The 72,089-nt window shown below is 33.9% G+C and overlaps 2 pseudogenes; one reads left to right on the top strand and one right to left on the bottom strand.

The window, feature by feature from the left end:
* Nucleotides 1-27,250: 27,250 nt before the first annotated feature.
* LOC120612018 (uncharacterized) lies at nt 27,251-27,369 on the top strand (annotated as a pseudogene).
* Nucleotides 27,370-32,440: 5,071 nt separating this feature from the next.
* LOC120612119 (uncharacterized) lies at nt 32,441-32,559 on the bottom strand (annotated as a pseudogene).
* Between the last annotated feature and the right edge of the window lie 39,530 nt (nt 32,560-72,089).

Genomic DNA, 72,089 nt, shown 5'->3' with positions numbered 1-72,089 from the left:
CAATACTGTGCATCTGTCATAGCATCAGGCTATTAACCCATTGCAGAATCTTCTGCTACTGGCATGTACAGCAGGCTATTTCTGTGCCACTGGCCACTAGCAAACACTCAGAAAAGACCAATCTGTTCAATATTAGCCAGACAACTACCATAATTATGGATAAAAATCCACTGCTAAGAAAATGTCATAATGTACTGAATTGAAACAAGTATCTACCAACTTATTCAATAATTAAGAAAAAGGGTACTTAGCCATTCTATTTTTTTCCAAGCACCAATAATTTGGGTCAACTAAACTTTATGAATGAGTTATATTTTCTATGCTCTGCCTATGTTTATACTCCATAGGTATATCATGCTTTCTCAAGCAGTGTTGAAAGGGACATATGATTTCTAGTCTATTATTTTCTCAAGTGAAACTATGACAAACTTCAGGAAAGGCATATGATAGCTGCTATATTTATAGATTCCTATTAAAAGCTTTGCTACTGTATAGACATACAGTTAGTTTCAAGTTGCTCTTTTGTAACCAGTCCATACACTTTCTTTAAAGTTAACAGAAATTTAGATATCATACTACCTAGAATTTGACTGCCTTGTGAAGAAAATGAAAGACTTTATAATAAAGGTATAAAACTAATAAAGAAATGTATCTGACGCAACAATAGTATAACTGGTATCTTCTTTTCCTTATACGCACAGTTTTAAAATTTCATTACTCATTGGCCCAATTTTGCATTTAAATATGAATTCACTTAATTTTACTTTGCAATCAGGTAAATTAGTGAGAAGGAATCTAAACAATATGCTTTAATTGCATTTATAAATTATTCTCTCTGTCCTTCATGAGCATTCTTTCTTTTTTAGATATTAAAATGTAGTGTCTAAATATAAAGTGCAGTAACATCTGGTTCTAATTGCGGGTTTGAATAATATAGACAGACCTTCAACATTTTATGCTTTTGAAAAGATGTGTTTAGTAGGAGGTACTGAGTCAAAGGTTGTAAAAATTTTGTACCACTAAAAATAGTTGAAATCTCAGTTGCATTTAAAATGGAAATTACCACTTTCTGAGCAAATAGTTCCTCTCAATGTAAGGTGTATGTATGCTAGAAATGGTTCATCAAAAGAATCTTTTCACTTTTTTATATCCCATATACCATTATTATAACCACAGTACTTTTATTTTTCACAAATTCCAAGTCTTATTCAAATCCTAAAGTAAACATTAAATTCAATCAACACTGAACCCACATAAAAGGTTTTATGATTGAGGTCTTTTAGATTTATTCTACCATAATAAGCTGGAGTGGAAGAGTTCAATTGTCCTCATGGATGACAGAGGCAGATGGGTTGCTGTACTGGTAGAAATGTATGTACCAACATCTTAGGTGTTATGTGTAACATGGATCGTGAATGGCTTGTTTGTTGACTATTTTTATATATGTTTTCATTTTTATTTCTCATTTATGTGTCTCATCAAAAGTCTTGAGGGGTGCATGTGTGTGTGTTTAAGACTTTCTTCCTCCCTCTGATCATGAAGATCCTTCCCCCAAATAGTTGTCCCACTCACAACTCTTGTCTGAGTTCTGATTCTGTGGCTTTATTGCTGCAACACCCTTGAGAAAGAAATGTAAGTGCAAAGACTTTCATCCAATAAGCTCTAAATAAGTAGACTGCTGTCTCAATGCTTAAATCAATGAAAAAAATTTGATGTCTTAGGACATTATACAATTATTTTATTCAGAATAAATTTTAATGTACATTTGAATTGAAGATCTCCTTACAAAGATAAGCATTGCTATCTTTCTTGAAAGTCAATGCCCCTGAGGAAATCAACATTCTAAATTCTCAGAAAAGGTCTCTCTGTAATTTGTTGGGTACCTGAGACCATCTGGACCATGAACATTCTGAGAAGTTGAAAATGACCACTTCTGAAATAGTACTTTACAATTAATTTTGACAGATTCCTGCTTTTACATTATCAGTTGAACTGATATTTTGAACTGATAGTTACAGGGATCATTTGAAATGGATCAATGTCTCTGCACAACAGAATAGCAATGGGCCTGCTGCTTAGTGGGTGGAGAACCCACTGTGTTTAAGAACACAGGCTCTGCAACCAGGTTTCTTGGGTTTGCACCAGGTTTCACTACTTATTAGTTGGGTTACCTTGAGCTATTTAATTAGCTTCTTTAGACTCTAGTTTTCTCATCTGTAAAATAATGATAATAATAGTACCTACTTCATAGATTGTAGTGATACTTAAATGAGTTAAATTACATAAACTGCTTATCATTACTGAGATTTTTTGGGACTCCTTTTTATTGAGAAGCTAAGATCAAAGTAATCTCTTTGTGGGCAAGTTCTAAGCAGAAAGTTTGGTCAGGAAGGCGGGTGTGAAGGTGGAGAATTCAGGGAAGGTTTGAGTCAACTCCAGACCAGTCCTGGCAATGACTCTTAGTGGGCTTTTTTTTTTTTAAATAGGCCGAAGGCAACCAGCTCAGATATTTGACCCTTTGGACCAAAAAGACTGTGGATCTGCCCCAGTGTTTAGGGAAAAAAGAGTTTTCACCCACCAAAACCTCTTAAGAACCATATCTGCCAGTAAGAGGTGAACCCAGATTTTGGTTCCCTCGAGATTTCAGTGGGTTCTGAACCCTGGGTTAGAGGAATGCTCAGATTTACCTCATCATATTCACTGTCCTTCCTAATTCAGTTCTTTCCTTAACCAGAGGCAGTGATCTTGACTGGAAGAACTTCACAGTAGTCAGTGGTTTTATAGCACTCAAGTTAATACTTTATATGCTGTGAAAATTTCCCCAAAATATGGCTGTTAAAAATACTATCCTGATAATCTCAGCTATGGTTAGCTTAAATAAAATTGGTTGAGGATATAACTAACATGGAATGAGGTATTATACTTTGTTGTTTTTGATCAATGAACATTTTGAGAAACTAATATTTTTATTAAAGTTTTGCCCTATTATTTTTATTAACATCATTATCTGGAAACGTTCATTAATTTAGGGGGAAGTTTTATTCTTGGGCATTATTTGCAGTTGATTTGAAGTTCATGCCACTGTATTATTCAGGCCTTAATCATTTCTTAATTAAATTTGCAATAAGCAGCCTCTGAGTTTGGGATCCTTCATCCAAACTTTGAATCGTATCCTTTATCACTGTTAAAGTTATTTCTTTCATCTTTATTGAAATATAATAGACAATTAGTTGCTTGTATTTACATTGTACAATTCAATGAATTCTTTTTCAATTATAGTTGGCATACAATAATATACTAGTTTCACCTGTTTAGCATAGTAATCAGAGATCCACATAACTCACAAAGCAATCACCCCACTAAATCTAGTACCCCTTTCCCCCCTACATATTTATTACAACATAATTAACCATCTTCCCCATGCTATACTCTACATATTCATATCTATTCTGCAACTATCCATTTGTACCTCTTAATCCTTTTGCCTTTTGCCCCCAACCCCCTCCCATCTAGTTTCCCTCTGAATATTCTCTGTAGCTATGAGTTTACTTCTGCTTTTGTTGTTGTTGTTGATTTTCTTCTTTAGATTCCACATGTACATGAAATCATGCAATATTTGTCTTTCTGTATCTGACCCATTTCATTCAGCACAATACCCTCTAGGTCCATTAAGGCAATATTTTTTCATTTCTTTCCTTTTAGTCTGTGTGTGTCTTTAATCTGAAGTGAGTCTCTTGTAGCCAACATATGTAGGGGTCTTGTTTTTTTATCCACTCGGCCACGCTATAATATGGTTGAAGCACTTAATTCTTTTGCATTTGAGGTACTTGTTGATAGGAATGTAGTTATTACCAATCTTTATTCATGTTTTTGATACATGTTTTTTCTTCTTAAAGAAGTCCCTCCAACATTTCCTGTAATTCTGGCTTGATGGTGATAAATTTAGCTTATTTTTGTCTGGGAAGCTTTTTATCTGTCCTTCAACTCTAAATGATAGCTTTGCTGGTTAAAGTATTCTTGATTGTAGAGTCTGGGTTTTCATCACATTGAATATTTTTTTGCCAAGCTCTTCTGTCCTGCATAGTTTCTTTTGAGAAATCAGCTGCCAGTCTTATGGGTGCTTCCTTGTAGGTAACTAACTGCTTTTCTCTTGCTGCTTTTAAGATTCTTTCTTTGTATTTAACCTTTGGCATTTTAATTATGATGTGTCTTGGTGTGGGCCTCTCTGGGTTTCTGTTTTTTGGGACTCTCTGAGCATCCTGGGGTTTTATGTCTATTTCCTTCACCAGGTTAGGGAAGTTCTCCGTTATTATTTCTTCAAGTAGCTCTTCAACATCTTGTTTTCCTTCAGGTACCCCTATGACACAGATATTTTTACCTTTAATAGTGTCCTATAGGCTCCTTAAGTTATTTTTATAGTCTTGGCTTCTTTTTTCTTGCCATTCTGACTGAGTGTCCTTGGCTTTCCCATCCCCTATATTGGTCATTTGATCTTCTTTATTCGCTTTGTTTATTCCATTTAATATACTTCTCATCTCAGATAATGTGTTCTGCATTTCTGACTGGTTCTCTTTTATAATTTCCATTTCCATTTTTATGTTTTTTGTCTCTCTGTTGAAGTTCTCACTGAATTCATCTACACTTCCCATAAGTTCATTGAGTGTCTTTATGTTTTGAACTCTGCATCTATTAGATTGCTTGACTCCATTATATCTGGATCTCTGTTCTGTTCTCTCATATGGTTTCTGCTTCTTTGTCTTCCCATTTTAGCTGCCATTCCGTGTCTGTTTCTATGTACTAAGCAAAGCTCCTAAGTCTCCCAGTCTTATCAGTGTGGATTTATGTAATAGGTGTCCAGCGGCACAGTCTTGAGAGGGGTTCAGCTGCAGGCCAAGTTAGCCCAAGCCTCCACACCTCCAAGGGCACCTGTCAAGATTCAGCAAGCAATCTACAAATGCTGTGCTTATAGTTGCCTCAAAAGGCCACACCAGAAACCAAGGCCATCTGCCACCAGTGTGAGTCTAGGCGCTGCTCAGCAAGGAGCACATGACTCGCTGAGAATATACCTGGATGTGGCTTGGGTGGGGCTGTGAGTTGGGGGAGGTGGAGTTTCATGGAATCCTCTGTGAGAAGCGACCTCTGTTATCCAGTTTGATAGGTCTCAGCTATGGCACGCTGAGTCCACACATAAGGAGTGGGGAGGACTCAACAGAGGAACAATAGATACCACTGGCACTTCTGCCTGAGAGAGAGCCTCGGCTCAGCCTTCACTCTGATGACTCAGTGCCCCCCTGTAAGTCCCTGGTGCCCCCTGCACAGCTGAACAGGCACTGGTGCTCAGAGCGAGCAGGTCTGTCACCGCAAAAGTCTGCTCACGGATGCGGTCCCTTTAAGAGGCTTCTGCCAGTGCCTCAGCCTCTGTACCACTCAGCCGCTTGGGACTGGGCAGCCCTGCATCCTCGCCCCATCCTATCTTCTGCTGTTGCAGGGTGATTTCTTAGATTTCTCCCTAGTTGTATGCCTTGTTCATCTAGATCCAAGGCGATTTTTCTTTGCTGTTTCTCCTTGTTTCTGTCATAACTTTGATTTGGTCACTGGAGGGATGAACAGAGCCTCTATCATCTCTGCCATTTTTTTCTGCCTCCTGTCATAGTTATTTTTTAAAGCAAAACTCCTCAATTCTGTTCCTATGACTTGTTCACTAAAATCCTTTAGTAAATCTCCCATAACCTACTGATGAAAGCCCTAACCTCTATTTTCTCTATATGGTCCTTCATAATCTGTCTCTGTTTTTCTCTATAGTCTCATCTCCTACAACTCCTTCGGGGGGGAAAAAAACCTGTGTTAAGCTAACACTCATGTCTTTGCTGTGTCTCATGCTCTTTCTCATTTCTATGTGTTTGACACATTGTCTTTCTATATGATGCTTCTCCTTATGTTTCCTACTTGGTGATCTTCTACTCATCCATATTGCCTTCCTTGTGAGTCCTTCATAAGCATCTCTGCTCTAAGCTAGAAGGTTCTTATTTTGGGTTCCCATAAGAACCTTTCCATACCTCAATTATAGCTTTTATCATTTTGTGCTAAACAATCCATTTATTATTTGCTTTCCTCCTCCCACTCACCATTAAACTCTGATTCGCCTCATAAGAACAAAAATCAAGACTGTTCATATCTTATTCCAAAGTAAGGTATAGTAACGAACAAATAATTGATACCCAATAAATGTGTTTGAATATATTAGTTTTATTTAAATCATGTTTTCTGATTCCCAAAGTTCAACCACCAAAAAATATCATACTATGTGATAACTTCAGTCTTGTCACTAGAAAGAGGCTGCTTTAGACTCAACATAATTCTAAAGAGAGAACTGTGAGGGTGGAAAGTGGCTCAGCTATAGGTGTTTTCAACATCTCAGCAGAAAATAATACTCCCTACCTAACCTTGCATAGAGGTTTGCCATTAAAGATAGTTAAGTGATGTGCTCACTCACCCTGTGTCTTGGCCCATGGAGGGACATGACTCTATGAAGAGGGCTAGCTGTTGCTTAAACAAGGTGAAAGCTTAGATAAGCTGAAAAGCTATTTGCCCATCCTGTTCAATCTACTTTAGTTTCAGCTTGTTTCCCTAAGTGTCTTCTGTTGGCTCCTAGCCCTGAAAAATGCTTCAGAAAAGGATTCTATGGTCATCTAAACTTGACAAAACCTGCAAACTCTATCTCCCTCTTAGAGGTTCCACAGGCACATACACATCTTAAAGAATCTGAAAACTCATGCAATGCAGAAATGCATTTAACTTTGCTTAACTTGTAATTTCCCAGATCTACATGACTACAGCACTCATGTTTTTCATAATATTCTTTAACATTTTATGGAAAAAATGTCCCATAGAACACACATTAGGAAACATCATTCTATGCCAAACACACTTATGGGAAGAGGCCATGGGCTCACCAAATACTATGTGTCTAACTTTTTCAACTCTGATGTTGCACCTTTTACTTCCACATCTTTGTCAACTCTTCTAAATATGCTGCATAGAATTCGAGAGAGGAAAAGCATCATTTTGTCTATATTTGTATTACAAATGAGAAATTGGAGTTCCAGACACCTTCATTGGCTTCTTTAATGCTAACAAGTCTGGTATGTGAAGGAGCCAAGCTGCTTGACTACCAGTCTCACTTTGTTCCACTGTGGCAGGAGATTCAAGCTCTCCCTCTCTCAGCTGTGGGAAGCTGTGCCCAGTGGACCATCTCAGCACTCAATGCACTTAAGCTATACATCGACTTATTTATGTCCTGAACTTTTACAATATTAATTTGGGTATGAGGAGTCTTTGCTTTGTTTGCTTATTTGTTTCTTAAACTCCAAAGTGATTTTTACTCCTTCATTAAATATTAGTTTCTCAAAGGAAATGAGCTTTAACTCTTTATTTTAAGCATTCTGATGCAAACAACTAAAGACTTCCTAAAAAGTGACTGCTAATGATTTACATTAGAAAAAAATTAAAATCATTAGAAAATAAAAAAAATAACAAGTACGAATAAGCAATATACTTATGAAAAACTATTTCACCCAATTAGTAATCAAAAGACAAAATAAAACCAAACGAGATAGCATCTTTTCATAAAATTTGTAAAAAGAAATTTTTATTTAGTAACCCAAGATTGTCCAGATCAAGAGTAAATAAGCACTTTAATATTTCTCCTAGGAATTAAGCGGTTTGGACAAATATTTTTGTATAGAACTTTGGGACCTGTCAGAAATCTTAGAATCCTGCCTGACATGTTTTTGACCCATTATTTCAATGCATAAAACTTACATTCGATTATTTATCCAATGCAATGTGGACAAATAGCATTACAAAGATATGCATCAAGATATTTTTAACACAGTAAATTGGACAATAGCTAAAAGAAAAAGGAGACCTATTGGTCAGATAAACTATTACATGTCCAATGTAATGATACATACCCATTAAAATTACATCCAAAGATGATTTACTTACATGGAAAGATGTTCATAATATATTGTTGACTGAAAAAAAGTAAGATTAAAATGTATGTACCCTAAGACCCCAGTTTTTGTTAAAATTATATACATATATTACTGATGGACGAAAATCTCATCTCCGTCTCTTCCTAAGTGCCTAGATCTGTATTTAGCTTATAGGCAATATTTGAATAAATAGAAAAAAATCTTGAAATACATATGGCAAAATAATAACACTGATTAGTGGCATTGCAGTTCATATTTTTCTTTTTTTGTTTATATTTCTTTTATATGATAAACTTATATAAATTTTGTAATATGAAAATTTTTTTTAATAATTAAAATAATTTAATAATTAAAGCTGCTCAACTAATATCACTTCCTAGCAAAGCAATAATCATCATTCAATCTATTTTGTCTGAGGTGCTTCTCATAATGTTTAAATGAAGATGCTCAGATCTCATTCCCTGTTTCCTTGGGTCTACTGTGGGAATTTACCTAAACCAGGCCCCCACTGCCAGCCATGCCTGTGTTATGCAACTATCAGTAAAGTGACTCAGATTCTATATTCACAATTTCCTGAATACCTAAAAAGTAACTGCTTACCCCCAAATCACATCATGTTCAACTTGGCAAGGCTCTCCTGTCACGTACTGTATTTTCCAGAAACACATTCTATATAAAAAAAATGGCCCCCGAGGAGCAACTGAAGTGTGTGTGCAGGCACTTAGAATTGACATATTGTGGAATGATCGGGAATTTATTTGGATAAATAGCCTGTAATATAGTCAGGGACTTAGCATAATTCTGAAGTCAATGAGGCCCTCGGTGGTTTTATTTCCCTCACTTTCAAGATAATGGGATTCACATAGACTATGGATTTATTCATTAAATGCTGAGTGTAAGAACTTGTCATCAGCATCTTATTTTGGGACAAGTGAGCATGGTTCCTCTTGGTAAGCAATATGAGCAAAAAATAAACATTGCAAGCTATCTTTGTTCCAGTCTTCTCTGTGAACAACCTCAAGTTCAGCTGCTACTGTATTAAATTAAGATTCTGCTCCTAAAGTAGAGAAATGCCTGGGTTGTAGTGTTACACTGTGGGATGCTGTAATGTTATAGGCCCTTGCCAATGCTTTCCCAAACTCCTATACTATGTGCTCCAGGAAAAGAGGCTCAAAATTTCTTTCAGTGTTTGAGCTCTGGACCTACAGAGTTTTGTTTTTGATAATTGCTAACTTATTTTTTAAAATCTCGATTAAGTAGCTTAATGTCTCTGAGCCCCGTTTTCCCCATCTGTAAAAAGAGAAACTGTCAGTAGCCATCTCATAAGGCTGTTGTGAGGAACAGATGTAATTATGGTGAAACACACTTAAAAGTGACTAAGAAAGAGAAACTTTTTTAAAAAGTGACTAGCATATAGTAAGTGCTCAAAAATGTGAATTCCTCTTAGATCACAATCATTGTCATCATGATTATTAGATTTAGTTTAACTGTGTGTCAGTTGACATTTCCAGCCTGGGTTAAATGCTATAGGATAGGAAGAAAGAAACCTAAGGAAAGAAGTAAAAGTAGAAAGAGGAAGTGAGGAGACGAAAGTGGGGAGATGAGGACAGAAAGGAAAAGAGAACTATCAAGGCCATTGAAATTGTCTTAAGTCCTTGGGTAGAAAACAGCTGCCTTAAATAAATACTTCATCTGTGCAAGAGAAATTTCAATCATGTAGTCACTATTCCCATACTCTTCCTTCTTCTTCATCGGTGGTAAATGGTGATACTAATGATGATGATAATGATGATGATGGTGATAGTAGCTCTGAGCTTCTATGATGAGCCATACACCACATATTACAGATGAAGAAGACATTAAATCTTAGATAGTAGACCCAGAAGTCAGACAGTCTCTGGAGATACCACACAATGAGTAAACACCTGTGCCTATATGTTTTCAATCCTGGGGTCTTTCTGCAACACTAATTTGTCTCCTTTTTTCTTCCCTCCAGATTAAAATTTAGTGTGCTCCGGATTTAGTAGCTTGTTCTGCTATCAAGTGCATAAGAAAAGGGGCAATAAGAATTCAATTACCTTGATCTTAGAAAGTATACAGATTTCTTCCCAAGCAGTCTCCACTTATGCAAGATACAAATACCAAATTTTCTTACCGCTTCAATTTTCCAAATATTTGGAGTTCAGTAGGAATCCTTATAATAAAGAAGTTTTCTACTGCTTCTATGAGATCAATTCACTAGAGATTTATTTAACCAAAAGAAATTTGTCTAAAACAAGTACAATTAAAAGTCAGTTTGCCTAAGAACGTTTTGATTATAATAATTTTTAATGAATGATATTGATCAATTTCAACATCTACTTTAGAATCCATGTTCATATTCTTGCCTTTTTAAGTGTTTTTTTTTCTCTTTCTTATTCATCAAGAATTTTGTGAACAGGTGGAAAACTACTAATCAGTATTATTTGCTTAAATCTTGATGATATCTCAGGAGAAAACTTATCCTGAAGGAAGAGGAAAAGCAGCTTGATTCAGGGACAAAAGCACTAGACATTAGAGGAAAGGACTGGTTATTTTTCCATTTTGAAATTCAAATTATAAATCATTACTTATTTAGTTATTGCTAGATAAAATTGTTTCTAAAGGTTAATCAAAAAGTATTAGTTACATTTTCAACATGTAGTTAGTGCTATAATTGGATATGTATAAAACTTTATAGTTGCTCCATTTGTTTTTCATCTTTATATCTAGAATCTAGGATAGTACCTGATTTATGTACATGATCAATAACTAATTGATGAATAAGTTAGTAGGTGAACAAATGAATGAATAAATGATCTGGTGAATTTATACCCTGCTTGTGTAAACAACACAAACCTGAAGAAGCAGCAGTCTTTGGAGAAGAGAGAATGTAATTTAGTATTGAATTATGCTAGTATGGTAGCCCGAGTTAATACTTGGACTCCATTTCCACAATGCTTTTGACTTGGTGTGTGACTGAAATAAAGCAAAGCCTAATAAATTTCTAAAATCTTTTCAAGTGGTAATATACTTTGATTTGATTAAAAATTAGTACTGAACTATCCAAGATTTTTCAATTAGAAGAAGACAATGAAGACTGACATGATAAGGGAAGGCTTTGATGAAGAGATAATATTTGAAGATGTCTCTTAAGCACCATTTTCTATAGATAAAGAAACTAGAGTAAGAATAAAGACCAATATCACCAATTGAGAGTAGAGAACTCAGGATTGGAGACAGAACAGTCACAATCTAATGCCTTTGCTCTGCCCTGTGTACTCATTAAGGACACTAAGTGAGGGCTTGTTATATAGGAGATCCGAGATATGCGGTATGCATATTTGCATTGCTTTTGCAAATTAATTCTTTTGGGTAGGGAAGGTTTCTCACCAAAATAGAGTTTTGTCAAACTTTCCACCTGTAGCAGACAATGCTATTTGCTCTTCTATATTTATTCTCCTCTTCTCTTTTACTAGAAGTAAACAGGTCCCCTATCTTTTCTCAGGGACAGCATCATCAGCCCTACCATGGTTTTAAGGGCATGAAAAGGGCAGTGCTCATGGCACTAGGAGGTGTTGTGGTACTGCAGAGAAATCCTGGAGTCTAGGTTAAGTGGGGAGTCTTTCACAGCAATTAGAGGTGGAGTGGATGAAGCAAGGGGCTCCTTCTTTTCCTTCCCTTCACTTTTTGAGTCGATAAATATGACACAGGTAGAAAGTCTTGGAAATGAAGGGTTCTAGGACAAAGATTTGGGGAGGTACCTTAAGGCCCAAGGTTATCTGAAACAGGGTGGGCAAATGAGGAATCACACAAGAATGTAACATGAGAGGTTCTCTAGCAGGCACAACTCTATGCCTGATAGCATAGGTTTGGTGGTCTCAGCTCTCTTCTTTGTGCCTGTGCAATCCTTTCTTTGTGATGTTTTATACTAATTGAGTTTCTTCCAAGAGTGTAAAAGTCTTTTATTATTACTATTATTATTATTATTATTATTATTTAAATTGGACCTATGTAAGAGCTAGATTTTCTCTTCTTGTTAATATGTGCTGTCATCAGAGTTGGTATTAAGCCAACCTGTTTGTTTTTTTGCTGTCCTCTATCTTTGGGTCTATTTCTCTCAGATATTTTTGTGGTATATTATTTTTACATATGTCTACTTGTTTTGAAACAGCTATAAGACTATACTCTTGTTTAATTAATCTTTTAATAGCCTGATTTTAACAAGAGAAAGATAGTTAAGTACACAAAATTATAGCCTAATTTAACATATAAACAAGATGAGAAAATCTTTACAAGTATTTATCTAAACAAATCTAAGATTTTATGTATGTATGTATTTTTGTATGTATGTATTTAAATTATATCATGATTGAGTGGAGTTCATACTAAACTAAAGAAAGTCTTGACACAGTATGCAATAAGTTACCACATTTATGGCCCTTTGGAATAAGAGTCTCATAATTATTTCTATAAATACACTGGAAAATATTTTTAGTGAGGGGTGAGAATAGGAAGAAACTTCCTTAACCTGATGAAAGTTATCTATCAAAAAAGGTGGATTTACAATATAAAGTGTTTATGTGCATTTTTCTTAAGTTTATGAAAATATTACTTATATAAGATATTCCATATAGTTATATTCTATATATTTAGGTTCCATAAGACAAGAAAAGTAAACTAGAGGAATGAAAGAATAGAAAGAAAGAATCAAAATTGCTATTATTTTCAGATTATCTGCATAGCAAACTAAGAAGGTATAAATCTGTATGTCTCTGGATATTTATTTTCTCTTCTCTTTTGGAGGCTCATCTGATAGCCCAGCAGATTTGATTTGGCTCAATAGAAGAACAGTATAATCCAGTTACTGTGTTTCAAAGATTCTTTCTTTCTAAAAACAGTACTGCTTCTATCAGAACTTCCCTTTAAATACAGTGTCCCCTGTCCTAGAAATGTGTAGAGTATTACGGGAGAAGGGTCCCTTTATTTTGGGACATTGGCCTGGCACATGCAGTCCAACTTTGCAGTGCCTGAGGTATGGAATTATGAGAGTTCATGGAATTGTGTGTGTTTTATTTTCTACTTGTAAGATTCTCCTCCTAATTATATCTGTGTTACATGGTTCCAATATTCCATGTCTATAATTCCTTTGTATAACACAAAATCAAAAGTCACAGACAAATTATTATAACTATTAAGATAATTTGGCAAGTTGTTGGTTGCAAAACTACCTTACAAAATTAAAGTCACTAACCAACAATTAAGAATAATGGATAAGAAAATATTTCCAAGAATAACAAGAACTATAAACATCTAGGATTGACTCAAGGAAGAAGGCACAAGACTTTTATGAGGAAAAGATTAATTTAGTAGAGGACATAAAAAATTTCCTATATAAAGTATCAAACTATTTATGGTTTAAATAATATGTAGTTATTGGCCAGGTGGAATTTTAAAAAATGAATAGTAGAAAAATAACTGGAAAATCCACAGATATTTGTAAATAGTAAACAATAAATAAATAGTGCTCTTCTAATTAACTCATGGGTTAAAAATAAATCATAAGGAAAAACAGAAAATACTTTTAAATGAATAAAAATAAAACACAAACGTATCAAAATATATGAGATGCAGGTAAACAAGGCTCAGAAGAAATTTTTATAACATTAAAAGCTATGTGAGAAAGAAAATTATAAGATAAATGATCCATGAAGTGGATGAACAGGTCGTAGAATATAAGGTAGTTATACCAAAATCAATTATATTTCTAAATACTAGCAATGGACAATTGGAAATTGAAATTAAAAAAATATATACCATTTATAATATCTAAAAATATGAAATATCTTGGAAATATATTTAACAAAATATGTGAAGATCTATATCCTTTAAATCTCAAAATCCTGCTGAAATTTTAAAATAGCCAAATAAATGAACAAACATACTATCTTAATTTTACCCCAAAGATTTCTATATTGAATATAATCCCGATCACAATCCCAGCTGTCTTTACTGTTGAAATTGACAACCTGTTTGTAGAATTTATATTAAATTCAAAGAACCTTTAATATGTGAACAATTTTGAGAAAAGAGCAAGACTAGAGGATTCATATTATCTATTTTCAAGACTTATTATAAAGCTGTAGTAATCAAAACAATTTGGTATTGGTGTGAGGATAAACATATAGATCAAAATAATGTAATTGAAAGTTCAGAAACCAAGTTTATGTTCAGTTGACTTTCCTCAAAGGTGCCATGGTTATTCAATAAAGGAAAAGTCTTGATATAGAAAAAAAGAAACTTTGATTTTTACCTCCTCCCACAAATAAGAATTCAAAAATTAACTCAAAATAGATCATACGCTTAAGTGTAAAAGTTAAAGTTCTGTAATTTCTAGAAAAAACATAGAAGAAAAAACATTAAAGGCCTTAGTTTAGGCTAAGATTTCTTAGCTAAGAAACAAAAAACTTTAGCTATAAAGGAAAAAAAAATGATAAATTGGACTTCATCAAAATTAAAAAGGTCTGTTCTTCTAAAGACACAATTAAGAAATTGAAGTCAAACCACAGACTGAAAGAAAATATTCTCTATGCGTCTGTCTCAAAAAGACTTATAACTAGAATATAAAGGACTCTTAAAACTCAATTATAAGACACCTCATTTTAAAACATGGCCAAAAGGTCTGAACACTTTCCAAAAAAACCACAAATAGCCAACATGCATGTGAGAACATGCTCCACATGACTGATCCTCAGGAACATGCAAGTTAAAATCAAAATGAAGTACATTGAATTACATTATATACTCACTAGAATGGCTAAAGTTAAAATCATTCACAATATCACATGATTTTGATTGAGCATGTCTAGTAGCGAGAACATTGACTCATTATGGTCGAAATGTGCAACAGTACAACTACTTTGGAAAACTGGCAGATTCTTAAAAAGTAAAACATAACTTTACCATACAACCCAGAAACTCTACTTCTAGGTATTTACCCAAGAGAAATGAAAAGCAAAGTCCACTGAAAGACTTGTTCAAAATGTTCATGGTAGCTTTATTTATAATAGCACCAAAAGTAAAAGAATCCCAAATATGTATCAACAGGTGTATTGATCATTGCTGTGGTATATTCCTTCAGTGGTTTATTACTCAGCAATTAAAACACACTCCTGATAAACACATTAACACAGATGACTCTCAAAAATATCCTGTGCAGAAGTCAGACACTACAGAGTGTAAATAAATAGAGTATGATTCTATGTATACGGATACATTTATATGAAATTCTAGAAGTGAAATTCAGAAAACACATCAATAGCTGCCTGATGGGGTGCTTACTCTGGATTAATCTCTAAAAGTACAACAGGGCACTAGAGATGTACTTGTCCAAAGCTGTTAGGTTTTCATTGATTCTCGGGCAGATTCTCACTTCATCCACATCTCTGCTTTAAGATGAGGAAGGTCCTAATTCAGTGTGTCCCAACTACTGCATGAACTAGTGTGCTATGAAATGGAGAAAAAAAAAAAAATCAGACAGGTGGCAAGTTTTTCAAGGTGCTAAATTTATTCAATTATAAGTGACTATTCATTATTATGAAATTATCTTCTTGTAATTTGGTGTTAAAATATCCATTTATTTTTTGCAGTGGTGACAGGCAGTGATGAAGATGAATTTTTAATTGCTCTTGTTTGGTAAAATAGGTACTTGACAGGTCTAGATATTTTTTAAAAAAGAAAAGAAGAGGAAGAAATGTAGGAGAATGTCATGTTCTATCTTGAGCTAGGGAAGGGTATCTATTAAAAAATTTTATTAAAGCATAGTTATAAAAAACAAGAACAACAAAAGAAACAAAATAACGACAACAAAAAGACAAACGGAACTTAGGAAATTTGATTATAATCAAAATAAAAGTTTTATGTTCAATAAGGCATATTATAGAAAATTTTAGCATATGAAATTTACAATGGGAATTTGAAATATTTAAAATATAAATATTTTATATTTATACAAGCTATTCATTTTTGCTATTGGGCAAAAAATAATTATAAAAATTAGTATAGTATTTGAAAGGACAATTCACCTAAGTGAATTGTAAAACATAAATTGTTTTTAAAACCACTACTAATTACAGAAATAAAAATTAAAACAATAAAATACTACTTTATATTCACAAATTGGCAGAAGTTAGTAGGCAAGTAAGGATGGGGGAAGGGCTGGTGGCAGAGGCATGGACATGCATAGCTAGTGGGATTGTAAAATGCTACAACAATGTGAGAGAGAAGCCGAAAGGACCCAGTAAATAAATACGTCTGGACCCTACAGCCCAGCTCATGGAAATCACAGGACATGATGGAGGATTTTCATAGCAGCACTGCTTGTGCTAGCAGGAAATTACAGGCAACCTGAGAGAATAGCCAAGTTAAATGAGGTATATGCGTATGTGGGGCTGCAGCCAGCAACAATGAGCTAGATTTACGTTGGATAGCATGAAATGATCTCGAAAATAGTGGTGGATAAAAATAGCAAGAAACACGATATATAACAATATTGCGTATACAAATTACAAGCGCACATAAAAGACACTCTTCAATTTCCAAAGATACAATACATCTAAATAACCACTTGGATAGATAACAGGTTGGGCTGGTGGAAAGTGGAGAGGAATGATAAAAGAGAAAATATAATAAAATAAGGATGAAATTAAATAAAACAAAAAAATAATCTTTAACATATTGATGATAAAAGTACGATGAATTGAAAAGTATGATTAATCCGATAAATGCTTTGTTTTAAAGATTAATCAAAATAACCACAATTAATCAGTACAGTAGGGTGCATATGGGAAGGGGAGAGGATGAACTAAGCACCAAGAGTGATCTTGATTAATCTAGTGCTTTTGTAGATCATTACATAGCACTGTGGATATTTGTATATTGTCTACCATGAAAGTGTACTCATATCTTTAAAATTCCGATATTTTAAAATCTTTCCTTAGCTTGTAAACTCCTACAAAGCAGATTTCAGCGATGTTTAGCTCTTTTGATTAATAGAACCAAAAAGCTGGGATTCTACAGGATGTAGCCTTCTTAGATATATCCTTAAGCGATCACAACAGATGTATTGAAATGCTGTACCTGCTATCGACCTTATAAAATAAACTTTCTCACCCCTTTATATGTTGTTGAGAGTTTATTTTGTATTTTGCTGCTGAGATGATACTTCTTGTGCTAGGTGTTTTGTATCACTTCTGCTACTTTGTTGCGTGGTGATACCCTTAGGCCCTAATAGATTTTTTCACAAGAGTTTCAGATTTTTTTTTTTGAAACATGAAAAAAATATTTGTTCGTGAGCTGTTTCTCTCATAGAACCCCTCATCCCTCTCTCCCCACCACACATTGACTTCTATTTTCCCACCATGTTCTGAATGTTTTATTTCTATTCTTCCTCCGTGTGTTCCAGCAGTGGTCGCTAGAGTAGTAGGGGCAAATTAATGAAGCGGAAAACAAGCAGTCATGTATGCACAGAGTCAAATTCTTCCTAAGCCAGTTATTAACTGTGTGAATTTGGGCAAGTTATTTAGCTTTGCTCACTCAGCTTTCTCATTTCTAATATGAAGAAAATAATACCTTGTGTGTGTGTGTGTGTGTGTGTGTGTGTGTGTGTGTGTGTGATTTAATAATGTTAATATGGAAAATTTATACCATTGAGCTTAATTATTTTGATGTATCCATTTATTTTCTATTGAAAGGTTGGTAGTCTCACAAATTTAAGTCTCCCCAAATTATTAGTTTTTTAAAAAAGTATTTTTAGCAAGAAATAAGGAGTGAGACTCACCTCATTCCTCAGCCTTGTCCAATAATCGATCAGGTCTCATCATACCTTGAGACTTGCCCCATTTTTAATACCTCAATCTGTAATTCTTACTCAGAATTTTGAGATAAGTTTAGAAATAAAGCAAGGCTTTGGGAGGGAGTAATGATATACTTGGGCACTTTAAAGGGTAATAAAACAAAGCTGAAAACAGAATTTATCTTCAGAATGTGCTACAATGTCTCCTGAGCTAAATAAAATAATATTAGGGAGAGCTCACAGTAGAATGGCAGAGAGAGAGAATGAGAAATTCTCTCATAAAAGTGCTGAAAATGAAGGGAGTTATTATAGCATACCAGAGGTTTTGATAAACTTTTATAGGACAGAAGGTATATAGAACCATATTGACAGTTGAATCACAGAGGGGAGAGCCACCACTGAGATCAAGCACATGAGAAAATTCTCAATTGAGGAGGGAGCTGTTTTTCATGGTGGAAGCCCCTGGATTTAGCTTGTGGAGATATCTGATATGAGAAAAGGAAAAGATGTTGAGGCCATAAATTAAAGAACTGTTTATAGAATGACTGTACCTGGGGCACTCATCTCCCTGCCCTAAAAAGGTCCTTACTCAGTGTTGCTTGTATTGTCAGGGTTTGCAACTGGCCAGCTAGAGACATGATCTATGCAGGATTGAGGCTTCCTGTGTGGGGAATAAGGCTCTTTGGCTAACAGACCCCTAGGAATTAGTTGGTAAGATGAACTAAAAATGTGATTTGGTTTCTGCTATTTAGAAGTCAAGCAAGTATGATTAAAACTAACATCAGCATCACCATCAATACTTTGCCTTTGTCTTTTTTTTTTTTTTTTTCAGTCCTTAAAGAGTAATGAAAAACGAGAATGACATAAAAGGCTCCCTTAGCAAGAAAAATTGACCCCAGCTTCTCCTATTTTATCCCAACCTCCATGGACAGGGAAATACCTGGTATCCATAAGAGGGACAGAATTGGTGAAGATCCAGCAGAGACATGTACAAAAATGTTATTGATGGAAAATGATCAGAAGAAAGACAATGCCTTACTCTGGGAGAAAGAATAAGACTTCCTCCTTCTTTCTGTGGTTGGGACCCAGAATTCATCTGTGTCTTGTGGACTCAGTACCTTGTGTATCTTTGAGAAGCCCTGGTAATCAGGTACCACTACCTCACACCTTTGACCAATTAATATGAGTGGGTTTCAAGTATATCACTACAGTTTACCACCAAGTTCTGAATTTATTCACTTAGGCTTGAAAACATGTTTTGCATGTGATAACCCTCTCTTCTCAGTTTGTCCCTGAGTCTTTATGTTTCATTCATTTTATGATCACTGTGAATGACAACATGGCCAATCCACCAGATTACATCTCTCAGCACTCACTCTCCTACCAGTGTTTACTGGGGTTTATCCTGAATTCATTGCATTCCATGGATATTGCTGGATTTTTCCCAAACATGCACTTTATTAGTAAGCCAATCTTGATTTAAATTAGTTCCCTAGGCTTGGTCTTTCCAGTTGTCCTCCTTTCACTCCTGTTGAATTATGTCACAGGCTTCAGATTTATCAGGTTATCAGGTTATCATATCAGAGGTAGAAATTGGGTGTTTGACTAGAATTTACCTGGTAAGTGAATTTGGTGAATGGCTAAGAACATACAAATTGATTCTGTTTCTAGTCCAGAAAGTGTTTCATTCTTCTTATGAATGTTCAGGAATCAGGAAAATTATGTTTCAGGAAATTCAGGAATGTCAGGAATCAGTAAAGTTTCTTGGATTTCTCTTAAGGACACCAGCAATAATTTACAATTAACCAAATGTTTACATAAATAGATTTCATCAAATTCTCCAATTGACATCAAATGGTTAGATGAAGAGTTTATTCCAAAAGGATCGAGTGTCAATCTTTTACCATGGAAATGGAACATGTGCAAAGATTCTCCTGGACAGAGCTGGTGACAGTAGTTGTACGGACCTAAGGGGATCTCAACGTCTTTTGAATTACTTGCCTTCAGTATTTTTCACAGGGCCAATCAGAGTTCTCAATTATTCAAATAAATAATCTCCAGCAAGGGGGTGTCTTTTAAAAGTCTTGTAGTTTCGATTGAGTAACTTTTAAGTATTCTTTTATTTAAAAAATAATCCAATTTAGTGTGAATGACGTTTTTTGAATAACTGCTAGTGTAGTTTTAGGAGCTGAAGACAAAGACCAATGTCATACTGACATTGTAGTCTCTGTCCTCAAAGCGTGGCCACATTTATTGACAAGACAGCAAGTAAATAAATACTTTCAGAGTAATGTGGTAAGTATAATTAGTGGCTATGGAACAATCCACAAACACAATCCACAAGTTCTTCCAGGTGTGCAAAAAGTATAAAAATTAATTTCCTCTTTGTAACTTCATTTTTATTGAAAGCTTCTATCTCACCACATCTAGATATTCTAACCTCAGTTTTCAGGAGTTCTTATACACTGTAGTTGTATCATTTTCCTGGGGATTGTATGCAGGGCTAAGGCCTTGAATGGAGGTCTAAAGGCATATAAGTTACTTCCAAGGTCCATGGTTAGTATAGTCCCCCAGGTCTGGCCACCTCTGTTGCCAGAAATCTTTGCCAAGATTGCCAGTGTATGTCTAGTCTAGAGGCTCTCCATCCTGACTGAAAAAAAATACCAGTGCCTGAGCTCCACCCTCACAGATGCTCATTCAGTTGTTTTTGGGGGCGGTATTCTGGACTAAATGTTTTTCTTAAATTTCCTAGATGACTCTAGCATGCCATTCAATTGAGAACTACTGGCTTAGGTGCTCCCATGCCACTTCCTCCCATGACCTCAGTGTTTCTAGGGCCCAGTTGGAATGTCCCCTTTCTCCTTTCCTCCATCCTGGGTTAATCTGTTCTGTAGGGGGAAAAAAAATCAAATATATTACTACCACTGTTCGGACACACAGGCAAAGAAACCCCATATCACAAAGATATACCATGTGGGTGCCTCTGCTACCTGGGATCTGTGCTAGCCGAGGGCAACCTGTACCTCTAAGCATCTACTCTTTCAGCTAATATCCTCAAGGCCTGCGGAAATGCTTCTCCACATTTCTGACCCTATGTCCTGGAAAGAAGAGGCAAATAACAGTAATGCTTGCAGATTGTCCCAGTGCTGAAGTCAAAGGGAAACATTGCTTGAATGTGCACGGAGGATTTGAGCAGTGGAAGGGTGCTGGCAAGAGAACAAACCAGCTTGTGATTCCTTCGCTCAGACAGAAAGATTGAAGTAAATTCTTGTCTAATGATGTAGCAAGTACACTTCCTAATAGGTTTGAATGACTGTTGTCTCATTTCTCTGTCTTTACAATGGGTGGCCCTGGAGAGAGAGTCTCTGGAAATAGTTTGATATTCACAGAATTTGTACATGATGGCTGAAGAATATTCTGCAGTATTAAACAGTTTATATTGCTCTTGAACTTGTTTAATATGTAAATCTACAAAAGTATGAAGCATACTTTTATAAATGTAAAAGTGTAACACATATCAGCTTTTTAGATTAGCAATAGGTGGAAATTGAAAGCTAGAATTGTAAATAGCTGAATTTTATAAAAATGTTAATACATTGAAATCAAATTTTCAAAAAATTAAAATATTAGACAAAAAAGATATTTTTTATTTTAAAATTTAATATTTGTTAGTGTTTCAGGTTGTTCAGGCCACTATAACAAAATAACATGGACTGGGTAGCTTATAAACAACAGAAATTTATTGTTCATAGTTCTGAAGCCTGGAAGTCCGAGATCAGGGTGCCATTGTGGTCAGGCGAGGACTCCTTTCTGAGTCACATACATCTGAGCAGAAAATACAGTTTCCATTTGTCCCCCGCCCCCAAACAGGCACAGCCTTCTTAATTATTGACATTCTGCAGCAGAGTGGCACATTTGATACAATCCATGAAACTTTGACATATCATTATCACCCAAAGTCTACATTTTATATTAGAGATTACTTTTGGTGTTGTACATTTGAGTTTTGACACTATTATAGTATCATACGGGATAGTTTCACTGGCCCCAAAATACTCTTGTGCTCCACCAACTTATCCTGTCCTCCTCCCTAACCACTGGCAACCACTGCCATTTTTAATCTCTTTATAGTTTTCTCTTTTCCAGAATATCATATACTTGAAATCATACAGTATGTATACTTTTTAGAATGTCTTCTTTCTCTTTTAATACGCACCTAAGATTCTTCCATGTCTTTTTATGGATCAGTAGTTTCTTTTTTTTAGAGCTGTATAACATTCTATTTTCTGGATACAGCCAGTTTGTTTATCAGCTCACGTACTGAAGGACATCTTGGTTGCTTCCAAGTTTTGGCAATTATGAAAAAATCTGCCATAAATATCTGTATGCACGTTTTTGTGTGAACTTAAATTTTCATTTTGCTTGGGTAAATACCAAGAAACACGATTGTTGGATTGTATGGTAAGAGGATGTTTAACTCTGTAAGAAACTATCAAATTGTTTTCTAAGCGACCACATCATTTTCATTCCTACCAGTAACAAATGAGAGTTCCTGCTGTTCCATATCTTCACCATCATTTGGTATTGCCATTGACTTGGATTTTGGCCATTTTTACAGGTGCGTAGTTCTATCTCATTGTTGTTTTAATTTGATTTTCCCTAATGACATATACTGTTGGACATCATTTTACATGCTCACTTGCCATCTGTATATCTTCTTGATTAGGCTTCTATTCAGGTCTTTTGATCATTTTTTAAATGAAAATAATTTATTTTTTCATTTTCTTATGATCACTTAAATTTACATTTTGTATGAAAAAATATTTAAATTTTATAGGCTGAATATAATTATATTTTACTTTTTAATGACTTGACAGAAGTTTTGTGAAAATTTTGATTAAAATAACTTAGTGATTGTATTAACCTAAAGGCAAGATAAATAAATTTTATGAAAAAAGTTATATAAAAGTTTATAACTTATGTGTATCCATATTTTATTATGAATCCATATATCACTGGCACATAAACAGAACAATCAAATGTATACAAAAATTTACAGTTATCTTTCATATTTTAAAACATTCAATCACTTAAAATCTATAATTTTATACACATTTGTCATTGTAAAGGTAAATTTTCAGAATAAGAGAATAAAACATTTTGTTTAACAGTTTGATACCTTTAATCATAACTTTATGTATTTTCATATGGATACGGGCTTTTACTTTTACTGTCCAGGGCTCCAGGAGTGTTCAGGGTGGGACTAAACTCTATTCTCCCCACACTGGCCAAGAGAATTTGTTGAGCACCAAATGCCCTCACCTCAGGGACTTGAAAAAAAAAAGCCCATGAGATTATTTCTGTTTTTTCCCACTATAACCCTCAGCTGTGCCTGTGGGAGCAGAGTCACTCATCTGCTTGAATAACAAGAAAAAGGAAAGGGAAAAAAACAGAAATATAAAGTTGTTTTTAATAAGATTACTATTTACAAACATTATCTTACATACATTGATAAAGGTATGCACAATATTTCACAGGGGTACAGAGAAGCAATGGTGGCTAACACTCAATAAGTTTAGTCAATTTAGGAACACCCTCTCTATTGTGACTTGGAGGTAAGTTTTTAAGTGAACTTTTAGATTATGGGTCATGGGATGTGACTCCTGTGATCATAGTGCATCAAAGAGGGCACAAGAGGATCAGTTAGGATTCAATATTAATATAATAAAATACATGTATTTGTACATATTTTAATTATAGTCATATTGTTGAGGATTACCAAAATATTCATATTTCTGAGGATTATGCTTATGCCTATCTATATATAGTTTACTACTCCATTTGTAAAATCAAGAGTTTAGAAATCACTGAGGGGAAGAAATTTCTCAGTATGTGTTCTGCAGGCTGCTTGTGCATCAGAGTATGTGGAGGTATGTCCTGGAATGAGATTCTGCAACAAGCTCCCTACATTCTCGTGCACACTAAAGCTGGAAAACCGTGGTGCATAAGGTTTAAGGAAGACTGTTCCACTGTGCTGTGGAGAAAGGAGATGAAGAAGGCTCAGAAACCAAAGTTAGGAACAAGTACTATGTTTTATTAATTCAAACCTGAGGGTAAAAACCAGTTCTAGGGGAGTGGCAATGGGAACAGAGGAGGAAGGATGGAAACAAAGAACATTTTGAAAGTAAACTATATAATCTTATTGCCTAGATATAAGCAGTTTAGGAAGAGAATAAATCTCAGAGTCAACATTTTAAAGAATTGTTTTCCTAATAAACTATCGAGTCATCTGCTCCTCTTCTATCCTCCAGTTTGTAGCCCCACTGATAGTAAGTGATTTGCCCAAAGTCACTCATCTTCATAAGGACAGACTTGGAAATAGAAACCAAGCCTTTTGTCACTAAGGCTAGTAGTCTTGCCACCAAACCATGAGTCACACGTTTCAAGGTTTTAAGACGGAGTGACTAAGAAAATTTGCCTGTCATTCAATATTTTTGCAGATCATGTACATGTCAATCAACAGGCTCTATACTAACTGCTGGGATTACAGCGGTGAATACCATCTGGTTGATATAATGGTAATACCAATGCCTGATTCTTCAGAATGGGAGGTTGGAAATGTGATGAGTTATTTTAATGTATGTTACTTTTGGACATGTTGGATTTGATGTCTCTGTTCCATGTAGATACAGATTGCCTAGTTCTCCCTGCAAACTATATGTACATGTTTATTTATGCATATGTATGGGTTATGAGAACTTTCCCTAGGTGTCTTTTCAGATAAAGGAGAGAAGAGTAAATAGTGAGAAAATTTATCAAATCCATTGAAAATACCCTTCCTGAGGTTGTAGCAAAGTGGTCTGTAGAGAAGAATATAAGGTTATTTTATCAGTTGCAGGTTTTTGAATAATTTTTATTATTATTGAGTTTGTCTTTTTCCCGTAAAATGTGTCTTGTCTCCAAGATGGGTTATTTTTCAGATTCTTCTATCCTTTGGAAAAAAGCAAAGCACATAAGCAGTATTAGAAATATTAGTTTGTAGCATATACTCTCTAAATTGGTCATTAGCCAGGTTTCCTCACAGTGTTAGGCAGCGCGCCTTTGTCTCACCTTGTGTCAGAAAAAGGAAAATAAATTCACTTGGACATGCTTTGGATGACTTTCAGCATGAAAACTGATATCTATAAGTTTGAAATGAATTTGCTCTCTAAATATTTGTACTCGAAAAAGTTTAAATGAAAATACTCTGTGATAATTCAAAGACAGAATATTGAGAAATAACAAAAATAGAATCATTTCAGAGTATTTATAAAGACATATTAAACAAAATACCAGTGGGTAGAAAAAGACACAGCTCTGATTGTGACTGCTTGAAATTTTTTGAGAGATTTTTCTAGGAGGAGGAAGAGGAAGATGGGAAGAGGAATGCTTTGATAGATTTTCTCATATCTTTGAATATTTCTTCATTTTGTTAATTTAGAGAACAAAAGCACAATTTATTTAATGCTGTTCTATTGTGATTCTTATTCTTATTTTGCCAATACAGAGATGGACCACATCAATTATTGTTAATTTGATCTAGAAGACTTTCCCATATTTGAACATTATGTTGATATAACTAATAACTCCCACGAGAGAAGTACACTTATATTAAGTGAAATTGAAGTAACTTAACAAATACTTATGCAATCTTAAGTGGAACACGTTGAAAAACACTTCTCATATGTCTTAATTACTGATATTCATTTATGAGAATAATTTTGTTTACCAATTGTCATTAATCCTAACAGCTTTATGACTTACGAGCTCCCTTAGGCATGAGATAATGTCTTTGGTTAATAAATTGTATTATTTCTACAGAATTTTCTAGATTAGCCTCACAAACTTGGTAGTCTACAAAGAACTGAATTGAAGGGAAGGATTTTCCCAAGAACATTCGACAGCCTAACAGAACCATGGGCAAAGTGTGCATGATCATAAACCATCAATAACTAGCAAAATGAGAACCTCAACACTACAGCTTAAAAAGGCAAGAAATTCTGAGCGGACTCTCAGTGAAGACTTTATTGTCTGGGAGTTTGCAGTTCCAAGAAGAAATTAATCTATCTCTTCATTTTACTCTGTACACCAGAGCCCTAATCACTAGTGAAAATAGTATACACCATAGATTTACCAATATTTAACAATATTCCTCAGAATGAGTTTGCATGTTTAACAAGAAATACCCATGAGTGCTGCTTAAACATACTTACAGTTCTCTTATGAAGTCACTCAGCAAAGACTTGTTATGCTCTGATTAGCTTATTAGTTCATTCTGGATCTGATAGAGAGTTTTGGGGCACTGTCTGTCAACTTGCAAGGAATTAGGACAGAAAATGCCTTTGAATTGTCTTTGCTCATTTAACCATGTCTCTGCAGATGTTCCCTATTTAACATATCTTTTATTTGAAAAGCATGCTATTTGTGTAATCAATTAGAGATGTACCATTTTGAATAAATGGAGAAGTTTATAAGTAGATTAAAATGCTAAAGAGATATACTTCCCCCTCAAATGAGTGTCAACCTGTATATCAACATATGATTAATTCTGAATGTCTAAAGATCATTTCAGGCTCCCTAGTTAGTTCATGCAGTGATAATAAAAAATTGAACAGTATATAATTTATGAAGGCAGCCTATAATGATAGTTTTGCTTATACTTAGGTTGTTTACAAATGATCACAAATTATTTTTTTCTGTAAGAATGGAAATATGAGAGAGCTGTTGCTTTAAGGATTAAATTATTTAAAGTAATTATGTAGAAATATTAGTGGTGTTTTCAAGAGGTACAATGAAAAATTCAACTCATTATTTTCTTTCCCCAGTTCTGTCTACTCTTGTTACTTTAATAGAAATGAATTAGTGAGATGGCAATATAGTGCAATAAAAGAGATTAGACTTTTGAAATAGATACAGAGCTACAGGACTGGATAGCTTCAAAGGGTGCCATTCACATGACAGGTTCCATGAATAGCATCCCCTGGAGTTGTGCAGTAGACGACGTGGGTGACCATACACACTGGCCCTCAGGTACACAGTGTTGGGCTAGTTCTTGGCTCTTTGACCCTCCATTTATCTTTAAAATGGAGATTTTACACACAAGATAAGGTTCTTTTGTAAACAAAAAAAGAACTTATCTACCAGATATGGTTCTTTTGTGAATTTTATGAAGATAGGGTTTTACAGGATTTATTCCCATAACAACATTTAACGTAGTACCAAAAGCATGGTAGGTGCTTAATAACTATTAGCCTTAAAAACAGGTAAATGAGATGAAATCTGAAAAGTTGATAAGAAGAGTGAAAAAGATAATGTCCACTTAGGATCTAAAACTTAATTTTAAGTCTACGGCCATGCTACCCTGAGTAAGCCTGATCTCGTCTGATCTCAGCAGCTAAGCAGGGTCTGGCCTGGTTAGTACTTGGACAGGAGACCACCTAGGAAGACCAGGTGCGGTAGGCATAAAAAATAAAAAAAATTAAGGATTGTAAGCTGACAAGGTCCCTGCAATCTGTGAGGTCAACCAAGGGTTGCCTTGCCTAAAAAATAAAAATAAAAACAAAAAAACAAAAAAACAAAAAAACTTAAAAGACAAATAATGAAATCAATCTGGAAAGGTACCCTAAGCATTTGTGTGGCACCCATGGTTTGCTCCAGATACTGAATGCAGGCCTTAGGAGGGCAAGTGACACAGAATGAATATATGCATAATATAAGTATATAAATACTTAAAACTAGTCCTACTTATGTTTCATGACAAATAGAAAAATTAAATCAGAGAGTTGGTGGTACTTTTCATTTCAGTTTTAAAATTCTAAGAAATACATTTTTATATTTCTGTTCCAAGCCATTTTTTTCTAAATGCTCTAGAAAATACTTAATAATTCTATACACACAAATATGTGCACATACACACAGCCTACAAAATTTGGATACTTAATTAGAAAATGTTAATTTCCATCATGTAAATTTTTGGCTTTTACAAAAAAATGTAAAGCAGACATTGGAAATTGTTTCCTAGAAAAAAGAAAAGACACTGCAACAAAGAAAAAAGGTAGAAGAAAGTTTGCATGATTCAAGATACTAAAAATAAAAGTGTAATGACAATTACTATTGCTATCAATCTTCAATAATTTGTGTTGAATCCAGTCTCAAATGCAATGAAGCTTTATAAGATTTGTGATTACAGAGTGTAAAATATAACAGATGCTATAATATTTAGATGCCTGCTGGCATTTACCTTTCTTCTCTGCACAGTTCATTTCAACTATATGAAAATTTTATGTGTTATATAAAAGTAGCGAAAAAGAAATTTATTTGTAAAATAACCACAGGAGAATTGATAATGTTTCAGCAATGTGGTATTTGATTCACTTCAACTAGATGAACTATGTGAGAAAGTGGAGAATTTAATGATACAATATTAGTTTCAGTTTTCATATAGTGGAGATGCACAGGTCAAAAAATAACACTGATGTGGAATTCAGTTACTTTCTCTGTGGTGTCCAGAGCTGACTTTTTAGGCTGGGAACCCTACTGTTAGCTGGAGAAACGGTTTTGCTTTGAGGATTGCGATAGAATGGTATTGGCATTGTGACTTTGGAGAAATAGGCAGTGTTATATTTTGGAGGCAAGATACTTGGGGTGCAACATCTTATTTTTAAAAATACATTTTTCAAGTTATCAAATACTGGTCTTTAAAAAAATCCTTTTACGGTCTTATCTATGATTATATTATAAACGTGATTTCAAATTTCAGATACTCTAAAATAAGTAAAACACCAAATTGCTTACTTTAAAAATTTATGTTCCCTCTTATAAGAGATATATTTTTTTATTTCCCATTATATTTTTTTTTTCAGAAAAATATTGAAAAAAATAATAAAAAAATTTCTAGATCTGCAAGCTAGAAACTTAGAAGTTATTCTTGGACACATCAATAAATCATCAATTTCTATTGATTTTATCTTCTAACTATCCACTAAATCTGTCTGCTTTTTTCTATCACCACTTCTACTCCTCCATACCTGGATTCTCTCCTGGAATGATGGAAACTTCTCTTTATACTTCCTGCATCTACACTTCCTAAGCAAATCTATTTTCCATAATGTTACAAAATCTAAATCTGACCTTGTTCTACTTTTACTTATTTCAAGGGGTTTCCACTAATCCTAGTATTAACAACATGCTGAGAAGGGCTGGTGAGCACCAAGTTGCTCTGAAACTACCTACTCTCAGCTACATCTGCTCTTCTCTGGCTTTCTGCAGCCTTGTCATCTAGAGTCCATTTCCAGGTCCTAAAAGCCTTTAAAAAAAAATTAAGAACTTTCCCCATACCAGCAGTACTTCAAACTGAAATACACATGTCCCTGAACATGCATGGAGGTGTGCCATGCATCATACTGATAATTTCAAGAGTCAATTTCCGGATTCACAATGTCCATATGGATTTTCTCCATCAATGACCTGCGTCAGGACTCTGTCTACAGGTGAAGCCTCCTGATGCATCTCCCCTCATTTCTCACCTTCACAACTATTCTTCTTTTATTTTACAAACAAAAGAAGGTGGACCTTTCATTTATTCTGATCTTATTGTGGAATACTTTACCAGATAGAATCTCTGGGGAACCAAAAGAGGAGCAATTCAAACCATGAGCATCAACAGTCTTCAGTCAAGGAACCGTATCGTTTCCCTTTTGATACATATTTCTGTTATGGGAAAGTGGGATATTAGAAATGAAGTATTTTGACTTCACGTGGATGTTCTGAATTCAGATACTTCGTGTAGTGGGGCAGTAGGAATAGTGATAGTTTTTCTTTACCCACTTCACTTCTTTTACCTCCTGTTGTCAAGAAGCAATGCTGCCAAGGGAGGGAAGAAGGGAGGATCTAAAGAGAGCAAAGCAAACAGAAGGTTGGTGAAGAAATAATGAAGACATCAGTATTTACTTTATACAGATGGCACACTAGAGGAGCCTCTGGCTTTATCTACCTATCCATTCATCTTAATTTCTGTCTGTCTTCCTTGGCTATCTACCTCTCTTAGAACATTCAAATTTTTTGTAAAAAGCTGTCTGGGAAATATCAGTTTGCTCTGAATTGCATTTTTACCAGTTGCATTAATAGGAGAGACTCTGGGGATTACTCTCATTCACCTTTTTCAGGGTCTGTTTCTCAGTTACACAAATATCTCTCCAAGATCCTATTTTCAAATTTTTTGCATATTTACCCAAAAGTGGAAATGCTGGATCATGTGGTAGTTCTAGTTTTAATTTTTGATGAACCTCCATATTGTTTTCTATTGCAGGTGCACCATTTTACATTCCCAACAATAGTATTTAAGGATTCCAATTTCTCTACATCCTTGCCAGTATTTGTTATTTTCTGATTTTCCTTTTTAAATAATGCTCATCCTAACAGATGTGAGGTGATATCATTATAGTTTTGATTTGCATTTCCCTGATGATTAATGATGTTGAGCATCTTTTCATATACCCATTGGCCATTCATATGTCTTTTCAGAAATGTCTGTTCAGGTCCTTTGCCCATTTTCAATCAGGTTATTTATTTATTTATTTATTTATTTTTGCTATTGAATTGTGGGAGTTCCTTATATATTTTAAATAATCCCTTATCAATGTATGTATGCATATATTTTCTCTCATTACATAGGTTGCCATTTTGCTGTTACATTGTTTCCTTTGCTACACAGAAGCTTTTCAGTTTGATATAGTTTAACTTATCTATTTTTGCTTTTGTTGTCTGTGGTTTTGGTGTCATATCTATCTCTGGGAATATCAATAATTTTATGTTTTTGTTTAAAGTTTCTTTGCATGGTTTATTGCCTCCAACTTATTTCATTCAGTTCTTTCATTTTAGTCTTTATCTTCCCTATCAAAGGCTTTCCTCTACTGTTTTGTAACCCTCAATGGTCTGCTCATATTTAAGATGAAGGGGAAAAGCTGCAGGAAGTTTTAAATGGTTGGGTTGTTTAACTGTTTAAATAGTTGATTGCGAGATTCACTGCAGAAAAATGTGGTTTGGCTTTATTGAGAAGCCTCTTATATTTGTCTGTCTCTTTAGGGCTTTTCTCTTGTGTTAGTCAGATTCCCCAGAGAAAATGTATCTAGTCTCCATAAAGATTTATCTGACAGTATTTCAAAGCAGATGAAGGAAGAGGAGGGCCAGGAGGATATCAGCCTTCAGTAAAAATGCATCAATTTAATTAGCATATTCAGTGCTCTACTTCAGCATGCATAATGAGTCAAACCCAGAGACTCTCTGTTTAAAGCAAAACACATACTTCCAGCTCTGTTCTAGGAGGCGAGGATGAGACAATGTAGAAGAGGGGATCTGCTTCTTCTTCTTAAGTAGTTTTCAACCAGAAAATTCTCTTTATTTTAGTTCCCTCTCATTCACTTCCATATTCCGATAGTTGGTGCCACTAATTCTTAAGACTTTGAATATTGTGTTATTTAAAACATGGCTTAGTTATTAGCTTTCCAGTTTAGCATCCAGGTTTTTTTTTTTTTTGGCATTTTTGTTTGTTTTCTGATTCAGTTTTCACACTCATTCTTCTATTTTCTAGATTGAAGAAGTACATTGCCATTCCCTCGTATCTCTTATCCTCCTCAACCTTGTGAAGTTAAACAAATTTTTTAAAAATTATCTTTATATTGATGTTTCTGGAGATAATAAAATTATATATGTGCTCAATCTTGGCTTTATTTGGAAACTCACTTGTCTTAAAAATCCTTGTTTTTATTGTCTTTCAAGGAACAAAAGTACAAGTGTGTGTGTGTGCATGTGTGTGTAGTTAAATCTGTCCATTTTTTTCAATATGTTTCTGATATGTTTTTGAGAACTCCTTCCTACACCAAGGTTAAAACAATTCTATTTTTTCTTAAATCTCTACTCCTTCTAAAACATATTTTTGGTCTAAGAAATGAAGTAGATTTCAATTTTATTACTTTCAGAATATCTCCACACTGTTTATTAAGTAGCTAATTATTTCCTCACTGACTTATAATAACATTTTTATCTTTAGAAAATTTTAATATAGTATATAGATCTAGTTTAGAGTTTTACAGTTTGTTTAATTTTTTAATTCTCTATTCAACCAGACCATTTTTATTTATTATGTCCTTATTATATATTTTGACATCTGAAAAATTATTCTCTACTTTTTTTCCCAAAACATTTTGTCTGGTCTTGCTCATTTCTAATAGTTATATAGGTATGTATTTCCATTATATTAAAAAAATGTCGTACACTGACTTTGAAATTATATATTATTTAGTCAAACATGGAAATTTATAGAAGTATTGTGTTTTTTCTATTATTGTAACCTACTTTCATGTCTTGTTTGATTATATAGGACTCTCTCCATATGTTTTTTGTTTGTTTTGGTTTTATATATTTTATATATTTTTCTAAATCATTTATTTATTTATTTATTTATTTATTTATTATTTTTGACCTCGCAGATTGCAAGGACCTTGTCAGTTTACAGTCCCTTATTTTTTATATTTTATGCCTGCAGCACCTGTTCTTCCTAGGTGGTCTCCTATCCAAGTCCTGACCAGGCCCAACCCTGCTTAACTTCCGAGATCAGACGGGATCGGGCTTCTTCAGGGTGGCATGGCTGTAGACTATATTTTATATTTTTATTGTTATTGTGAACATGCTAGAAAGTGGCATGGAAGATAAAACCTTGCTTTGTCTTTTTTTCATATCCTGGACTCTTTCTAACAGAATTCTTAGGCTCGTCTATACAAGGGTTTCTCAAACTGAGCTGTTCAGAAAAATCATAGGGGTTACTTTTCAAATATCTTCATGTCTAGTCCCATTGCCTAGAAATTCTGATTTAATTAGTCTGATCTGAGGCTAGAGTGTTATATTTTTAAGAACCTCCTGCAAAGTCTAATGTTTGAACGAGTTTGAGAATCACTGCTCTATTGTTCCCGTAATTCTCAAACTTTACATACACTAGAATCGTCTGGAGATCTCTTGAAAAACAAACAAACAAACAAATAAAAATAGATGCACAGGCTGCATTAATTTAGAACCTTTGGGGTGGGTCTCAAGCAGCAGAATTTTTTAAAATCCCCATTTAATCCCAATGGGCAGCTAAGTGTGAGAACTGCTGTCCCACATCCTTGCTCTGTGATCCAAGAATCAGCAAAATCAGCATCACCTGTGAGCTTGTTAGACCTATAGCAAGGTCACAGGTGAGTTGAATGCATCAAGTTTCAAGCACTCTGCCCCCATACAGTACTATTGATAAGTGTGTTCCCAAACTTGTCTGCTCATTTAATTCAATTTCAGAGTTTAAAAAATACTACTGCTAGGCCTTAGACTAGACTAATTGAATTAGCATCTCCAAGAGATGGGGCTTAGGCATAGTTGGGTTTTAAGTTCTCCAGGTGATTCTAATTTGCAGCCAAGATATAACCATTAACCTATGTATGAAGGCTACCATATTTCATGTCTTCTCCAATTTAATAAAAATAAAACATATGTGACTTTCATCTGAGCAGTCATTAAAAGAAGGTGTTGCTGTGTTCTTAATGAGTTTTCAAATTACTTTTGAACAATATATCTTTTAAGTATTAAAAAGGATAGCTTTATCTATTACACATGCCAAAAATAGGCTTGCTTTACTTATAAGAGACACAAGCAAATTGAAGTTCTGAGGATCACATGTGACACACATGGAAATAATTAATGAAAATAACATTTGAAGCTCAATTAATGCATGCTGAGATGATTTGCATTTTGAAGGAGCCTTGAGAATCCACATGGCCTACCAGGGATCTCACTTTGAAGCCCCTATGCTAGATTATAGATACCTCACAAGCAGGAATACTTCTTTGTTTATTTTAATTCATAGAATGACATTGTTGATTGAGTGCCCTAAGCTAAATAAGCCACTTAGGTTCACATTCATAAAAACAACAAATAATATTATCTTGATCAAGTCCTTCCTAAGAAATGGTGATTAAATATCTCATGTTCTCTTTGTGTGCAATTTCTTTCCAAGAAGTAGAGGAAACTGATTTGCCTTTAATGAACCTATGTTGCCTACAAATTGATGTCCACAGATTTTTTACTTTATTAATTGTCTCAGAAACTTAGCCAGCAATGATTTATATGAAATAGTCCCTCTTGTTGCAGGCTCTGCAGTCAACTAATTGATGGCTGTATGAATTATGCATCCTAAGCCAAATGCAAGGGTGCATGAAAGATGCAGCCAAGGTCATTTTCCACTAAAAAGAATACAGTGACTAAATGCCTTTTAAAACAGGCTTTATTACTTTAATTTTGTTGCTTTCTTCATGTATATATCAAGTCCAGAGTAATAAGCAAGTTCTAAAGTCACACTTTCTAAAAAGATGCAGGCACCCAAAATTCAATATTGTGCAGCCTGACAAAGGCTATAATTGAACGAATTTGGTAGAACTAAGGAAAGAACCAGAAATGGTATACAGGTACCTTTTTATCTGATTCCAAAATATGCCAAATCCCCCAAAATTTGCCTACAGTCACTCAAAAGTGACTTCTCCAAAAACAAGCACTTCGATTAAATGAAGGACACATAGAGGCTAAGTACAGAGTATTCAGCTTTTCAGCAGATGATGGTCAGTTACGAAAAGTTACAATTAATCATCATTTATTCATACTAAGAGAAGTGAATGATTTATACATTCTAGAGGATGTATAAAGGAGAAGATGCTTTACTAAATCTTTCTGAATTAAAGCAATCAAATTGGAATAATGAATAGATCTTGTTTTTTTATATGTCTAACTGGCTTAGTTTGAATTATCATTTAGCCATTTATTAGTTGTGTGACTTTAGGCAATTTAACTAACCCTTCTGAACCTTTTCTTATGCAAAAATGGGCATAATAATATTTTATTTGCATAATTATTATGAAGGTAAGCATGACTGTAAGAGTAAGTGAAATCAATAACTTAGACAGTACCTTGGTGCTATACAATAGAGCATACTACCAGGTACAGTGTTCCTTGAATTACAAGTTGCCTGTGAGGCTTGAAACCTTCCAATTTGCTATTAGAATCACCCCAAAATGGCCTTGGGATGATATTACTCTCTGCCCCCTAAACCAAACATCTTCTGATATAAAAGTTTTCATATACCCAGAGAACTCTTCACAGACATTAACAAACCACAAAGAGTGAGTGTGTCAGGACAAACTACAGGTACCCGAGGCTTACCAAACCACACTTAGGCTGTGCTAGAAATGTATGCTATGATTTCACATAAGGGTACAAATACCTCATAAACGGGTTCTTCAGGCCAGTGTTTCATACCTAAATGCACTTAATGCATTAATCACCTGGTAGCGGGGAGTCTTGTTAAAATGCTGATTCTAGTTCTGTAGGGTTGTTGAGATTTTGCAGTTCTAACAAGCTTCCTGGTGACATGATGCATCTGGTCCATGGACCACAATTGGAGTGGCAAGGCTGAGTGCTTTCCAACCTGGCTGCACATGAGATTTGTCTAAAGATCTTTTAAAAAATAATGATGGATGAGCGCGTCTCAGCCCTGTTCAATCTATGGAGTTTAAAGTCCTGACTTAGGAACTTTTTAAAAGCTCCCTGAGTGACTTTTATCTGTAGAGCCATGGTTGAGAACCAGTGTTTTAGATGTACTTCTATCACTTAGTATCAGATGATCTTTTTAAAATCACATGTTGATAAAGTTTAGGCTTTATAACATAGACAGCCTGAGACTCATACTTTAGAACACAACATGTGTAGCTCGGCTCTTACTGGTCACAAGGAGCCCTCAGCACATGTTCCACATAGTCAGTCAGGAAGAGAGCTGCCTTGATAACTTCTCACCTAGGATAGGGTCAAAACCTCATCCCTTCCTTGCAAAAACAGCATCGCATCATCGATGATTCTGGAGCTGTGCTTTGAACTTGGAGTGGAAAGAAATGTCATGTGGCATTGAAGGACCATATACAAAATATTCACAGATTTTATTTACAGGGCAGAAAATACACACCGTAACAAGGAAGTCTTGCTGCTATGGAAGATATTCTACCATAACTACCGATGATCTCATTGCTTTAAAATTAGTAACTATAATAAGTCATCTGCCTGTTAACTCCACTTTTTCTAAGTTCTCTCTTGGTTGTTATAGTCCCAACATTGAAATTTTTAGTTCAATATCTGCTTTCTCCATTTCAGTGGTACCTACATCAGATCACCTGGAGGCTTTTAAAACCAGATTGATATACCTATCTACCATAGTTTCTGATTCAGTAGGTCTAGGGTGGGGACCAAGAAACAGCATATCTAAAAAGTTCCCAGGAGATGCTCTTAGTTATTGGTCTAGAAGCCCCCCATCCCCATCCTGTCTTTTGAAAAGCACTTTATTATTTCATGAGCTTCATGGGTGGAGGGATTATGCCTATATATTCCCCATTCTACCACCAGTGTGTTGTATGTATATGACATGAACAAATATCTTTTGAATAAAAAGTGACAGCTAAGCCCTATCTCATTCAGAGTGAAAACACTTATGCAACATTGGAAATTTTCATCCAGTCCATCAAGGATAACACTTTCCAACAAACCTCAGAAAATAATAAAATATTATTGACTTAGGGATCTCTACTACTTACTGTATACTCTAGAGTGTCTAGGGCACTTCCTATGAAAGTTTTTTGTTTTTTTTTTAACTTGACCCACTACTTTATGGTAACAAAATCGTCATGACACCAACAGGTTGGTTGACTGTTGAGACTTCATCAAGGTGCCTTGAAACAGGAGAAGCAACAGAAGTCTTTCCTCTCGGGCCATCTGCTCTCAATTTTTCAGCTGAACCTCCTGAAGACTTACCAGGTGTCACATGAGAAAGAGACCAAAAGTAAAAGATACTGTCATAGCCAATAATATTCTTGTTATTGTCAAAGTACCATAGTGATTACTCAGTATTAGCATTTCCTGACATCCTAAAAATATTAATGTCTTTTGATTCAATATTAGTGTTTTTTAATTAAAAAAATGTTTCTTAATATGTGTTCACACTAACATTTTAAGGCAGATTTTCTCAGACTAGCTTTTGAAGCAGTAAAAAGCTGTAATGCCGATACCTTACTTTTCTTTTACTCTTTGGATCACACATTTACTTATTATTAAATATTTGCTTTTGTGAAGATTTCCTCATGAGAAGGCTTGGTTCTTGCCATCTGAGAACTCAATCCAAATGTGGGAAAACAATACACAAATGTAAGGGCTGGAGAAAAATCTAACAAATCTGACACAGGTTGTTTATCCAGATCCTGTGTTTGAATGCTCTGATAAGAAAACACTAGGTACACCCAGATATTCTGAATAATGAAAAATTCGGTGACAGACCCAGAATCTTCTCAGGACTTTCAACAGCAACAGTCCTGATAATTTTTTTTTTACTTTATACTTAAGAGTGATTTTAACTTTCGAAGTTTCTTTTGTCTCAAGGTAACCAAAATCTGTGAAGTAAGCAGGCTTGTTTTTAAATACCTTTTGTCAGAAGTAGCAGTAAGATGCCAAATGCTTTGTTTAGGGTCTTACAGTAACAAGGCCCCTGTACAAAATTGTAGTTAAATATAATTATCTGAAATGATCTGAATCAACTTGCATAAATAAATCGCAAAGGGCCATATGATGGCAAGTTGTATCTGTAGACTAAAGAGCAGAGAATGTGCTCCACTCTTCATACTCTATACTTTATGCTCTAAAATTTTAGGACTGATCTATATTATATTCCTCTGTGTAATTCATGTCCTGATGAGTATCTTTAACCTCTTGAAGGCTTGATAGAAGCTTCTGAGGAAATGTGAATAACTCTGATTTTTTAAAGTAAAATGATGACTAAGTATTTACTATTCATTTTAATTCAGTTGCTCTTTCTAAGCCTTAGGAAGCCGCATTAGGAAAAATGATGCTCCAGAAGTGTGTATCCTCTCTCTAGCTAGGCATCCACTGGCAACAATGCACACATGTGTATATATATATATTTGGCATGTGGCATACTTCCTAACACTAATTTTAGTAGCTTAACATTTGCTAAAACTAAGAAGTGAATTTTGTGAAGAAATATATGCTGTAATGAGATTCCCTATTAGTAAGTGATTTTAAAAATATTTTGAACTTATTTAAATAAAAACTGACTAGCCCCTATCAGGTACATGGCAGAGAAGATTTGAGTCTTAGACATTGTACTAGATAATCCTTGATGTCTCTTTTAACTCTTAGATTCTATAATCAAATAGTCTGGATTTTATAGGTTTTCTTTATCTATCTATCTATCTATCTATCTATCTATCATCTATCATCTATCTTTATCTATTGAACTATTGGTATTATTGTTTGGCTATTCATTTGAGTTTGCCTATAGGGTAAACTGTGATGCAGCAAATCAAGTTTTAACCTGTTGTTGAGATCTGTATTTGTAAGGAATATAGACTGATTCCATAATATGGAAAATGATTATGGCAGCTCCAGTCTCTATAATGGTTATAGGCTGTCTAAGCTGTCATATATAATCAGAAAAACAGCTTTAGGAAAGCTGAAATCATATTTATAACTAAATTACTTTGTATAATGGAGTCTGGTGCTGTCAAACATGATTTGATCAACAATAGGGCAATTTAAAAAGTGTAAGTGAAATAGATTTGCCAATTAGATATATAGCACTTAATAAATGTGGAGAACTGATCCTGAGGAACCAGTAAGTATCTAGAGAACCCAATAATCACTTTAAAAAGTACTCAAGACATGTAATTCCATCTGCATTTTCATATCATGAAGAAAATTGTCTGAATCAAGAAAAAGAACATAGAGATTTCGATTTGTCTTTGATATTACTTAATTAAGTTGGTTACCATGTTGCTATAAATATCATCCCATTTTCTATAGCTAGCTGATTATCATCATTTTGAAATATAATCCAGGGTTAGGTAAAAGAAATATGAATAACTCATAGTTTTTTCCTTTTAATATAATGTAATTTGAGAAAATACTTGCAAATGAGAAGGGGAAGTTAAGCTTAATTGATGTTCTGAATTAGAAGGACGGGAGAAGGTGATGGGAGCCTTGATGGTCTTTTGTTAGTATTCGTCATTATTACTTGAGACGCCAACCCATAATCCCAACCACAATGACATTCATTCTGTAAGGAACACTACATGAATGTAAACTAATTGATATTAAAGCTCTTGTTTATGAAAGCAGGAATTTATGGCGAATAACAAAGTGTCAAGTAGTGCTAATGAGATATCTTGGGGTTAATTCTGGTAGCTACAGGTGAAGTGGGGCCATATTTTCAACCCAAATGATTCACTAAGTTTACTTAGAATTCAATTTACAAAAATTGACTTTTTTTTAATCTCTTCACATTTATCTTCTCTAAACTCAGGATTTCCTCACAATTTTTCCATCTAGGACTAATATTTGTTTGTTACCAACACCTTTGAGAGAACCGAATTGAAAATAGGGATCCTGATAGAATCCATAAGAACTTATTAGAAAATCATTAATAAATCCTGTATGCCAATGTTTATGTTGAAATCATATTACTCAAGATTTCTTTGAGTCTGTAAATGTCACCCGAAAACAGAAAAATCAGCAAAATAATAGTTATTATTGGACTTTTTATCTTTGAACAAGTACAAAATCAGCAAAATAATAGTTATTATTGGACTTTTTATCTTTGAACAAGTATTATAGAAAGATGCCGAGTTATCTTGTAAAAAGAGAAAATACTGTTTAACAGTTGAAAATTGGAAAAATTAGATGAATAAAAATTAGAACAAATAAATTATCATAAATATTCATGGCCATCGTTCAAAATCTGTAGCTATTAATTTTTAGGAACTTTTCTAAAATGCATGCTGTGGAACATCAGTCCTTGGAGATGCTACAGTACTACAAAAGAAATTTTGTGGTAAAATAAGTTCAAAAAGCACATCTATGTATACACTTCTCCTTTATATAAGTATGCATATTAGACAAAGTTCAGAGAAATCCTGTCAAAAAATGTTTATTACAACATTTACACAGTTTTTGACCACAAACCACTCCTCTCCTTTTTTTTATTCATCATATGTGTACAGTCATTCTGTAGAACAATTTTAAAGAGATTTTTTGTTAAAATATTTAATTATTTTCATCAGCTCCTAATACTTTATATTTTGATAAATAGATAGTTTTGTTCAATGGTCGTACATTGCACTGGAGAATTTAGCTTTTAGAAATGATGTTAGGCTACATTATGTAAATAATTCTTCCCTGGAAAAACTAATTTAAATCCCTGAATAAAATATTTTTATATGCATAGAAGAGATATAAAAGAACATCAAAACTACTTTTGACCTACATTTACTTTTCTCTTAAATCTAGTTTGATAAGGCTGGGACAAGTGGGAGAATAATCAAAGCCCAGGTCTGGGGGACTCTTAGCAGAAATGTCATCCACAGTGAACGTGATACCAAAGAGATACATGCCCAAAGTGAAAATCTACCTGAATTAGACCAGGCTTTTTCTGGAATTACAAGTCCAGTCTACTTCATAGCCCTGAACTTATTTTAAATAGGTCTCTGATTAGTGTAATGTCCTCCAGAGCCTGGTATAGGCAAATGTAATGTCTCTCTAGAGCAAGGTGTCTTTATCTAAGGTCATAGATTATTCCTACATTTTTTTTTTCAAATAACATATTCAGCACTTAGTCACTGGAAATTGGGCACACAAAAACATATATGCACCAGAGTAAGAATCTCAGAAAAAAAATCAAAATCACAATCAGTTCCAGAAAAGTTTTAAGTATAATTGACAGACTGACACTAAAAAGCAACTATGCTTATAATAGTAAAATAAATAAAAAATAAGATTTTAGATATCTTTTAAACTGGTAAACTCTTATAAAAAATTACTTGAAATAGAATAGATTTGAAGAAGCAAGCAGAATGTTCATAAATGAAATTTAGAACATCCACAATTAAAATTAATGGTTTATAAGCGAATTAGACATAGCCGAAGAATGAACTAGGGAAAATAAAGCATAAGAATCATACAGAATGAAGCACAGATATACAAAATGAAAAACACAGGAGAGCATCTCAAACAATGTGTGGATAGGATGAGAAGTTCTAATATAATTTAATAAGAATACAGAATGAAGGAGAAATTTGGGAAGAGACAATATCTGAAAGCCTAATGGCTAAAATATTTCTATAAATACTAAATGACACTAATCTATAGATTTTAAAAAGGCAAAGAATTGCCAAGTTTTAAAATTACTTTCAGATACAGTTTGATAAAAGTGCAGAAAACCAAATACCAGGAGTAAACTGTAAAAGCAGCCAGGCGTGGGATGGGGAGAGGAGGTATTATATTCAAAGAATGACAGGCAGATTGACAATTGACTTCTCAAAAGTAACAATGAAAACCAAGCAACAACAACAGAGGTTGTCAGACACCTGATTCAACTGATTCTTTAAAGCTATTTGGCTCTGAGTTCAGTATATGTTGTCTCAATAGAAATAACCTCGCAGTTGCTTACTATTTAGATTCTTGGTTTTAGTTCACTGTGTGTGTGTGTGTGTGTGTGTGTGTGTGTGTCTTCCTCCCACCCTGATAAAGTTTAATTCTGAACTGCCTCCCAGGGGTGATATGAAGTATAACTAACTTTGAAGAAATACACATTCCAACTGCAATCACTCTGTAGGCTTACACACGCAAGCTTTTTTTACAGCCTGGTTGCCAAAAGAATAATTAAGCATGCAAATCTCAGATACATTCAAAAGCAATTACATATTAAACTAGGTTAAGTATTCTGTGATTTGAAGTTATTACAGCCAAAGGTCTTTGCTCCCCATGATTTCAAGAAGTAGAGAGAAGTTAGAGGGTAATTTTACAAACAGTTGAACTTCTGCCTCCTGTGCCATTGGAAATAGAATATAATTACAATCTATTCTGATTTCTGGCTCTGATACTGTCTCTGGGAGGAAACGGTCTAATATTCTTTCCTCACAGTGCCTAACACAGTGCTAGGTTCGAGTCAGCATAAACAGCAGCTTTCTGATTGGATGTTCATTATCATAATGGCTATTCTCAGATGGGAAAAATCACACACTCCTAGAGACAAAAGAAACCTTAAGAGACCATAGAGTTTAGTCTTCAGAATTACGAGGCTCTCCAGATGACAGTTATTCATAAAAACCTGCATAAGTGGTGTCTCACTTCTGTTCCTTGGTAGGCTATTAGAGCATGTCATTCTCTTATTAAAGAAACAATGTATTAACACCTACAGTTCTGGACACTGTGTAATGAAATGGTGAACAAAACAGAATCTCCAATCTCATGAAGTTACAGGCTAGTGAAACACTAACTGAAACGAGCAGGAACCTTAGAGATCATTCTATCTTCTCTGACTCCTTCATTTCATAGGTCAGGAAACTTGCACTCAGAAAAGTTAAATATTTGCTCAAGAACCCACAATTGGAAATTTCTTTCAATTTTTTTTTTTTGTAGTATATGGAAATGCAGTTAATTTTTCTGTGTGGGCCTTGTACCTGTGACCTCACATAATTCATTTCTTATTTCTAGTAGTTTCTTGTAGATTTATTAAAATTTATAAGATAATGTTATGTGCAAATAAAGACAGTTTACCTCTTCCTTCTTAATCTAGGCACCTTCTATCTTTTTTTTTTTCCTTTTTCCTATTGCCCCAACTAAAGCCTCGAGTACAATGTTGAATAGAAGTGGCAAGGATAAACATCTTGCCTTATTTCTGATATTAGGGGAACAGTTTCAGTCTTTCACCCTAATGTTTAATGATAACTGTAGGTTTTTTAATAGATATCCTTTAACAGATTGAGGCATTTCTCTTATATTCCTAGTTCCCTTAGAGTTTTTATAATGTTTTACTATTAAATTTGATAAAATTAATCTTCAGTATCTATCATTCTCCCCTTTTTTACTGTTAATGTGGCAATATGACTATACTGTTAAATTAACCTTGCATTCCTGAGACAAATTCAAATGGTCCTGATGTGTCATTTTTACACATTAGACCTATTTGAAGGTTTAATATCTAGCATTCCTTCGGATATGATCGATTGGCCCACTGCCATCTCAGGATATTCTGATGGCATTCTCTTCTGATGTCCTTAGTTCTTCTGATGACTGAGTATTCTTTGGCTCTGGCTGGATGCCGGCCCTTCTAAGTCTCCGCAATGTCAATCATATTGCTCATGATCTGGGCTGTCTGTTTCTTGACTTTTGTGAATATCAATCCATTGCCAGTTTGCCAGACTCTTAACTCAGATTTCACACAAAAGCAAACAAGTGTCTGACATTTCTTGCTCTACATGCAGAAGCTCAAAGAAAGGAGGTAAGAACACGTCTGATCAGAGAAGATAAAATTGATCTATTATCAACCTTGTCTACACACTATTAGTATTTTTCCCACAATGCTTCAGGGCTAGAAGACTTCCTTCTTCCTTATAAATAGTGAAAGTTCTCTCCTTATATCCTCCTTTATCTACCCTACACAACCCATAACCAGAGGAGACACTCTCTACTAAGAGTTTGATATTTATCTTTCCAGACTTTTGTCTCTTCTTAAACAAATCTATCATTTATCTATCATCTATCTATCTATCTATCTATCTATCTATCTATCTATCTATCATCTATTATTTCCATCCATCCATCTTTCTATTTATACTTGCGTATATTTCTAGCCATTCTTTGAAATCAGAAATGAAGAAACGAGGTGATGAGTACATTGTTTGGCAAACTGCTTATTTGTATTATTTTTTAACATAAAAATAAGCTTTGACTACCTTTCCAAGTGAACCCATAGTTTACTTTTCTGTTTTTAGTCTCTCTAATATACGTACTGCCTAACAATAATTGCCCGGTTACCTCGGTATTTATTTATCACATGTTTTTGCTTGTTTCTTTTTATTGTTGAGCAGTATTCCATTTTATGAATGTACAACAATTGGTTTATCCATTCACCAGCTGATTAACATTTTGGCTTCTTTGTACATTTTGACTAATATGAATAAAGTTGCTATGAACATGCATATACATGTTTTTTGATGTGTGCGGACATAAATTTTTGTTACACTTAGGTAACTGCATAATCGCTCAGCTATATGGTAAGTGTATATTAAGTTTATAATAAATTGTTAAGCATTTCACCAAAGCAATCATACTATTATATACCAGCAATATATGAGAATTCCAGTTATTCCACATTTTTAGCAGTATTTGGTATTGTCAATCTCTTAAATTTGAGCTATTTTAGTGGGTGCTCAGTATTATTATTGTGATTTTAATTTATATTTTCTTGGTGACTCATTGTTTTATGATCATAGGCTGTGCATGTATATTGTTTACAACATTATCCTAGAGAATTATTGAAAGTCTTTTCTTTTTTCTTTCTTTTTTTTTCAAAGAGGATTTTTACTTGCTTCTGCCAGTTAGATTGTGGCCCTGTTAACTTCAACCACTTTTAATTTTATACTTGATGCTTCTCAAATGAAACACGTTGTGTGAATTCAAGCCATAAAATGATGTGAGCAAAAAAAACATCTCCAGGAAAATATTTTTCCCCTTTCATTAGTACCAATGTCAAGATAGACAAGTTTTCTTGACATCTCTTCCTGTGAGGTAAGATGATTTCTTGTTCCCAAATGATCCATTTAGATGGTCAGCTTTTTAGGCCTATAGCATTCTCCACCTTTCATAAGTCCTAAATATCAAATGCCTTCTCCAGTATCTTGTTTAATCATCAAAATAGAAGCTCAGAGTAATTAGTACATAGCAGTTTCCCTCAGAGCAAAGCTGTGTCCAATATTTGGCATATCTCCAGACTTCTACTTTCAGTCTTTTTTGAAGTCTTTCTTCTGATAATTTTTTAAAAATCAGGCTAATTATTCATTTAAAAACAAATCTTTAGGAAAAATGTTTTAAACAGGATAATTATTCAGGCTATCTGATCCATCATATTGCCATAAATGGAAATTTTTCTTATTTATTAAAACATATTGCTATTCTTCATTATAATTTTAAGTATTTCTTTCACATATTTTTTCTGTACATTAAATGCCAAACTTTTGTCAATGCATTTCAACTATTTTGTTGCTATTAATAATTAACTCTTTGCTTTATTATATTTCATGTATAGGAAAACTATTATTTTTGTAAATTAGTGATTATCTTGATGTTATATGTAATGAACTGTATAATGTTAATTTTTTTTATTTTTTATTCATTCTTCAAATATTTATTTTTGTATCATCTAATCACATCGGATAGAACTTCTAGAATGTTGTAAAGTGGGTACTTTAGTGGGAATTACTCCAATATCTAATCATAAGACATAATGCTGCTACTTCCCTTTATTTCTACTTTAAAGGTTTAAAAATTATGGTAAGATGTTAAAATTTGATAAATACAGTTTTGGCTTTAGTTGAGGTATTCACTATTTTATTTTTGCCTTTGACCAGGTAATGATGATTTGTTATATTTGCTTGTATTGAAACATTCTATTATTAAAACAATTTAGTCAAGGTCTATTCTATTAATGTCCTACTTTTATATTCTCTGAGATTTTTATCATCATTTATGAAAGTATAAATTGGTATATCATTATCTTTTCTACTATTATTACTTGATTGTTAGATTAGTTTTATTATTATAATTAAAAATGTTTCTTCTATCGCTATTGAATTTTACTATCACAGAATTCAACTGTGGAATTAATATTACTTAAAGGTCTAAAACTTTTAAATATGAATTTTTCTGAACACAACATCATGGAAAAGGCAAGGAGACTAGGTAAGGGGCAAGGGAGCGGACGAGTTTCTTCTATGGTTACTGTTCTATTTATGTTTTTATATTTATTTTACTTGTCAAAAGTACAACTTTGCATTTGGGTGTAAAAATGAATATGACAAAATGACTAGTTTTCTCAAATGGACCACCAATAAGGAATCCAAAACAAAGTATTTTAAATATTTTATATCTGTAAAGACTCTTTTTAAACTAAGTTCACTACTCAGGTGCTGGGTATTAGCATGTGGGCATATCTTTCAGGGAGTCACCATTTAACCCACTATAAATGATAAAGTTAAATTTCCTACAATTGTCATATTAAAACAAATATTTATTATAACAGGAAAGGAAATCAAACCTTACAGTAATTACAGCCCCTAGGTTAAGGACCACATACAAAAGTTATGATAATAAATTATTTACAGTTAAAAAGCAGAATGTCAAGACCTTGCTTTTATGATAAGCTAATCTAGACATGTACTCAAATCTTATGATGCCAAGATATAGAATATATAGAAATATAACTTAAATAGAATGTTTTCTCTTCTTTTTCACATATACACTGACTTTTTCTTTATGATTGCTCTTGATTTAAGTGTTTTCATTATAGCTGGTTTATTATAATAAAAAGTAAAACATACTTTAAACTTTATATTCTGTGAAGCAACTGGGTTAAAAATTCTCTTTCCTTCTCAAGGTTTTTTATTAAATAAAATTGTAGTTTCTGTCCTGTGATTTCAATTAATATTTTAATCAAGCTTAAACAAAGCTTTTAAGGTTTTACATTTTCAATTTTCACATAAGATCTTTTTGATCATTTAAATTCTACTAGAGAGTGCCTCTATGTCATCCACATATTCAAGTTTATTTTAAAAAAGGTAGTAATTTATGATTCTTCTATTTTCCTGTGTATTTGTGGATATTTTCCCATTATCATTTCTATTGTGGGTCATTTGTGTTGTTTTTCTCCATTTTCTTTTTTGCTCTGAATTGGTTAGCCAATGATTTATCTAATTCATTACTTTTCATAACATTTCAATTCTTTAATTGACAATGTTATTAGTTGTATTCTTTACAACTTATTTTTGATTTTGTTTTAATTAGTTTTATTCTTCTGAGTTTATTTGGTTTTTAATTTTAATTAATTTAGGTTTAAATAGCTACATATGGTTAGTGGTTACTGTTTTGGGCAATGCAGCTTAGAGGAAAACAACATGGCTGTTTCACTGATGAGTTGAGTTGTGGCAATCTAGAAGGTGTGATGGCATAATAAACACATTCATTGTGTTGGAAGGAATGATAGTGGTTTTTCTGTGGTGGATTAGTAGTGACTAGAAGGTGGCATGAGGGAGTTTCTGGAGTTTTATAGTGTTTTGTTTCTTGATCTGTATACTGTCACAGAAATATGTTTACTTTGTGAAAATTCCTTGAACTGCATTTATAATTTATGCACTTTTCAATAAAAATTAAACTAACAGAAAGAACATACCATAAGTAAATGGGATTTTTTTAGACAAGCAAGGGTAGTTCAAAACTAGTAATCCCAACATATAGTTTTGACAGTTGACATTTGACAAACACCTATCTTTGAAAAACATGAAAATAGTAATTGCTGGATCATTTCTTAATATGTACATTTCAAAGTCAAATGTTTTCTAATGGGAAAATATTAAAGACATTTCCACTAAATAAGCAACTCAGATTTACACATTATCTGCACTATGTAATATTGAATTTAAGATTTTAGCTAATTTAATTAGATAAAATAAAATGCTACAAATTAGAATTGTAATAGAATTATCAAAAATCTCTATAATGATTGAATACCAGAAAAGGTCCTAAGAGTCAAAGGAAAACCCTGAAAATAATAAGTAAATTTAGGAAAATGACAATATATAAAACTAATATTCAAAAATAATACTTGCAGAAGTCTTTCAACTTGGTTCTCTGTGATAACAACAAAAAAGATTTAGTAGAAATGACTAACAATTGGTGGAATTAAAAAAGAAATCCCTAATATAATGTACAAAAATTATAACTGTCCACTGTTCTTATACTAATTTTAATTCCTTATCCTTAAAGAAATGGTAGAAACTTTTAGCTAACTCTCTGCTCCTAAGTGCTCTATAATCCTCATCTTCATGCTGACATCTGCCTATTTACTTCTTTATATGCCATGCTGTCATTACATTAGGCTGTTGTTACTTGGACACTAATTCTTTGTGTCAAAGTCCTTATGAATATTTCAAGCAGTCTCTGTGTGTGAATGCTCAAAGTTCATTAAAAAATATCCAGAGTATTCCTATAAGGATTTGCCATCTCTATGCTCTGCAAAATGCCTGTGGCTAATAATTAATGTGACAAGTTGTTAAATTATGTTTCAATGGATACATCAGGACACAAAAGATTCAAAATTTTACAGTATGGTGCTCAACCAAAGTGAGTTGAGAAATCCTGAGAATGAGTTAACCTATTACTTACTTTTAGAGTATAAAACAATTAAAAAATGGTATGGAAGAAAAAGATTTGAGAAGAGGTTTCTTGGGTATAGAGTGGTCAGAAGTAGCAAATGAAAATACAGGCTGCCCAGTTTGAATTTCAAATAAACAATATTTGGGGGGTATAAATATGTCCCTAATACTTGTATGGGACATATCTATACTAAAAAGTATTTGTTGTTTACCTGAAATTCAAATGTAATTGGGCATATCATATTTTATCTGGTAATCCTACTTGGGAGAAAACACTCTGTCCTTTAAGTCATGACACCTATTCACCCAAGGGAAGGGGTGTGCTACCTACTTCGTTTCAGGTCTAAAAGAGGAGCTTCTGCAGGACCAAATGGAAAACTTGCTGAGAGAATGGCAGACACAATGGACTGGTTGACATCTGCCCAGGAATTCTAGAGGGCAAGAGAAACCAACCAGCTGCTTTGCTTTGGCAGCAAAAAAGTAATTGTTTTGAAATCTGTCTCCACTCCCAGAACTTATCAAGGTAAAGAAAGGATGACTATTCACATAACTTAACACTAAAAAACTAACAATGTAATTAAAAAATGGGCAGAGGATCTGCATAGGCATTTTTCCAAAGAGGACATACAGATGGCCAATACACATATGAAAAGATGCTCAACGTCATTAATCACCAGAGAACTGAAAATTAAAACCACAATGACATGTCATTTCACACTTGTCAGAATGGCCGTCATCAATAAATCGACAAATAACAAGCCTTAGCGAGGATGTGGGAAAAAGGGCACCCTTGTGCACTGTTGATGGGATTGCAAATTGGTGCAGCCACTATGAAAAACAGTACAGAGGTTCCTCGAAAAATTAAAAATAGAACTATTTTATGATCCCTTAATTCCACTTGTGGGTCTTTATTTGAAGAAATCTAAAATACTAATTCAAAAAGATATATACACTCCTATGTTCATTGCATCATTATTTACAATTACCAAGATATGGAAGCTGCCTAAATGTCCATCAATAGATGATTAGATTAAGAAGAGGTGGTACATATATACAATGGAATATTGTTCGGCCATAAAAATACTGAAATTTTACCATTTGCAACAACATGGATGGACTTACAGGATATTATACTAAGTGAAATAAGTCAGACAGAGAAAGACAAATATCATACGATTTCACTTATATGTAAGAACCTAAAGAACAAAACAACCGAACAAAGAAAACAGAAACGTACTCACAGATACAGAGAACAAACTGATGGGTGACAGATGAAATGGGGTTTGGGGAGCTAGGTGAAAAAACAAATAATCAATCAAACAAACAAAAACAAACATAAAGGAAATAATGGGTAACTGTGGTCCAAACTGATGAGACCAGATCTATTTTTATTTCTACCTAAGAGGATCTCTTGAGAGGTCAATGGGCTCCAACAGAGCAAGTCTCAGAGGGGCAGATGGCCTGAAAACCTGGGCTAAAGAGACATAAGACCAGAGAGAGAAGATGCATTGCCAAATGCCTGCAAGCTCCAGTTAGAGAGGGGTTGCACGGGTGCGTCCAAGAAATCAAGAAGAACACTCAAAAGGCAAAGAGACATTTTTAAGCAACTACCTGAATCAACGACTATGAGTATAATGTACGGTATATTTGTCAAGCAAAAAAGTACATTTCTCTTCCTCTCCTCCCTCCCTTCCTGTACTTCAGCCCTGCAAGGATCTGCAACAGCAGCTGAGGGAATAAAGTAAGAAAGAAAAAAGCTTTCATACAATCTTTCCCATTGACAAGAGGGCACAGATGGGGAAATGATAGGCTTATGGAGAAGTGTTTTGAATGAAGATTAAATTGTTAATTACTGTAATTTTATATTTTGTAATACATAATATGGCATTATATAATTTATAGTAATATAAAAGTATATTATATAATGATAATCAATATATTGGGCTGGGCCTTTTAGGTTATTGAACTGAGAAACATCCAAAGACTTCCATCAGGGAGTGATCAGAAATGAGGCTTTCCAGAGTTTTCAAGCTGCAGGGGATAAATCTCACCCAACTGCATAAATTGTCAAGGGAACCTGAGAGTCAACAATAAAGGTTGACTCTTTTTGATTATACTCTATGGTTGTGTTTGCTCAAAGTACTAGTTATTACTGTTATTGTTGAATCTGTAAATAGCATCTGTTATTGTTTTCTTGACTCTGCAGCTTCGTTCCCTCGTTCCCTCGAGTGCCCTCCGTTTTGCAGTCTGTGGTGCTCCAAGATGACAGAGTGGGAATTTATTCTACTTCCTTTTTGATGGGGAGATTAGAGAAACTTCCTGATTTGGGTTTGAGCCCCAAATTGCTCTTAGCTATTTTTCCCTCACTTACTTCTGACAAAAATTCCCTTGATCAAACTCTAGCAAGGCACCTCTTAGCCCTCTTCTCCACTAGGCCTCTACTGAGACCACACTCATTCCCTCATCTTCCCTTTAAAATGCCCAGTCACTTCTGTACAAATCAAAGTTGAGTTCAGTTCATGCCAGACTCTTTTCCCCACTGTAAAAGTGCATTACTGATTAAAATCTCTTTACCACTTTAATTAGTGTCATGCTTTGCTTATCTTTGACAGTTCTCAAGACCATATAATTTTTTTTTCTATTTGTATCAGAACAAAATAGAATTTTACAATTTGACCTAACCTGTTCCAAACAAGTGTTATTGAAAAATTCTGGTGAAATGTTACTAAATTTACAAAGGAAAAAAAAAAAATCCCTTGCAAATAAGTTTAACTATTAAATACAGCCTAACCCTTATTTTTAAAATGAAGAACTTTTCAGAGGCCTTCAATGTGCTGATGGACTTTGCGAATCAAATTTCCAAAGGGAAAATTCAGACGGCAGCATTTTCTTAACATATTTGACCACAGAACCCTTTGTTGTTAGAACATCAATCCTATAACATTCTAGAACTAATGTTCCAAGGAAAATATTTTCTTGAAACTCCTGGCTTAAGCATTTTAAATCTGCTATCTACTAATTATATTCACACTTCTTAGTCCTGTGAGTAGTCGAAACATCAGATAATGGCCATTTTTCTCAAAGCATGGATGTTTACCATCTCATTAGAATCCTTTTCAGCATATTTGTTAAAAATGCAAATTCCTAGGCCTCATCCCAGGTGTGCTGAATTGGTATCACTGGGAATTCTAATGAGAGGTAAGACCTGAAATCAGAATTTTGATAGTGTCTAATTTGGATTCTTATCTACACAAAAACCCAAGAACTTGGATGAGGAATTTTATCTGTGGCTGCCCTTTCAGAATCCACTGCTGAAATAATTCCCAAAAGTTTGCAGTTTCTTTGATGTCTCTGTTTTCCTTTCCAAGCAATAAGCAGAAGGAGGAAGAAGCAGAAAGACTTTTCTACTCAGAAAAACAAAAAAAAGTTCAGTGATTAATCTTTCCCACTCAGCAGGTGCTAACTTTCCACTGTGCTCTTAAAGAAGAAACATTCCTTCCTCCCAAGTGTTATTTTCAGGGGTGTTTGCTGGCTGTGTGTTACTTGAAAATTAAATATAGTGACTCCCTCCAGCCACTCCTTAAAAATTTGTAACAATTACAAACTGACTCTGTAAGCAAAATAGTAAAAACTTATTTCTAGAAGAATATTTATTAAAAAAACATATTTGATCATGCTTTTGAAATTTAGATTTAAAATGATTTTATTTACAATCTTTGGATTTAGAGATCAATCAAACCATTTTAGTTTTTAAATCTAGAGTAAATATTTGGTTCCTACAACCTTTCCAAGTAAGATGGGGTGTTTTCTCTTTTAGTATCTTCTTCTCTTATTGTTTGATGCCTTTCAAGTTTAATTTTCTGCCCAATATAGAAAATGAGATATGTATTGTTAACTATGCATATTATAATGAAACCCGCTCAAATGTCTTTTGAAATCTTTTATTTTTATACAGGCATACTCCAGAAATATTGCAGGTTCTGTTCCAGACCACCACGATAAAGCGAGTATTGCAATACAGCGAGCTGTAATCTTTTTGCTGGTGGAGGGTCTTGCCTTCGGTTTGTAAAAAAATATCTATGAAGTATAATAAAGTGAAGTATGCCCGTACTTTGCAGAATGTTCTGCTCGCCACTAGGAACATAAGCCATTCAAGAAAATGATTCTTGAGTTTCTAGAATAGAGGTATTTAGAGGCTAAAGCTGAAAGAACAGTCAATTTGAGAATAGTGTTACGTGTAGCTCCAGGTTTTGAAATAATTGATGACAGGAAGAAAATCAAAAAAGAGCTGAGTAGAGAAGTGCCAACTTCTTTATGGAAAGAACCTAATCATGGTGTATAAATCAATGGTTCTCAAACTTGAGTGTGCATCAGAATCACCTGAAAATCTTGTTAACAAGGTTAGTGTTGCCCACCCCCAAGGTTTCTGGGATTGGGCCTGAGAACGAACATTTCTCACAAGTTCTCAGGTGATGCCGATGCTGCTGGTCCAGGGACCAAGTGCTCTACTTCCAAATGCACAGATGCTTTCTATCTCTTCTAATTCACCTGAAGAAATGAAAGGACAGCTTTAAGAGAAAAAAAAAAAATCTGTGAGAAAGCATATAATCAGCAACTTGCAAAAGGTGGGGCAGTCGCTGTAGGGAACTAAAGCTCCCAAAATTCAAAAGAGTGCATGGATTATCTAGGGAGGCCTGCTTGCATAAAAAAGGGAAAAGGCTGGTTCTGTGGAATTCCAGTAAGAAGAAGATTAAGTATAGACAAAGGGAGTGTCAAAGGGAGTGTCGAAGGGAGTGTCAAAGGAAGTGTCGATTGTACCTCGATCTTCAGGATGTTACTTTAATTATGTTATCTTGAACAGATTATGTATAAAAAGGAGCATAAGAAATAAACTCAGAGAGACAGTTGTGAGATCTGTTCTCCCTCCTGCAACCTGTCTGTCTTCTCTTTTTTCTCAGTCCCCGCTCCCCCATTCAGGTACCCGGTTTGACTTGGTCGGCTGGTTTCCGACAAGTCACAAACATATTTCTTAAAAGTATTATCTATTGTGGCTCATTTCAAGCTGAGTGGCTGATCCCAATGTAGGATGCAGTCTACCAGGATGCAGGTATTTTAATTATAAATAGTGTTACCGAGTAAGGGCTCACTGCCCAACGTGCATAGAAGCCAAATACTATGACACTGGCTTTTGAGAAAAGAAAAAGCTTTTATTGCAAAGTTGACTGAGCAAAGGAGACAGGAGTCAAGCTCAAATGCGTCTCCCTATTCTAGGGTTCAAGGTGAGATTTAAGGGGTTTCAGCTCTGGATATTCCTAGACAATGGACCCTTCATTTCTGAAAGTGTTCTGAGGTTCAGGTTCTAGTCATGTCCTGGTCCTTTGTTTCCATTCAGGGAGCAGTTAAGCGTTTACAAGTATTACTTGGAAACTTTGGTTCTGGCACTTGCTAGAAACAGGATAGGACCAGTTTGAGCTGGTTCTATGGTTACAATAAGATGCTATAACAAAGAAATTGTTATTTAAAGATTGGTGAGGAAAGTAACAGAGGTTATTTAAAGGCTGCTCTAAAACATGATTTTAAATGAATTGTTAACATGTTCTTTAATATTAAATAACTTTATATTAATTAGGAATGGGAAATACCTATTGGAAGATCTGTGGAATGTTGAACAAAAATGCTTATCTGAATATTATTATTCTATATTTTGCAGGGCAATCGCTATATTATTTATTTTTTTTTTTGGAGAATGCATCCCATAAATTGATGGGCTACAACTCTAAGCCCCAAATTACTAAGTAACAAAAAATGACAAACTATTAAATTTTTTTAAATTACAAGCTAATGCATATTTCTTCAAAATTCCTTTAAAATACAAAATAAAATAGTATAGTCCCTCTTACCTCCTCAACCCAAATCCTATGCTATTTCCTAAAGATAATTACATTAACCATTTTCTGTAAGAAAGGGCTTGCCTTATTGACTTCCCTCAGTTTGTGGTCAATATATCACTCTTTTCATCTTATATGTAGGACTAAGCAGTACTCTCCCTTTTCCATTTGTAATATTCATCTTTGAATTTGAAAAATCCATCCAAGACTCTCACACTAAAAAAAGAGTTAAATTCTGAACATTAAGGTATAATGAAAGAGCCTACAGGATAATTTAAATACATCATTAACTGGCTAATATGACAAGAAATTCCAATCAACCTTTATCAGTTGCATCTCTTTTCAATGACCCTTCAACCCACTTTCCTTTAAACTACTTTGAGCTGTAAAACTACATTGCAAATTCTCCTGAGGAATGTAAATGACTTGCATTTTCAGTCACCCCCTGACAATTTTCATTCACTATTTAACAGGCAATTATCTGACCATCCAGAGTTACAAATAGCTCTCTAGGAGAATGGAGTGTCCTTTGAGTTTAGTGAAGAGGTGCAAATCCATATGCCAATAATATCTATGATTTTAGTCCTGTACTTACCTTTTCTCCTTCAAGTCTCTTCACTAAACTTTCTATACTGATTTTCTGAGTGTGACAAAACTATTAATGCAACATCTCCCAAGAATTGGTAAATCATAAATTGAGAAATGTATTAAATACTTTGTATCTCTAAGTCATCACTTAAAATTATGCATGCTGTACCTTATAACCATTGAATGCATTTTTTATGTTCTGAAGGATAGTATATTAAGGGTATAAATTACTTTATTGTAATTTAATTCAATTAACAAAATATTCACTATGCACCTTTACTTTTCCAGTTATATTTTAGGAGCAAACAGCCTACAAAGATAAATAAAATGGGAACTTTAAATACTGACAGTTAAAAGGAAAAATGACGATACTCATAGTTACAATGGACATAACTGTCATGATAAAAGTCCGAGAGGTTTGGACCATGTACATGGGAGAATAGAGAAGAGCATACCAGAAATAATTTCTGAATAGCTTTTTTGTGTACCATTTAGCTTTGGTGGGCCACCACTAAACCTATAAGTTTGGTTTATTCTTTTAATTGAAAGTTTGTCTGATATTGAAATGATGATGAAAGAAGAAAAACATGTCAAGTAATCATTAATTTAATTCATCTTCAGTCATATATACAATTATATACATATGGATATATAATTTTGAGAATCATCAAAATTGTTCTATAGACTATTTCTCACTACTCCTGCATTTTCTCTATACCCTCACTTATCCCGTTTCCTCCCTGATTTAGTTAAGTGATAAACATTATAACCCTGTTGTTATATTACTATGAAACCTAAACACCTATAAACATTATAGAATAGAATTTGGGAACCTAGGGAGAGATTAGTTGATGACAGAGTAATAATGCAAGAGCAGTTTAAAAAAAAATCCATATCAGAAATTATGTGAAAAGAAACCTGTTCATTTCTGTTCTTTATGGTTGTAATTTCAGAACTCACACATTGCTCCCTTTTTCCTATCCCCTGGATCAATCAGTCAGACAATTGTCTCTCCCTTTCTCCCCACCCCCACCCCGGCCATTCCTGTCTCTGTCTGTCTCTGTCGCTGTCTCTCTGTCTCTCTGTCTCTCTGTCTCTCTGTCTCTCTCTCTCTCACACACACACACACACAGATCCCACCATCAGAACTTCAACAACATCTCTAGCCCCACCCATAGATTATTCAGTACATTTATATAAAATTATTTAGGAGAGTTTTCTTCAAAATTTGAATAAAATTTGAATGCAATTACTAGGTGATACTCTAAGGAATATAGGGACCCTTTTATATGAGGATGAAAATAAAAATGGTTGAATTTGAATGGAATTTTAAAATTCCCCCCAAATTTACAAAAAATAAAAGAGATCTCTAATTTTCAGAAACTCTCATTAATTCTTGAATTTAGTTGGTGATATTTTATGTATTAACCTGGCTCCTTATCTTTCATCAGATTACTTTTGTCATCCAAGTGTTTTAATTTCTTGTCCTACTTTTTACTTTCCTTTTTTTCTTTTTTCTTTTTTCCTGTGGAGACTGAAATATACTTTTACTTACTCCTTGGGCTATTCTGAATAAGTTAAATTTAACTCTTCATCATCAATCCATGATTTGCCCAATGAAAGTTAATTACCATTAATTCTCTTTTTTATCATTAGGTTGAGTTTTTATTTTCTTTTTTAAGCTTGCCTGTACTAACTCTATGAAGTACATGGAGGGCTTTTCATCAGTCTGACTGCCTGATGAAAAGATACTGGGAAAATTCACAAGAAATAATAAATGGACAGACTAAGGGAGGAAAAAAAGATGTTTCTACTTTTAACTCCTATAGCTCTAATTAGGTATCTGAGGATTTAAGGTGCAGCATCAGGATTTAAACGACAAAGCGTTTTTGGTTTTGTAAGTCTCTAAAAGTCCTACAAGTTCTTCCCCAAATTGTTTCCTGGTTGATACAGACTATTATACTTCATTAATGTATTCCATTCCAAAGTTAATGAAACACTTGATTTGAAGCCCTATTCCCAAACAGGCTGGCATTATGACTTCCTTGAGCTTTAAGCACATTGCTCAGTGGGCTCCTAACTCCATATACATATATATATATAACACATATGGATATATTATGTTTATATGTATAATATATGGATATATATTATATATAATATATAATATATATATAACACATATGGATATATTATGTTTATATGTATAATATACTATACACATGTATGAAATTAATATATATTTAATATATTAAAATATATTATAATTATTTTGATATAATGATGCATCTAGTTTGCATTAAAATTTTAAAAATTTTATTCAACTTTGAGTTCATTTTTTCTTCTAACTTAAAAAAAAGTAAAAGTAAAATATTTTTATAGGTCCCCAAAAGTATGCTGGGACCTAGGTCTTATGCCTGCTGTGCTTACTGAATAAGTCAGCCATGCCTCCAAAATCCTCTATGGCTCTCTCCTCATGTCCTTCAAATCTTTGCCCATTTTCACCTACCTTGACCACCCTATTTAAAATTACACATTTCCCTTTACCTCTATTCTTCCAATTTTGCTTATCTTGCTTTGTTTTGTTTTTGGACCACATGTCATCGTTTAATGTATTATATACTAATATTTACTTGTTACTTATGTCTTTCTCCCTCAACTAGAATGCAAGCTCCATGAAGTGACTGATGTATGTCACTTTCCTGAGCATGCATGGCACTAAGGACTTAATAATTCTCTCTTAAATGACATAGGATGGAAAGGACTCTTTGACTATCTTTTTTTACTTTGTATTTTTTAAAATTACATATATATTTTGATGGTCCTAGAAACTAAGGGGTGGGATAGAGGAGTGTTTTTACATACCAACAGACAAACGTGTAATATAGGAGTGATTTTAAAGAATGCATTAAAAATGAGCTTTGTGCTTTAAAGACAAAAAATAATAAAAATATTTGTATTAGTTGTCAGTCTTGCTGCATCTCTCCAAGGTCCTCATTATTTATTTTAACCTTTCTCTGAAAGGCCACTACTACATTTGATGATACCAGGCCCTTTTCAGAATGTAAGTATAGTTTTAGTCAAATCCAAGCCATAATCACATCATGATATTTAGAAAAGCAGAAGCAAATACAAATATTCTCATTTAATGTTATATTGATAAGGGGAAGAAAAAGTTAAAAGAAAAGGAAAGTTACATTTTTTTCAGACCTATTAAGTGCTGGGAGGTGGTAGCTCTATATATAATTTCTTGAATCCTCAAAACAATTCTGTGAATTAGGCATTAGTATTCCTATCTTAAAAATAGGGAAGTATGTTCAGATTCTATTCTACAGAATTTGCCTGACAACACAACTGGTGAAGATAAACTGAGATTTAAACCAATATCTATTGGACTTTGCAGTTTGAGCACTTTCAATTACATCTTGTCACAAAGAGCATTGTAAGTCCTGTTAAAAAAAATAGAAAGGATCTTGGGGACAATGAGAGGCTGGGAAAGGATTGCTAAGTGTGAAACATCGTTGTATATGACAGAGACTTTGTATCACTCATTCCTATAATGAAGAATAACATAGAAAATGGTTATGGGCTTATGTGACAATTTAATAGGGAATGTCAGTGACTTTTTGTTTATTTTATTACAAAAAAAATCCATTCGCTAATTTTATTATAAATCTTCATTTTTTATTCTTGTTTATGAGATTCAGCCAAGATCAGGTATGACAAATATTGACTTCAACTTATGGAGACAAAACTATTGCTATTAGTTTATTTCTCTTAAACATATTTGCATCACTCTCTGTTTAGATAACCAGTTATCATATAAGGAAAGAGAGTGTGTTATTTGAAATCATCACATCTTAATTGGTTACAACTATTTTTATTAGGGCCAACTCCAAAGCCAAAATACAAAACCTGGTCAGAGAAAGCATCAACAAGAAACAAGCTTCCCATACCTTTAATGCTAATTGTTTCTGTAAAAACTCCAATGTAAAAAAAAAAAAGAGAGAGAGATCAGCCATCTCAATTGACACTTGGACAACAAGCAAATTCTGTTTTCTTCACATATAGGCACAATGACATATATAAAATAAGTGATGTGCAGGTAAGTACACATCTCTTATTTCTTTATCAATCAGTTGGCAAATATTTATTGGTTGCCTATTGCACGTAAGGATCTGTGTTTTATAGCACTCATAATTAAATCAAGATACAAAACATTATTAGACACTGGTCTTGACCTAGAAAAATATTAGCTTTGAGTCAGTATAACAAGACAAAAGGTATGGCTTTAGAGATTAATAAACATATTGTTAAATCTATGTTGTTTGAAGCTCAAGACTATACCAGCATTTATGGTACTAACTCCTGGACAGTCTTACAATCCAGCAACCAAAATTTTATATCTGTAGCAATAGGGTCTGCTTACCAGTTAATTGATATTGTGACAGCTGATAATAGCAAGATGTTTAACTCTTTGAGCTTAATTATACTCATAAAATAGAAGTCATTCCTATAAAATAGAGTTGCTGTTAGGATCATAGATGATGAATTTAAAATGCCCAGCATATGCTTAGCACTTAAAGAATAGTAGTAAATTTTAGCTCTTAAAAAGTGTATATGTCTAGGAAAATAGAAATAAGAATAGAGAAGAAGAAAAACGAGAAAACTGGTTTCCTGTGTTTTGGTAGTGTGTAGACAGCTTTGAATGTGCCATATGAGAAAACCAAAGATAAATATTTTCATAGAGCTTTGGCAGTTGGAAAAGAAGATATCCAAAATTAATTTGATAAACAATATAGAATCTATTAATAGATGAATGATCCTATTTGGTTACAATGCTGCTTCTTCAGATAAGATATTTCTAAAAAAAAAAAGACAAAAAAGACCTTTGCATTGTAGTTAAAGTTTTTGTATTTGTTTCATAACATGCCATTATGCCACCAATTTATGTTTTCTTTATAGCAATCTTCTTACTTAATTATTCATTAACTATCATTCTTTCTTCCTAGGCCACAAGCCCCATAAGGGCAGGGTTATGCCTCTCTTGTTTGTCACCACTCTCTCTCAGTGTCAAGCAGTTCTTGGTATGGAGCACTAAGCTTAATCAATGTCAATTGATTAAATCAATGGAATAATGTGGTTTGTGAAGAGAGAGAGGAAGGATTTCATAATTATTGAAGATGTCCTAGGCACTTTGTCTCATTTAATTTTTGAAAAAAGCTTTGAAGTAGTTTTCTTATTCTCATTTTATGGTTTAGAAGATGGGGGCTCAGAGAGGTTAGTTAATGAGTCCAAGGTCATATAGCATCAAGAGAATTTAATCCTAGTTTCGAATTCAGAACCCATATAACTTTTTCTCTATCATTCAAACTATGATCTACTTGTTTTGAAGAATCAAGTTATGCTTTATTATCTGAGGGAATTAGCAATTATTCTGTGTCTGCTGAGGTAAGTTGTATTTTCTGAATTTTTTCAATATGAAGTGAGGAAGTAATGAAATGTGTCATTTCAGGGCCTCTTACAACAGATATGATAGAACAAAAGAATGTGAAGATAGTCTGTTAATCTCTCTATGACCAAAGGTAACTACTGTAAAAAAATAACTCGCCTTCAAAACTTCAAAGACAGATCGTGGGAAGACATATGAAATACACAAAATACTTCAGGAGAAAAATGACAGAAAGGAAGGAATGCAGCATGAAAAGAACAAAAACCTAGCCTAGAAAAAAATATTCCAAGGAATAGAAGAAAATTCTTCACATGAATTGCAATCTGTAGATCATCTTACTATGGATATAGATCCAGTTTAAGGAAACAAACATGAGATTATTTAGGGGAACTGCAGTCAGAAAGAACACACACACTCACATATAAATAATAAATAAAAGAGAAACTGTAAGGAACAAAATAGAAATAAAATTGAAAATAATGATGAAGAGGAAAGATTAGAAATAATCAGAGTGAACAGAGAGAGAAAGAGAAGAGGAGACGAAGGAGAAGGAAGATATTTCAAAGCCAATAGAGAAAAACCATGGATAGGGAAAGATGAAACAATATCCTTAAAAAATATTTTACAAATGGAACAAAAAAATAGTTTTCAAAATTTTAAACAGATACATTTTTCATTAAATGCAGAAATATCTGATTCAGCATATTGAGAGAGCATACTAAGTTCTAGGAAAATGTGAAAAGATACTTACTGTTGAGTTATATTCTGACAAAGTTATTTAGCATCAACAATAAAGAAAAGAATGCACTCACCCAACTATGAAAACCCTTAATGCAATGGGAGAAGTTCAGGCTAATGTGAGTTTTGTGCTCAGTAGCATTTAATGCTGGAAAATAATAGAACAATACTCAAAAGTTCAAAGCGATATCTCAAAGTTCTGAAGAAAAATGAAATACCCATCCATATGCATTTTAAAAACAGCAAACATATTTAAACATGGAAGAATACAGGAAATGCACCACCCTCAACTCTTCTTGAAAAACATGGAAAACAGATTAAAACAAAAAGCTCAGAAATAAAAAGCCATGATTAAAGAATTGATGGTGGACACTGACTTAAAAATAGAACACATTCAGACAATTACAGGTTATAGAATAGAATTTAAGTAATTTGAATCTTGGCAGTGTAAATAAAAATAATTAAATTTGGGAGAGAAAGGAAATGTGAAAATATGAGATTGCTAGTCATTCTTTAGTGGTGAATAAAAATATTCTTTATAACGGAAACATTTTAAAAAATGATGCCAGCCTTTTCCTATTCTTTTTTTTTTAAATAATTCCCAACCTTATGATTGCGAAGGAAATTTTTTTTTTGGTGAAAGAGTGGTTTCTGAAGCCAGCAATGGTTTGTTTCAATTTTATTTCAGTGCATTTTTCTTCAATTAAATTCAAGCAGAAAGAAACACAGCACTTTGACTAAAAAAACATATTTTGAACCATTTTTATATAAAAGTATTTTTATCAGTCTATTGAGTCATTCTTCTATCTGTGGAGATGCAAAAATAATGTTTGGAATTTTGTTTAACCAGGAATAATATATATTATTTCTGGATAGTAAAATTTGGTATTTTCTTTTACTTTTTAAGTACTTTGCTTATTTGCCTATATTCTTTGTAATGACTAGTTATCACTTTTATATGGGGAATAGTGACTTTCCTTAAATAAAAGAATTACACGAACACACACACGCTTTCAATTTCTATTTGAATGAATTGTCTACTTAAACTTTTCTCTATCAATGTTTTTCCCCATTATCTCTGTACAAGAGGTCTTTTTATCTTTGCTCTGACAACTCATTTTCGATCACATATATTGTCTATTTTCTTCCTAGTCTTTTATTTTTAATGGCATCTTATATATAAATATATTAGCAATTATAATGAAATTTATATTTTTTATCTTTTAACATTAAGTTTTTATTAAATTTAAGTGTGTAATGGATAATATATTTATTTAGTTATGGCTTTTGAAATTTCCATTTTGCTTAAGAAGTCTCCTATAGGTGAACTTGCTTTGTGTTCTTCCAGATAAATAACCATTTATACCAGCACAAATTATTTTTTAAAAATCTCATTGAACTAAACTGCAACTTTGATCATTCCATGTAACTCTGACTACATTTTTTGCTCTTCTAATATATATATACCTATCCCAGTGCTGTGATTGTGGCTTCACAGTAAATTTTAATAGCTGGAAGTCAAGCGTTTCTTTAGTATCTTTTAATCTAGTTTGACAAAAAAAAAAGCAAAAAGCATTAAGATTCACAGTGGGATTGTATTCCATTTAATAATGTTATTTTATATTTGTTTATATTTAATAATTCTCCTCATACAGCTTCTGTCCTCTCATTAAATGTATTTCCAAGCAATTAAAAGACTAGCAATTGTTATTGAGCTTTCCATTTCCCATTTCTGAATGTGGTAATAAAGAGAAAAGCTATTGAATTTTCTATATTTATGACATATTAGTAAAATGATGTTTTAAAATCATACTTTATCCCATATTCATGCACCTTTAAAACATGACAGATACCATTTTCATCCATTAAACTGATAAAAGTTTTAAGTAATGGTAACATCCGGTTCTAGAGAGTATTTAAGGAAACAGGCACTATTATATATTGCTGGCAACATTATTAATTACTCAAGAAATTTGAGTTAGTTATCAAAACAGTTCTGGCTTTAAGTTAGAAAAATTAAAAATTATATTTAGTGATTGCTACTCTTATTACTGTGCTGAAAGTTCAAGCCAGTTTAATAAGGCAAGAAAACAATAAATGACATACAAATTGAAAAGAAAAAAATTTAAATTGTCTTCATTTATAGATAACATGGTTGTTTACATAAAACATCTTGAGGAATTTATAAAAATATATGAAACTTAGTAAATGTATTTAGTAGGATCACATAATATACAAAACACACTGAATATAACCTAGCAATTAAGGATTAAAAATAAATTTTAAAAACTTTTTCATTAGCATCAAAATATATCAAATACCAAGGAATAAATATAATGAGTGATACAAAAAAAGTCTACACAGGAAACTACAAAATATTACCAACGGAAATGTAAAGAACTTAAATAAATGAAGAGATAGGCCCACATGTGGAGTGGAAAACTCAATGTTTTTAAAATGTCTATTGACTCCAAACTGAGCCATAGATTCAATGCGGTCTTAGTCCACATTCAGCGGGCTATTCATAGAAATGAATAAACTGATTCTGAAATGTAGAAATACAAAGGACCTAGAATTAACAAAACAAATTTGAAAAAGAATAACAGAGATAGAGATTTTATACTCACTGATTTCAAGACTCATTAGAAGCCTAAGATAATGTGTGATATTGTAGTAAGGGGAAGAAAATAATGGAACTAAATAGAGTTCGGAGATATGTCGACACACATATTGTCAATTGATTTCTTTCAAAGGCACTAAGATCATTCAATGGGCAAAGGAGAGTCTCAAGAATGGCTCTTGAACAACTTGGTATTTATATGGAAAAAATTAAACCTTACATGATACACAAAATTAACTTGTTGTAGATCACAGAAGTAAATATAAAGATACTATGTAACATCAGGCACAGTCTTTACGACCTTGTGGTAGGTGAAGATTTAAATAAGGCATAAGAAGCATGCAATAGAAAAGAAAAACTGATATCCCAAAATTTAGACATTATCAAAATAAAACTTTTTTCGAAAGGCACACAAAATAAATAGTTAAGACACAAACTAGAAGAAAATAATTACAATACATATATCTGACAAAAGACTTATATCTGGAATATACGGTGTACACACATACACACACATGTGTGCATACATACACATTATTGCTGGGAGATGATTAAATGAAAAGGATATGATAGAACTCTCTAGAGTAATGTAAATGTTCTATATCTTAATTTGGATGGTAGTTATAGGGCTGTAAAAGCTGTTGAAATGTAAAATTGAAACTTACAGTTGACATACTTTAGATCTGTATATTTATTGTATATGTTATACTTTAATTAAAAAAAAACAACAAAAATAACAGGAAAAAGGAAATTTGAGTTTTGTCTGTGCGTAAATTAGCAATGTTGAAGTTTCTTTTGCTGTCATTGTCCTATCTGATACAGAGCTTAGAGCTCTGTGATACAGAAATAAACTTTGTATGTCTTTTTAGAGCTGTCTGTCTATAAGTCTCAAACTATTTCATTTTATTTTATTTGCCTTGACTATGCTTTACTCTTTGTTTCACATTCTGTTAGTTGATCTTGGATTGTAACAAAGCTTCCAGGTTAAATTGAGATATTTTAAAAATTGTTATGGCAAGAATTATGAGGTCTCGAAAATTGTTATAATTATTTTACTGAGCAAATTTTAATTAATAGTTAAGCTTGATCTGCAAACATTATTGGCTTTATCATGTTCTGTTCACAGGATTCAATGAATTTCTTTTATCTGACCTCTTGGATAAGTGTTAGGAGAGTAGAACTTGGAAGATTCAAATCAAATCTATTCCTGGATGGGAGTAGGGAGGTAAGGGTGGAATTCAAAACAAGCTTACCTACTTTTGGTGAAAAGGCCAGTGGGAAGCTAATTGGCTAGAACTGTGTAATTCATTGTTTTGATCCTTCATTTCCTCCAAATAACAATTACATTACTGTGAGGGGAAAGTTTGTGGCAATAAACTACAAAACTAGATTTACTTTCTTCTCTTAAAAGAGATGGACCATTCTGTAAATCACAATTCAATATATAGAATTCCAAAGTAGAATTGTCATTTCATTTCTGGAATCCTACCGACTGTCATCTGGAGGAACATACAGAGCAGTAAAAGTGGCTCCTCCTGATTTAGAAATGTAGAGCCTTTAAAATTTATTTCCTATAACCCATGTTCCATCATATTGGCATTCCATTTAGTTGCAATATCCTGTTTAGCAGTGACTTAACACAACTCTGGAATTGAATTAGATCATACATTTATATTCATCAGAGTACAACGATTCATATGTAGTTTTTCCAAATGAAACATCATACAAAATCAGTTCAGAAATGAACTGGATAAGTCTCAAATTGATATTGATGATCCAGATCTCAAAATTATCCTGATAGCAAGCATCCTGTATACAGCAATTTGAATTCAGAGATTCCTAACACAGTCGACTGACAAGATTCTGCTCTAAGGCTGAATTGTCAGTTTGTGCTGGATTACAAATACTCTAATTAATAAAATTATTTAGGAACACGATGTAAAGAGCAAAAGAACAAACAAACAAACAAACAAAAATCCCAGTATTCTACAATTTCTAACTCTGGAAATGCTCGTGGTAACTGAGATGTATTCTGTAGCATGTGTCCAACAAAGTCCACCTGGGCCTTTTGTTCGCTCTCTTGGCAGTTGTAGGTGTTACAGCTCCCCTTTAATAAGCTCAACAGCTTTTAATACCAACAAAATAGAAATGCTTTGCATGGTCACACTGAGTTCAACTCTCTTTTTCTAAATGGGTACCTGACACAAGAAAAAACACATAGGGTTCTTTAGATATTATTGAATGAATAAATAAATGAGGCAGTTAATCCACGTCACATAATTTAATAGTTAATTAGATACCGCTTTTTACGATTTTCTAATGTTTTCTTATACAATGATTTTATTTCCCAAGGAGGGTTTTAACCTAGAGGACATTTATTTATTTATTTTTTTTCTGAACACATCTATAATTTTTCTGTGGATAGCATAATGCTATAATTATACTAGGTACTTAGGAAATGATAATTTGATTAATTACATATTGTTGTCAACATCAAAACATCTTTGAGCACTGTTTCATGGCTTCCTCAATTCTTTAGTTGAGCTGTACCACAAAATATTTAGTTTGTCCTGCACTTAGTCTGTGTCATTACAGTTTTCAACTATCTTTATCTCTGGTAATGAACTTCTTCCATCCCTATTCCTCTTGACCTTCCAGTCTTGCAATTTAATGGGTTTGGTTTATTTCTGAGCCTTGTTCCTGGGTCCTCCCCTCCCTCGATCCATTCTCTTTCTCACCCATCTGGCAAAACAAAGTGGCAAATTTTATTTCAGTTCAGAGAGAATTTCATCACTCACCAACAATGTGCCAGGCACTGTGCTAAGCATGAGTGACCTGAAGAAGACATGGCTCCTTTATTCAGAGATTTTGCAGTCTGGTGGAAGACAAACATGATTTTCACAGAGAAATTATAGAAGCATATGCAGGCTATTATCAGAACACAGAGTACCTACTTCAGTCTAGTGCAAGGACACATTCTGCCACAGAAAACATGGAGCAGGCATGGGAGTTCAGCAATGCTGCAAGAATAAGACAAAGAGAGTCTCTTCTGCAAAGCTAGAGACTGTTCATATCTACAAATGCAGAGTTTAGAGGTAATGATGGGTGCACGGGCCAGAGGAAAAGGACTGAAAACATTAGCAAAGTGAGGAAAATCAAAAGCTGATGCAAGATGTGCAAATATGGAGATGGAAGGAGAAAAGCAAGATCATGGGGAAAAAGGTAGAATGGATAAATGTCATAGAAGTTACTGGGCAAGTACAAGGTATGGAAACTATGGCCATTGCTGGCTTTTCATGATGTGAGTGGAAGGGCCAGGTGATCGAAGAAGATGATGGTTAAGGTGGACAGAGGCTGCACTGAGGGCTGGGAACTATCTTTAAGGACAGGGCATTGTAACTTTAAAGGTAGGGACCTTTCCAGTAGAGAGTTTTTTGTTTTTTTTTTTTAATGTATACATTCATGCTTAGAATACCTGTGGAATTCATGCATACGATTTTATTTTAGGGTGAGTTATATATTTACAATGAATTCTTTTGAGTTATTTCTGAAGACCCAAGTTACTTGTTTCCCATATTGGATATTGTTACAGACAGAGAAGCAATAGATAAAGACAATAAAATTTAGAAGTAAAGAGCCTGGATGTACCTACCTTGGTGCCAATTAAGTTTTCTTTCTCTTCCTTCCTCCCTCTCTCCCTCTCCCTTCCTCTTTCCTTCTCTCTCTCTCTCTCTCTCTCTCTCCTCTCTCTCTCTCTCTCTCTCTCTCTTTTGGTTCCATAGTTTCTTTAAATGTGAAATGGGGCTGATAATACTCTGTCACAGAGTTGTAATCAAAATTAAATGAGTTTATATATGTAAAACCCTAAAACAGTGGTAAATTGCAAGAGTTCAGTGAATGTTCACCACTGTTATCATTGTCTTTCTGGAATAGATGGACACAGTTGACAAAATTTTGGTACCCAGAGAACCAGACAAAATAAGCCATTTCTCTTTAAGAGAGTGATAGTAATGAAGCTTATTGCTCATAGGTGTATTACATGTAAGATAATGAGAACTGAACAAATAGTTGGTTAGACGAAGAACTACTTCAAATAAATAAGAAAGTAAATTCTAATACAGCAGATGTATTTAAAAGACACACTGAGGAAGTTGATTTATTGCCTGCTATCTCAAAATTTGTGGGTAATCACATCTGAATATATGTAATATATAGATTTATCCATGCTATTTTTGTCCCATGGAGAATTAGAGAATTTAATAACTCTTCTTTTGCTTAATTTGAGGCCTTTAAAAGGTAAATTCTAAAGGAAGATTAACAAAGAGATGCTTAGCCAAATCTCTTAGACCCTAGAATGGAAGCAGTGTGAGACCTTGTAGGAACTGTCACAGTAAGCAACTTGTTTCCGTGAGTTGAATTCAAAAAAGGAAATTCCTGAGTGAAAAGAATATTAACAAAAAGCACAAGAAACATAATATCTCTGAAAAGTTAAAGCGACCCTTTTAATAGATACGAATATATCATAATTTATGCAACTCTCGGAGCACTGGAATAAGGTAGGGATGAATGAGGTAGATTTGGCACAAAATGACTTTTGACACATGCCATGTATTATTTACCAGAAAATTCTACCACATGCATTAATATGACAGGCAAATCACTTGATTAACTGAAGCCAATTGGTCAGTACGTACAGTAAAATTTGGTTCAAATGTTTTGAAGTATATGTGGAGAGAGGAAGACAGTAGAAAAATGAGACAGCTGCCTCCTGAACAGAGGAAGTCTTCTGCATAGAGGTGGGACTGAGAGAAATAGGAAGTGAGACACTGAGCTCAATGTTCTCAAGAACGTGAATCCAAAATCGTGGGCCCCGGACCACTTTCACTGGCTCAGATAACAGTTTATTTCTTAGCAACCTTATATCACTACTTCTGGCTTTTCTTGCCTGATAATGAAATAAAGAAATATATCATCTGTCTTTATCTCAGAATAATTCAGTGATGATAAAATGAAAGAGGAGAAGGAAAACGCTTTGAGGCTTTAAGAAGAAAGAATTCCATCAAAAGAACCTAATGTGTATTATTATTATTTTTTTTACTTTCTAAGAATGATTTATTCTGCTTAAACTTCTTGTGCTAGCCTTAGTTGTGCAGACGTCATTTGGACCTATCAACCTATGGTTTTTCATGAGGACGAGTCAGTGCTTTGTTCTTACCTTGTAAAGTCTTTAAGAGTGGTCTCCATGTCCCTGTCTAAGAAATTGATCTGATTATTCTCTGTTTCTTCTCACAGCCTATGTCTCCCCTGGGACAGCTTATTATACAAATGAAATATGAAACAAGTCTACAGTTTTTACAGGGCAGAGCCAAAGCCTTTTCTGTTATCATTCATGTAGCCCATGGGGAAATATCAGAATGGGGTTTGATTTTGGCAAAGAGATAGTCCACAGAGATGGTGGAGTTTAATGAATCCTGCTATAAAAGATTCATATTTAAGTTCCGGCAAGTCTCAGAACTCAAGTTTCTAATCCCTTGCCTCCTCAGTTACAAATTAAATTTCTTTTTGTCACTATTTCTTTGGAGTCTATTTCGAATGAGATAGAAGATGAAGGCCCCTCTATAGCCCGTTCCTTGCGTTATAGAAATGTGAGTCCCTTAAGCTAATTATTTTGATGTGTGTTCCAGAGAAAGCAGTGATATGATAATAAATAGTACTCAGTGTGGGTGATGCTACCTTTTGAGGACCATGGCAGTTCTATCATTCATTGCTTATTATTTCCAGAATTCTTAATAGAATGTATTTTACTCATGAGATTCAAGGAAGAAGAGATACAAAAAAAGATTAAGCAGCTCTTTTGGCAAGTGATGCCTTGGATCTAAATATAGATGATTCTAATATATAATACAATTGACTGATAGCTCTGAAATAATCTACTAGGAATTACATATCTATATCTACTTGTATACACACATAAAATCATATATATGTAAATGTGCATTATATATTATAGATAATATATATTTATACAGAGTATACAATGTATTTATATAAGTACATAAGTATGCATGAATATATATATGTGTTCATATATAAGATTAATAAAATGATCAGTTAGCCTATGACATTAAATTTTCTCAGGCCTGGTTTTCACAACTTTGAAAAGACCAGTTTGGACTAGTTGATCTCTTAGTTATTAAATTTTGTGACAAATAACTTCATGTCACTAGTTTGTTATACAATGGTAATGTAAACTTTCAAACAAATAAATCTGGGCGAAATGAAACATCATAGCAACTCTATCGCAAACATATTCTCTGGGACCAAGAAAGAAGATAAAACAGGCCAATTTGAATTGAGCTTATGACCTCTCCCACTGCTCCTTGTTTATTCTGTGGTGTTGTAATTAAGTGTGTTAACCACCCAGTGAATTATGATTTATGATACAGACAGAATCCAATTTTCTTCATTTGTGAGTCCAAAAGTAGAAACTTGCATGTAGTTAGTATTCAAAAAAAGCATATGGCCAAACTGTTAAATGGCTTAGAAGTGTTCTCAATTATCATTACTTTAGCTTTTATAAATTGCATTGTCAGTGGACTCCTTCCAACACCTACACACAGTAACATCTCTCAATGGGAGCAGGGCTCTTCTTACCCACCGTGTTAATATTGTGTTGCATGGGAGAGCAGCCCCAGTCACCTCAAATAAGCTACTGAAATGGATTTATGTTTATGGCATTTGATTTACTAACAATGCACCTGAGGGTGCAGACCTTGTGCACATGCATAATTCATGCACATTCAGCATTTTAAACTCTACCCAGGGTTTACTTTCAAAAATAACATTGATTTTGATTTAAAACCCTAAAGAATAAGCAGAACCAAGCTGCTGGGTCATTTTTATTAATAACGTTTCATTTTCCCCCACTGGCTAGGATGGTAGTGATGACAAAGCCCTAGCTAAGTCTTACACTCGCAGGCTCAACAAAGGGCTCCCTGACAGCTGTGTTCTAAGGGTAACCTCTGAGTTGGAGGTTGAGCCAGACATCTTTCGAATATCTTTATAATTTGGAAATAAATAGATGTTCTTTAAAAGGGTTAGCAACTTACTCAAGTCACTAATTTGGAAAATCAGTCCCATGTGACCAGCCTGACACATTTAGTAAGTACTGAACACAATATTTTGAATAAAATTTTACTACTAATTGCCAGGAAGCACTATCAGAAGACAGAGAGGCCAGTAACACAATGTTTACTTCAGTTCCCTAGACTGTTCTTTCCACAGGCTGGAATGAAGATAACACGCTATCAGTGTGTTCTGTTCTCACTTTAAAAATATTCAAAAAAGCAAAAAAGGACCTAAAAACAGAAGGAGACTGCTCTTAGCATGGTTTAAATATATCTTGTTTTGAGCCTCAGTTTTCTCATCTTGGAATAAGGATAACCTCTAAAATCCGTTTCAGCTCTATTGTTCTTTTTTTCTCTTAGTTCTTAATGAGCCAGCAAAGGAGTAAACTGGAGTCACCTCTTAGAAGAGAATTCCTGGGAAGTAGTTTTTCAAACGAGGGAGAGAAGACAAGAAATAGATTTCACATTTCAAACAGGAAAGTTTATCAGAGGTAGTTTATCTTAAGCTAATTGCTCAGAGAACTACCCTCAGCATATTGTAGTTCTCTGAAGGTGCCTTTACATTCAACAAGGGTTACTGTGGAGAGAAGCTTTGCATGGGATGGAGAGATATCAATGGAGCTTAGCTATTTCCTAGCCTTACTGGTAGCGATGTATATATTTGAGAGGTGATGGGTGGTTGTTTACCCCAAGCACACACACTGTACCATCCCTGAGTGGTGCCATTTATAAGGGATAGTAAAGGGGGAGTTTTTGTGTGGGTTACCATCTACTGCTCAACAGTCTTGGGCCCAGGTCTACTAGCACCTTTCGATGACATTTTAACTTAGCATGTTCGAAACAAAACTCCTTTTCTTCCTTTCCACACTTCCTTCTACCTGTGTGTTCCAGTCACACTCAACTGCACCACCATTCTATCCATTGCAAAAGTAGAATTCAAGAGATCACCCTTGACATGTTGCTCTCTCCCAGCCTCTGCATCTCATTCAAGCCCTTTCAATTTTACCCCCTAAATGTCTCAAATCTATTGACTTTTTTCTGACTTTGCAGATATCACTATCCCACGTCCACTATCGGGTTTCACTTGGATTACTCTCATGTCCTTCTGGCACCCCATTCTGGTTCATCCTTCGTACTACTTCCAGAGTAAGCTTTTTAACACTAAGACTTCTCTGATAAAAGTTATTTAAGACTTCTCATTATTTTAGAACAAGAAAGACAATGTCTAACATGGCCCACAAGGCCCCGCATGGCTCTTCCGAGTCATCTTATACCACTCTTCCCAATTTCCCATTGCAGTGCCTAAGCCACAATGAGCTCAGGTGACCTTCTTGGCTGTGCCTCGTTTCCTTATGCTTCAGAGCCTCAAGCCATTGCTGCTTCCTTGCCACAATTCTCTCTCCTACATCTTTGCCCGGTCAATTTCTACTTATT

The sequence above is a fragment of the Pteropus medius genome, unplaced genomic scaffold (genome assembly GCF_902729225.1).
Source record: "Pteropus medius unplaced genomic scaffold, Ma_sr-lr_union100, whole genome shotgun sequence".
NCBI classification, from domain to species: Eukaryota; Metazoa; Chordata; class Mammalia; order Chiroptera; family Pteropodidae; genus Pteropus; species Pteropus medius.
Note: the sequence above shows the minus strand (reverse complement) of the source record. Positions and strands in the feature narration are given on the sequence as shown.